The sequence below is a fragment of the Gymnoscopelus braueri genome (assembly GCF_963280865.1).
Source record: "Gymnoscopelus braueri genome assembly, chromosome: 22".
In the NCBI taxonomy this organism is placed as follows: Eukaryota; Metazoa; Chordata; class Actinopteri; order Myctophiformes; family Myctophidae; genus Gymnoscopelus; species Gymnoscopelus braueri.
In genome coordinates this window covers 16,310,632-16,382,720 of record NC_137624.1, presented here as the reverse complement: position 1 = coordinate 16,382,720, position 72,089 = coordinate 16,310,632, and the positions used below count along the sequence as shown (strand labels likewise).

The window sequence follows — 72,089 nt, the reverse complement described above, 5'->3', positions numbered from 1 at the left end:
GCAGATGAAAGAAACATTGCAAATACAAAGTTATTGTGTTTCTTTATGGAATTTGACACGCTGACGGCCCTCATGTTCACCAAAAATATATTTAGGCATTCTCTTGAGACAAAAGAAAATATCCCTATATTCACTAATAATGATAATAATAATAATAATAATAATAATAATAATAATAATAATAATAATAATAATAATAATACACTTTATTTGTATAGCACCTTTCATACAGGGTTGCAGTTCAAACTTAAGTGCTTCACAGACAGGACATAATTCAAATACTTCACAATTAAGAGAGATAAGTCAGATATAGAAATTAACATAGCAAACAGCAGGCAAAAACACAGAAAGAATATGCATAGAATCATGGGCATAAGAGGACGGGTATAGGATTAGAATAATCAACACACAATAGTAAAATAAATAAATAATAATAGTCAAATAAAGACAATCAGGCATAGGGTTAAAATAATAAGAAATCCTGCAGGGCCGGCGCGCCCATTAGGCAGAGTAGGCAGTTGCCTAGGGCGCCACAAAAAAAGGCTCTTGCAGGCTCTAGGTGGAGCTATGGCAGAAAACGGTGGCGCGGCGCTGTCAGGCATAGGATAGGCTCCTGTCCTCTGAATTACTTTCTGTTTAAAGGAGACTGAGGTGCTCTTATTTTAAAATGGGGGGGGGCAGGAAAAATATTGCCTAGGGCGCCAAATCCTAGAAATAACATTCAATAGAAGACATATTATTAATAAAGTGCTGAGGAACCATATAAGGCACTAAGAGAGGATTACCCTAAAAAGTGCTCTCCAACTTCCCCAGGAAGTGTATGTTCCACAGTTTTGGTGCATAGAAAGAAAAGGCTGCCTTTCCTATTTTCTTTTGTGGGTCTGAGCAATTTTGGTTACTTTATTGATGTGAGGTGTAAAATTGAGATCTGAGTCCAGTATGACTCAGAGGCTACATGTGGTCTAATATAACCACTAGGGCGGATTCACACTGGGTCCGATTGAATCAAACCGTTCCCGAGTACGCTTGGCTGGCCAGCATTCACACTGGCCAAGACTCGATTTCATTTAACAGTAATGGTAAATATGTGCCTCATGGGGGCGCTGTGGACTTTGGGGCTTTGGAATAGAGAATGTCATTCACAGAAGAAAAGTCACTCTAGAGTGAATAATAAAGTTTGACTGTGTTCCTGACGTTGTCTTGAGTTATAATAACAACAGATCAACAATACACAACCAAAGCAGTGTGTGCACTGGTCTTTGAAACCTCGAAATGTAACGTTGTCTGTTAATATGATATTGGCGACACGGACGCATCCTTGGTATGACGTCACGGACTAATCCTTGGTGTATTTATCCTTATAAATACGTTCGCCACACATGTGTTTTTTGTTTATTATTTTTCACGGCTCGCGCTACTCAAACACTAGCGGGATTATTATTTCTTGTCAACATTCAAGTAGAACTATGAGAAGGTATAACCCAGCTAAAATAATGCGTCATTATAAAAAATATATAAATGATATATGATTAGCAGTCCACTTCCTTCTCTTGGTACGGATGGATTCACACTGCCGCGTTCCGTTCCCGACTCCGCAGCAATCGGACCCGAGACTACCTTCCAAGGTGGTTTCGGGTACGGTACGGTGATGCGTTACGGGGAACGGTTCGCGACGTTCACACTACCACAACATCTGCCATGTGGTCCGGGGTGCGCACCCGGGACCATAGTGTGAAACCGCAAGTTAACCACATGAACCCTAACGTCCCTATTCTGTACAAGTCATAGTAGGCGACAATTTGGCAAAAATAGTCAAACCTTTTACCAACATTAGGCAAAAATATCAGATCTACAAGATCACAACTTGTCACGATGCAACGCATTGTGAGTTTGTGCATCTACTACTTTTGCTATTTGATGTACAATGAAGTATGCAGGGTTTAGGTGGCTAAGCCCTATAGAGCGTGCCAAAAATCCTGAAGGGGGCGTCAACAAGTGTCTTTTGGTAGCTGCGGACATCTTTGAGGGGTAAAAACCAGGTTGACTTAACATTGCCCAATGCCACGCCCAATGCCTCGCCGCCGCAAGCTGATTTGCCCCTTCTGCTGGTGACGACACGTTGGCACGCTTAATTCAAGGAAATTTCAAAAATAACCAATCTAATAAACTCACAACGCATCGAGCTTGTAGATTCCTGAAAAGGTTTGCCTGTAATGACATGGCCCAAAGTAGGGATGCCAGGTTTAGAATCCCTCCCCCCCCCCCCCCCCCCCCAGGAACTCTCCAGACAAGTGTTTATTTATCACTGAATGTTACATTTTATCACTGGATGTTGTTCCACATGCTATGCGCTGCTGCGCACCACCTGTCTTTGATCCTGTATGAACATGTGACAGACTGATGACTGCTCCTGGATGGCGTTATCGCTGCCCCCCTTTTCATGCTCTGCCTCACCAGTATTTATCTTTCTTTTTTGACATCTCAGATCTCCAACACGTCCTCTTGAAAGTGGTTCTGAGTGAGACTATCAGTGGGCCAACCTTCACCAACTGTAATATACTGTCCTCAGGCAGGTTCAATTCTTGGCCTGCCGTCTCGCTGTTGAATTACAGCCCCCGGCTGCAAAACACAAGACCTTCAAGGATAGGACCTGCAATAGGATTAGCCCCCCAGCTGTATTTATGTCCCAAGTGAAAATTAGCTCCTTTTTTATTTCTCTATTTATATTCTGTCAAGACTCTATGGTTTGTTGGTTTTCTCGTAAATTCCTGACAGCACTGATGACTCTCATATTCACATTCCCCAAAGGCTTTTTGTATATGGATGTTATGTGTTCTTGCCCTTGAATCTGTTGTCTCTTTGTTAGTTTAATTGTGTTAATGTATTTCATTTCTGTTTACGGCGTGGCTCAGGGTCTGCTGTGTGTGTGTGTGTGTGTGTGTGTGTGTGTGTGTGTGTGTGTGTGTGTGTGTGTGTGTGTGTGTGTGTGTGTGCGTGCGTGCGGATCTGGGTCTGTCTGTGTCTATCGGTTTAATATAATCTCGCAAACCCCTGGACCAATCAGCACCAGTGGCCACAGAAGTACCTCCACAACGTTTTCTTCACACGTTTTATACTTTTTGAAATATTAAATGTTTTATAATGGAAGTCAATGGGGCAGTGATCATGCTGAATCATGCTGAATCCTTGCCCAAATGTGGAGTCATACGTCAGATACATCATAGAATCTATGATCACAATTTAATCACAATTCATCGAGGTTGCTGCCTCTGTGCGTGCACAAAGAGGTAAAAAGTCGGAAAGGATGTTATGGTGTTTTGATGAAAAAGACGGGGAGTATCATTCAGTCCACTCAAGCAGAACCTCTGTTTTCCTCTACAGGTTTGCTGAAATGACAAATGAAGTGAGAAACACTTGAAGACACAGAGGCTGTCGGCTCCAAGAAGAAACTGTTAAACTGTGGACAATGTATTTTCCCTTTAATCACAATTCTGGTATGTTGCCTCATGCTTTTTTTTTGTAATCTCCGGCAGGCTGAAGGCAGGGCTGCTGCTTGGTTGTTTGTCTGTGTGTCCGTCTCCCGCTGCTAATCTTCTGGCTCCAACAATAATGTCATTGCACAGCGTATTACATAATTCACGACAGGTGATAATCCTTATGTCCCACTTGGGACTAAGCACCTCTGTGCCTCATTGCATTCATGCAATGTAATGTGACTCTCTGAATCTGCTTCAGGTGAATCTCAGCAGTCATCCTGCCCATCAATCTCATGATTTCACACAGGTAGCCCACACAACCTGTCTATTGAAATGCCTTTTAATAACCAACTGTAATACTCAGCTGTGACATGCAGTAGACCCTTAATATTGAAAAAGAGGAAAAGATCCTCGCATCTTTTCCTCTTTTTCAAGTTTTGGTTCCTGTTGATCCTAGAAGCACCAATCTATGTTTTTAACTAAACTTTTATCTCCATCGAGCACCTGGTTAACCTCTCTCTCCCCTAGGCCCTTAATATTGTTTAATATGTCGCAAGGACATAGCTTTGATTTCAAAGGTGGGGACGACAAGTTTTGTACCGGTTTTCTATGCACTGATGAATGAGCATGACAACGTTTTAGATACATATCCATACCTACAACAGATAATACTTCATTAATATTTAAACCGTACCTCATTTGAAGTGTGCGCTAGAAACACAAGCATTTTTGATGATCCTGATGAGCTTATAGCCTCCTCCAATGCAATATTATGTGTTTTGTTCGGCAATATTCCTGTGCGCTTTTTCAAAAAATATGTACATTTGAAAGTCAGAATCTTCAATAGATCACACAAACACACACACACACACACACACACACACACACACACACACACACACACACACACACACACACACACACACACGCACACACACACACAATCACACAATCACCCTCCCCTCTATGTCTCGCTCTGATCCTCCCTGCCCATCATTCTACATCTCTCACCTCCACTCCCCCTCTCTCCCCCTCTTCTATCTCCCTCCCTGCCTCTCCTTCTCCCGCGGTGCTGATTGGGCTCTGGCCTCCTTCAAGCTGTGATATCACTCACAACAGAAACCATTGCCTAACAATGCCAATTTGCACTGGCATGTCCATACTTTCAGTGGCTTCACAACACTGATTTAGGCTGATGCCAGGGATCTCAATATATGGGTGTGTGTCCATATTTGGGCATAGCTAATCTGGGCGCACAGACAAACAGACAAACGCACAGACAACTTGAACTTCATAGTATAGATGGCTGGGTTCCCAGTGTTGACTGGCATCGTGCAGGTGAAATAAGTACTATGATGTCAGTAAGTTTCACTGTACCTATTGAGTTGTGAGACAAAACAGCATATTTATGAATGGCATGTAGAACTTCAACTGAAGCAATACAATGACAACTTCTGTTATCTCCATATTTGGGCAGAGTTTCAGCCCAAGACCCAAGTCCCTTGACTTCCAGTGTAAAATTGAAGTTTAAAAAAATGTAACATGAAAGTATAAAACATTTTAAAAAGTTGCCCATCACAATGTGCAGTAATATGCTCAGAAATATAATTTTGAATGTCTCTTATCTGTCTCTTATTTTCACAGACTTCTTCCAAGTAAGAGCCTTTCCCGAAGCCTAACCATGACATCCAACTTCTGTGATTGTCAATTAAAAAGTTTGAAATTCACTTGCTAATGATCCCCAGGCTCCTCAGGCCAACTATTCTGGACTATGAATGGAAAATTATGGCAGTATTAGTCATGAATACTTCCCGTCATTGACATACTAATGTTACAGTATTACTGCCAACATGATGTGACCTGTGGAGCATTGACAATAACTGCTGGCAAGATTTTACTGGTATGACAACTCAAGCAAGAGGATATGCGTTAACCTTTTCAATTACCAGGAGAGGATAGAGGCAGATGGTTGACTGTGTATGGGAATTCAGGAACAGATGGGGCATATCATCAATTACTCCTAACGATATTTAGAAGGTGGGAAAAAAAGCAACTCTAAAGCATCAAAATGGTTCCATCTGGTGAGAATACGAGTGCTTCTGCTCTATCAGAGATCTGTCCCAACTGTAGCTCCTCCTACCCAGAGGTGGACGTAACCAAAGCAGTGACTTTAGGGCTGGTGCTGGGGATCTTTGTCATCTTTGGAGTTCTTGGCAACATCCTGGTCATCTTGTCCGTGGTGTGCCACCGCCACCTGCGCTCTGTGGCACATTACTTCATTGCCAACCTGGCCGCGGCAGACCTTCTCCTCAGCTCTGCTGTTTTGCCCTTCTCTGCCACATCGGAGGCCCTGGGCAGATGGGTGTTTGGCCGGACATTCTGCAATGCCTGGGCTGCTCTGGATGTGCTCTGCTGCACTGCCTCCATCCTTAGCCTTTGCGTCATCTCCATCGACCGCTACCTGGCTGTTAGCTACCCTCTGCGCTACCCGGCCTTGGCCACGGAGAAACGTGGTCTAGCTGCAGTGGTTGCTCTCTGGGGGCTTTCGGCGGCCATATCGGTAGGCCCTCTGTTTGGCTGGAAGGAGCCAGACCCGGAAGATGAGACTGTGTGCCGTATCACAGAGGAGCCAGGCTACGCCCTTTTCTCTGCGTTAGGGTCTTTCTATGTGCCTCTCGCCATCATCCTGGCCATGTACTGCCGCGTGTATGTTGTGGCAAGGAGGAGGACACGGGGCCTTAGGGAAGGCAGAAAGAAGGAAAGTGTGGAGACAGAAGGGGTGATACTGAGGATACACAGAGGAAATGCCCCAGTGACAGACATGCTGGAGGAGGAGGGCGGAGAGAGAGTCACAAAGCGGAGGAAGCGGAAGTGCACAACCTTTGGCCTGATGAGGCTGCTGAAGTTCTCCAGAGAGAAAAAAGCAGCCAAGACACTTGGCATTGTTGTCGGGTGCTTTGTTCTCTGTTGGCTTCCTTTCTTCCTGGTTCTACCCATTGGTACGTATCCTATCCTAGCCTACACTGTCCTTATGTTAGCGCATGCTCCAAACTATCGTGAAAAGAACATAGAGACCGTAACCATAATCTCAGTAAGCGTTGGTCTGACTGATCCTCATACCATTATCTCTGAGATCTATCCTCTGAAAAAGCAATTCAAAATTTGATGAAGAAAGAGAGAGTAGATTCCACTCTCATTGACAGCTAACCATGCATGGCTTTTTTTCCACACTGAAGGCATTTCTCTCAAAACCTGAGCCTTCAGCTCCTCTCAACTGTCAAATCTCCAGGAAAATAATGGATTAGTTTTGGTACAATATTTTGACGCATGTGTTGTAAGCTGCACTGGATAGGAATATTGGACATGTAAATGTTATTGTACAGATCTGTGGGTCTGTTTTCTGCATACAGTAGTGGTCTTATGTTTGGGCCACAAAGTGCAACGACATTTGAGGCAAAGAGGAAGGAAAATCTCGACTAAATATGTAATGACATTAAATGTGTTGTCTTCGGTAATAACACTACTTCAATAATGATAATTACATTGTATAGAGAAGGCTGTGTGAGGAAGGGCAGAAACAACCATCACAAAATCTGAACTCTTAATTGGTTCTGAAATATTAGGCATGCTGAGACTAACGGGAGGGATTGCAATTGGCGGCAATAATAACCTTGCTGTGATTCTATCAGTAGTTCCCTCCCAGGTCACAGATAATTAGATTAATGGTGAAAAGCCTAATGATTACACCGTGTAATATCCTTGATCAAGGAGAAGGGGGAAAATATCAATACAAGATGGGGGTCAAACTCATTCCATGGGGACTATCAGCTGATACACCCCAGCCATATGCATATATGCATCTCAGCATTGTCCTTTTTTTTTAGAGTTAGATTTGTTTATTGACAGAGTACATCCATCCATTTTGCATTTTATACAGCAAGACAAGAAAAAAGACAATAGAAAACAAAAAGACAGAAAACAACCCTCCCCCCCAAACCCACCCCCAACCCCGGCAGAATGGCACAATAAACATCATTGACTACAACAACCTTTGCAGTAATAGCAACTTACAACCTCAACCAAGAGGAGTTAATGAAGGCAAAATATCGAGAAAAGAGCCCCAAATTTTTATAGTTATAGGTCTCGGGTTTTCTCCTTACATTGAACAGGATCTTCTCAGGAGTACAATAAGAGGAAAGTTCATTCAACCAATGTTTTTGTGATGGAGAATTTTCAGATTTCCAATTGACAAGGATAATTTTTTTCCCAGCCGTGCTGGCAAGTGAAACAAAATACTTCTTGTGAAAGTTCACATGAATTAAACTGACATCACCCAATATCCAAATCCTGGGGTCAAACGGTATCTCAGATTCTATGACATCCGAAACAGTGGCTATAATGAACTTCCAAAAGTCAACCAAATATGGACAGTTCCAAAGCATATGAGTCAAATCACCCTCATTTATCTTGCACCTCTGACACATGGCAGAAATATTTCCATCAATTTTATGTAACCTTAGTGGAGTAAAATAAGTCCTGTGAAAAATATTGAATTGCATTTGTCTATGCTTTGTGGAGACCAGGACTGTCTGTGCTCTTTCTAAGACGTTTCGCCAATCAACATCATCATACGCTTCCCATTTGCGTTTAAGGGATAATTTATTTGTCCTAGCATTCTGGCAGCTTTGCACTGCAACATAATATTACAAAAGCCATCCTGCTATAATAAATAAATAATATACATACATAAATAATTGAATGTAAATAACATAATGTTGTGTACAGTAAATTACATTATGCTCTGTTCGTACATCATATTTACACAAGCTCATTTGAAACCTTTCTCCTGTCAGACCCTGCCCAAACATCCCATTTGTGTTTCTGACAGCTTTGCACTGCAACATAATATTACAATACAAAAGCCATCCGGCTATCGAAGTAATTTACATGATGTACTGTATATGACATTATGCTCTGTTCGTATTACCCAAGCTCATCTGAAACCTTTCTCCGGTCAGACCCTGCCCAAACATCCCATTTGTGTTTCTTATAGCAAACATCAAGAAATTAAATTACTAGAGCGAATAGAACAGAGCACTGGAACAGAATGGACTTCTTCTCTGAAATGGAATGAACCAAACTACCGCTCTTTATTATGGAGACCATTATAGATAACAAACAAGATTTCCTGATGGGCTGTAATACTGGGAGGCACTTTCAGTCACCCTTTAGCTCCCTAAGGCAGTCAACCATCAGACTAAAGTTATGTATTTGTATAGAGACAGACCTTCATGCCTCATGGCACAGCGCCCACTCAACCATTGCAGTGATGATAGTCTTGCATTCTTTTAGACTGGGGGTTTGAATGGCTACTGAAAAGTTCTATTGGATGGAGCAATTTTTGTTAGAGAAGTTGTGATGGATTGGCAGTTTTATATTAAAACACTTGCCTATAGCTTGATTTTCAATGCAGTTGGTAAAAAAAAGGAAGAAGGAAAAAAATAAACTAAACAAAAGGCAGTATGGTTTCTGTTGTCCAACACCACAAGTAGCTCTTCACACTAATCTGACCCTTTTCATTAACCACTTAAACCCTATATACTTTGTTGACCGGGGTCCTCCAGGGCTCTATCCTTGCCCCCTGTCATTTTTCCCTCTTCGACAAATCTCTTCACCGAAAATAGACGATCTACAAGCTCACAACGCGTTGCAACGCAATAGCTTACGTATATAGATCGGCTATTTTCATCAAATGTTTTGTTAAACAAAACATATTTTTTCTAATCATGACTAGAAAATCATTTATTTGACAACCTACACAATGGGGGGGAAACGTGCAGTGAGGGACTTAACTGACCTTGTTCAAAGATTTGTAGTTAATATGTGAATTGCCTCTGGGCTATATGTCCACATACTGACGTCTGATGGTGTTACTTTTTTCCACAAATAAGACAGTGGTCAATTATGAAGCCCACCCACAGGCTCTGAGACAATAATTTAACTGCATCTTTGCCCTATAGAGAGAGTGTGTGTGTGTGTGTGTGTGTGTGTGTGTGTGTGTGTGTGTGTGTGTGTGTGTGTGTGTGTGTGTGTGTGTGTGTGTGTGTGTGTGTGTGTGTGTGTGTGTGTGTGTGTGTGTGTGTGTGTGTGTGTGTGTGTGTGTGTGTGCGCGTGCGTGTGCGTGTGTGTGTGTGTTCATAATGTATTGATTTGTCCATGTGTCTGTCTGGTTGTCTGTTCCCCCTCAGGGTCCATCTTCCCATCCTATAGGCCCTCTGACACTATTTTCAAGATAACATTCTGGCTGGGCTACTTAAACAGCTGCATCAACCCCATCATCTACCCCTGCTTCAGCCAGGAATTCAAGAAGGCCTTCCTGAATGTTCTCCGTGGTCGCTGCTTGAGACGCAGCGGGCCACCTCAGAACCTACAGGCTACAGCTGTCTGTTCTTACTCATCAAGTGGAGGCTCCATGCCCATGCTGAGAGCCACGCCGCCACCACCCAATGGCCAGGAGGATCCTCCCTCGTGGAGCTGCTGCAGGGCCCTTTCCGTGTCCTCGGCCTCCGCGAGTGTCCCAGATCCCGGCCAAAGTGCCAGGGTCCAGAGTAAAAGCCTGCTGAAGGCGTGGTGCTTTGCGGGAAGGGAGGCTTCACCGCCGCAGGACCACGCCTCAAACGGATCGCGCAAGACCCTGCGTCTGTCTCTCGGAGCCCCAGGAGACGCTGTGTGACGATGGCCATGTTTTAGCAGGTCGAGGGAGTTTTCGAACATTGGCCATTTCATGCACGGGAATAAATGTGTTACTTTTCATATACTGTCGAGTAACAACATGTATGTACAGCTTTCATGTGCATATTCATTGGCCAAGGTGGGGTCAAAGTCCTCGGGAAGCCAGCTGCTGCATGACTTGAGTTCAGTTAAGGTTGTGTTGCTCAAAGCCTTTTCAGATGGTGGTAGTTGCGCCCAGTTTGGCCGATATACTGTATCAGTCATTATTTGACCTTTTTGAGGACATTGGTATCGGCAACCACGCAGCGGATGTGTCCCGATTTTTTGCCATTTTCATCCTGGTGTCCTTATTTTGGGCATTTCATTCCAAGTGAAATGTTTCAGCAGATCTACAAGCTCACTTTTAGTGCCATTACAAGCTCACTCTGAAGCTCACTCTGCTATTTTTTAGACATTTTGGAAAGGGTTTAAGTGGTTAAATAAAATGTTTAGTTTGTGTATTTTTTGTTTGTTTGTTTGCTTGTTCATTGACATTAACATTAAATGTTCTTTTTAATATACTTAATTAAAAAATGGTATCCTTCAAAAGTTATGTTTATTTTCTATATATTTGTTTACTTTTAAGATAAATGTTCTCAAATAGTTGTTCAAACAGATTTTTTTGACTGGCGTTTTTGGTATAAAATATCTGTCAAAACACTGGTCTAATCGGTGGTCTAGAACTCTCCGAAATCAGGATCACCATCAAGGCCCCAATATCTGGCATTGGTCAGTCGCTAGGTTTGGCCTTGTTACTTTCCTTAATTGTTACAGTACTTTCTCATTTGAATCCTTGGACTGTCTGTGAATATTTGGACAGAGAACGGAAATAACACTCTCGCCCAAACAGCCATTGTTGAGATACCCTTGAGAAGGGCGCTGATAACATATCTTGAGAGGACTTTGTGGCTGACGGAAGACAATGGTACGGTAGTACTGGGAAGTTTGCAGGTGTGTGAACATATGACTGTGAGAGTTTGAAGCAGGAGCCTGCTACAACCAGACCATTCTGTACATACGCAAGTAGATCCTCATGATGAATACTGGCTTAAAAACTAGCAGTTATACAGTACATTGGGGTCGCAAGGGGTTATTAAAAAGGTTTGCTAAGACAATGTGATAATTGCAGATTATATAAACACCTGTGTGCCAAACAAAACTAGCATTTGTTTTGACATTCTATCTACACATTTCTAGAAATGATTTTCAAAGGATAGATCTCAGAGACAAATTTGTGGAATAGCTTTGGGAGAAATGTATTCTGAAGTGTTGACAATATACAGTATTTACTGACATTTCTGAATATATTTTTTTGTAATAATTAGTGACTGTCTGGAGGTGTCTTATTGCAGATATTGCAGGAGTCACTAGTTATCTGAACCCAAACAGCATCCCTATTATGGGGCATTCACCAAAAACAGCCAATCTGTAAGTTCAACACACATTGCAATGTGACACATTGTGAACTTGATTTCATATAGAGGGACAAAGCAGCGGATCAAATATAGACCCCTGGGGGGACCCTGGTCAATTAAGTACATAGGGTTAATAGTTATTATACCCAGCAGTCAAAAGACATTTCACTGTATAACATGGGACAAAGATGTAAATAGCACATTTTACTTGAGAAATCACTGACTTTATTTCATTATAGGAGTACTAAAATTGTATTCAATGAATTTTCCATTGATCAATTAATTTATTATTTATTGATTGTTTCACCCCTACCAACAAGGAAATGGCTTTTTTTTCTGTGGAGGATGTGAATGTACTGTATGAACAGCATATGTATTTTGTTTTAATGTCTATAGAATTAGAGCAGAATAGGGATGCCTGTATCCTGCATGTAATATTCCTCCACAAAGCAGCTGGTTTAGTTGTCTATTTATTTGTGCTTTGTGGTGGAATCTTCTTTCATCATGGTAGCATTTGTCATACACCAGTGGCATCACAGCAATAGAAAACTTGGGAGAAATGTGTAAGGAAGGGGATTGCAGAAAATGTGTAAAGATTCACCAGGAGACACTGCACTGGTCAACCATAACATTTGTGAAAGGATGGCTGCCATCTGTAACCCCTAGGTGACAGGTTTCAAAGTGTGGGCCACAGCAACGGGGGAAGGTGGTGAGTGCAGGGAGAGAACAAAAGTCATTAAAATATTTAAGAATTTCAATTGAAATTCATTTCATAATATGGCAGTTTAATCTATTTCAATCTGGTGTCCCCATTTTGGGTACAGTATGTCATTGTCAAAAATGTTAAATCATTTTAAATCATTTCAATCTCACAAAACTTGTAGATAGGCTATTTTCACTGCTTTCCTTTTAGTTTTTTAAGCCATTTCACCTCAGCGGGGTTGCGGCCAGGGGTTATGGCTATTTGGGGGTCCTTGGTATGGAAAAGTTAGGGAACACTTGCCCTAGGTTACAACCAAAGGTTACATGAAAGGTGTCGTCACAAAGATGTACAAGTACGTAAAAAACTTTAAAAAGGCTGGGGTGCTCCATAATACACCAAAACAATGCATAAATAACAGTAAGAACAGCCCATTAATAGAAGCAATTAATAAAATAAGGTTTAAAAACTAATAAAAAATCCAGATCAACATACAAGGCCATAATACAACAGAAGTTTTTTTTTTTTGGACTGGAGCACCCAAATGTAGATTTTATTTTTAAAGGGAAATGTTCTTTATCCTAATATTTGCACATTACTGAGAAAAATGTCTGTAGGAAAAACTCTTGTAAACCTTTAGCTGTATAGTAGTCTATTGTAGCCATTACACTTTTGCATCAGGTACCCAATAAACATGCAGCTCTTGTGTTCAGTGGATATGTAGCAAGGTATTCAATGTTACACTGCATTAAGCAACAAGCAACAGGAAGATGTATCGTCTTTTCAGTCACAGGTGCCATCTTGAATCTTAAAATATGTGTACGTACAATTAATGAAATGCTTTACATTATGCAATCTGGGACACATTCGGTAAAAAAAAAAGGAAAAAAATATTTTCTCTCTTCCTTTGTTTTTGCCTCCTTTTTTGTGTAGAACAGGAACTTGGTTTGGCTCCTCCCCTTTCTTAGTCCACTTCCTCCCAGGTGCCTCTGTGTTTATTTCTACTAACAACAACTTTACATGTTTAAGGCAGTGGTGCTGACAGATTCTGCTGTTAGCAGAATATGTGACATAATGTTTCATACGTTATGTGATATAATGTTTCATATTTTTTTGCCCCGCTAACGGTGGGGCTCTAGGGATGGATGGCACGGTCGGTTGGACGATCCGTCACTTAAGTCTGTCCAAAACGTTGGTCCTAAATATATATATTTTTTAAACTGCTGGGAGCATTATCATGCTGCGCACCTTCATGCTTCACTGATGATAAACACTACTGATCTTGGTGACCCCATGGCCTTTCCTCTAACTCCACCCTTAGGCATAATGTACACTTGCATGTAAGATATCTCAAAATCTACAGTATTCTTCTTTGAATATATTCTTTGAATGCTTGCAGTCTTCTTAACACTATACTGTGGGTACATACCACTATTTAATTCCCTGACTGTTAATTGCTTGACTACTTAACTAACAGTATGGGGCTAGTTGTCACACTTTTTGCTTTCACTTCAATATCTGGGTCTCAGTAGGATACAAGCAAAGGTACAGTAGGGTTAGCTAATCAGAGTGAGTAATACACATTGGGCTATGATGTCAGCAGTCTCATGGACTATTTCTCATTCCTATCCCATCTCACCTCAACTCCCTCAATACCCATTTAATTCCCTTGCTTTATATAACTTAACCAAATAAGCTAGTAAAGCTTTGCCGAGCCCTGAGGCCCATAGGGCAGGAGCCTATCTCCTGTTTCCTTACCAGCTTGATGCATAAGTACACCCCCTGGACACGACGCTAGTATGTCGCAGGGACTTACCCCAATCCAACCCTTGATGCTGAATGCCAAGCAGGGAGGCATTGGGTCCCATTTTAAGTCTTTGGAACCCCAACCTCCTAGTCAAAGGCCACTGAACCAATTTAGTTCAACATATAGTATGTAATTCAACGAATAGCGAAAATATCTGATCTACAACCTCACAATGTGGTCCTGATGCAATGCGTTGTGAGCTTGTAGATCTACTATTTATTTTATTTTCCTTTTTTTTTTAATGTTTTAATTTTTTTCTGCCTTTAATGACACTCTCATAATAGTTCTGTCAGGTTGAAAGTTGCTAAATACATTACAAACCCATTACTACCACAGACAGCTTTTGCATTCGACCATAATGCAATTAATTATAATATAGTCATCACTCCTTTGGGGAATATTTGTCACAGTGCATTTGCACAGAAATGTGTCCTCTGCATTTAACCCATCCTAACTATTAGGAGCAGTGGGCAAGTGCCATTAATTCAGCGTCCGGGGAACAATTAGGAGTTAATGTTGTTCAAGGGCACTTTGACCCAGACAGGGCCGGGGAGTGAACGGCGGGACCTTCCGTTTCCCAGGCAGCCTCTCTACCCAGTCAGCTATGGCCACCTACTTATGTACACAGAAAAATTAGGCTTGGAACATCTGGGTATTGAAAAGAGGCAAGTGCCAAGCTCAAGAGGTACTTACACATCACTTAATTTGGGTGCTGTGTGCAGGTGTTGTCTAAATTTGTGTGGCTGTGTGCAAAGTGTGAACTGGCAATGTTATGCGAGTCCTTAGCAGATCCCAGGTATTATGTATGCAAAAACATGCAACAAAACCCTGTTAAACATGCAGCACACGTTTATTAATAGGCTCGCATGGTCTCAACAATGTCATTGAAGCCCTCATGTACAGACAGACACAGTAGACTCATTTGTGATGAATAAATCAACATGTTGGCATTGCCATTATGTAAATAAAAGATAAGCTGGAACCTTTTAACTCAGTCACGGGACTGTATCAGAGTGCGGTTTTATCTTTATAATGATGACAGCATTATCAAGGTAATAGCTGATACAGAAGAAGAAACGTGTAATTGTCTGACAAAGTCCTAAAATGTAAATTATGTTTGCCTTTGCTATTTCAGTTTGCAAAACTGGCTAGAACTTCTCCATGAAGTCTTTCCCCCTTTTTTTCTTTTTTTCTTTTTAAAGTGTATTAGGGTTGGAGAAACTGATTAGACAGACTTTAATTGTCAAAAGATTGTGATATAGTCTAACAAGGCAATTACAATTATCTCATTCTAGTGTTATGACCTGGCTCAAAGGACAGACAAACTGAAGGCCACACATGCACCATTGATGCTCACAGATGGCAAACTCGCACCGGAAGTTCAGTGAAATACATTGCAGTGAATGAGAGCCAGCTGGACCACCTTGTGAACAAACACTATTTCTGAAACGACTGCGCCCTTTGTTTTTTGATGTGCACACTGTATAATTTTATTGAGGCATTTAAACAGCGCCATGTATCGTTTCTGGCTCAGCAATATTTGGTTGTCAGGCTGACCTGACCAAACGTACACACCAAAATGTGCAAAAGTGCTTTCTTTCCTATAATTGAATTATGTCTTTGGTAGAACTTTAAACTTGGTGTTCCTCAACCCTCTACTTGAATCTACTTGCATCTTAGCCACAAGCATGAGAGACAAGGTCAACAGATCCTTCACTTTGTCAAAAGACTGTTGAAAAGCATACTTAAACTTGCTCTGAGTCAAGTCTTTTTTACATTTGAGTCCAGCGGGCCTAAGTAGTCTGTACTCTATGTTCTTCCCTCGACTCGCAAAATCAGTCGACACTGCTGGTGACGTGTATAGAGCACGTCTCTATGTTGTTTTGCCAGCGGGATAGAACTCTGGTTTTGGCGCTTCAAAGAGTTTGTCATTTGTTTCTTGTCCTTGGACAGCTACACTACTACTACAACAACGATTACTTTTCACAGTGTTAACTGCATAGGTTAATGAGGGAAGTTCGGCAGACAGTCGGGCCACCGTGACATCGTGCAAAGACACCTGACTTAATATTTTGAGGGCAAAAATAAGAATTAATTAATTTAAAATATATACACTATTAATTAATTAATTACTACATTATCAAAATGTTCTCCCAACTCTGGAGTGGGGGTCGCTGGCCATCAACTCACTCACTATAAACTATGTGTCATCCAAAAAGACTGCACAGCCCTCGAACCCCCACACAACTTTGCTCATCAATCTTTTAAATGTGGCTGCAGCATTGTAAGAATACAGACCTGTTGTTGTTGTTGTTGTTACAAAAGCACACATTTGTTCTCACCCTTTTCGGAAAGGGGAACTTGCCAGTAACCCTTAAGATCCAATTATCTGCCATTTTTGGCCGCCTCCACCTGATCGATACAATCCTCCATCCTCGAGATGGGGAAGGAGTCAGGTTTTGTTACACTATTAACTTTCCAAAAGCCAGTGCAAGGCCTATGTGTGGAATTAGGTTTAGTAAGAAACAGGGAGAAGCCCAGAGTAAGAGGGTACAGCAATACCATTTCCAACATATATGACACCTCAGACCTCTGGTATTTTCAGCTGGACCACCTTGTGAACAAACACTATTTCTGAAACGATTGCGCCTTTTGTTTTTCTGGGTTAACCCAATAAAAGCACTCAGTAATGAGTTTAGCATCCCCCGCATCTACATAATGTTCCATTAGGTCAGTACAAGTAGGAGGGTCTGAGAACAGACATGGATAATTAATTTTGCATAATGTGAAGGCGAAGAGGCAGATGGTGTTGAAACATCAGGAGACTGAGAGCAGGAGGAAACGCGATTAGGACTCGGAGACGCAACTGAAGAGGACTCAAAAGGGTGAGGAGGAGGAGGAGAAGCGTCAGCAGGCGTTGTTGGCCAAGAGGGCGGCCGAGGAGGAGGTGCAGAGAGCGTATACATCTGGCCGAGACCTGCAGAGCTCAGGAACTGAAGAAAGAACAGGAGAGGGAGAGACAGGCTGCAGCTCAACGGGAGCGAGCAGAGGTAGAACATGGGTGGATACTACTGAACAGTGGTGGAAAGTAACTAAGTACATTTACTTAAGTGCTGTACTTAAGTACAATTTTGAGGTATTTGTACTTTACGTGAATATTTCCAATTTCCAATACTTTTACTTCTACTCCACTACATCTCGGATCCAAATATTGTACTTTTACTTTTACTTTGGTTACTAGTTACTTTGTAGATTTTGATTATTATTACAAAACATACATTAACCACTTCAGCCCTATACATTACAGCCATTTGAAAATAGCCGATCTACAAGCTCACAGTGCGTTGCGATGCGACGCATTGTGAGCTAGTAGATCTGCCATTTTCAAATGATTTTTATACATTTGAAAACTTGAAATGGGACATTCTGCATAATGAGTACTTTTACTTTTGGTACTTTAAGTACATTTTGATGCCAATACTTTTGTACTTTCACTACTTTCAAGTACATTTTGAGTATTTCTATATTGCAGTATTGATACTTTTACTTAAGTAAAAATTTGGAGTACTTTTCCCACCACTGCTACTGAACACTGAACAGCCTCATCACATGCACGTACTGTAACATGACATTATTTACTTGACTTTCTCTATTAAGCATTCCGATCAGGCCAAATAACTTGGCTTGAAAATGTGAATCAGCAAGCAGCAGCAGAACCAAAATCTGGTCACCAGCACTAAATTCATGTCGCTTTGCACTCCTACACTGTAGTGTAAACAATATTTTTTTTTAAATCTGGGAGGCTTGTAAGTTTTATTTTGCCATTTCCCCAGAGTTTGTGCCTGAGGAGGGTCATTTGACATCCACAGATTCTACACCACAGACAATGGACTGTGTGCAAAAACAAGCTCATTGGGACTAAATCCCATACTTTCTTGGACAACGTCTGCAGCTGCCAACAAGAGCCGCTGTGATATGGTAGTATGGGGGTATTGGGGGGCTTTCAAGAAGGATGGGGCCAAATGCATCACGTTTTAAACGTGGCCAGCAAAAGTGCTGGAGCTTCTTTCTTTTTTTTACCCAATATGTTTGGCCACATTATCGTGAGCTGAATCTGAATTACTGTTGTGCTACATTTTTAAGGCAATACAATTTGCACAATAGAATCATCACTGAATGTCTCACCCTGAGGAGCCCACATGCTAAGCAAGAGGTCATCCTGGAGGAAACACCCCTGCCAAATTTTCCTTACCTAAGACTCAGACAAAACCAGGTCATACAACAAGTCTTTCAGAGACTGGCCTTCTTGTTCCCCTTCACCAGCTATGAATGAGAAACAGAAATTTTCACACAAGTGTTTTGCCTCACCAGATTTTTCTGACAACCTATCACAGCCAGAGCAGCAGACATTGTCCCCTTACTGTTCTGTAGAATCCACCTGCTCTGGTTCAGCGAGTTCAAGGAGTTTACATAGACACATCAGGTAGTAAATTGTCCAATCTTACATCATCCGCCCACACAGGGTACCTGCCAAGTCATTTCCCAAAATGATGTCAACTCCTTTGACTGACAGTTCTGGATGAACAGCGACCTCCACATCTCCCTGTACAAGATCACAGGACAGAAACATTTTATGTACAGGCACAGCATCTAGAGGCCCATCCCTGGAACACAGGCCACAGGACAGAAACATTTTATGTAGGCGCAGAGTATACAGGCCCATCCCTGGAACACAGTATCTGAAACTGAAGAAAATGGCAGGACTGCCTCTCTCACAAATGGTACAGTATGCAAAGCTCCTGAATCCTGTAAAAGTTTGACTGGAACTTTCTTTTCACTCCCAATTAGCTTGACAAAACCGTCAGACATGAGCATAACCTAAGTCAATCTCCGAAATGTCTATCGGCTTAACGTGCATTTGAAAACGAGCCACTAGTTCTCCTGCATCACCAACCAATGGGATTATGAATAGGTGCAACTAGTCAACTTTACTAGTAGATTTTACTTTTATATTTTAGCAAAGGACGAGTATAAATACAACTAGACGCGTCGCAATTCTGGGAAATTGCAAAGTGTGGTTGCGCCGACGCGAGTCGCGGGTCGCTGCCGCCGGGACTCGAGGAATACGCTGGGAGGAATACCGTCGTAGGCTGCGCCAATTACATTGTCACGTAACTCCTGAGATCACTTGCGTTTCATTTTGAGAGGATCGATCCCCCCAACATATGGTTTTTGCATCAAACGGTTACATTTTGAGCATTTGTGGCGCCTCCTATGGATCAAAGTGGAAATGCTTTTGGGGATTTGTTGAGTAAACCACCCTTGACATGTGATTCAAATTTGGGATTGACTGGACGTTTCGTTCGTGATTTGTGGCCTTTTTTGTAAAACGGGCTCCTCCCACTAACTTTGGAAGCCAATTACGGACGAACGGTAAGGACTATCAAAATGCCGTTTGGATATGTTTATCGCATGGGTCTAGAGATTGTGTGTACCGATTTTTGTGAAATTTGGACAAAATATGTGGGAGGAGGAGCTAAAAGTGTGTTTTGAAGAAAATTCAAAATGGCGGAAAATCTATCCTGACACAAATGCGTCATGACCCAAGGAATCTAGGGAAAAAAATATTTTTATTTTACGACCTCCGGTTCAAGAGTTATAGGCCAAAACGTAAAGTGGGCTGTTATAGCGCCACCATGAGGCCGACTGGTGTAATTCTTTTTTTAATAATTTCGGACTAAATCATGAACCACCCCTCCAAATCTTGAAACTCTAGCCCTTACGGTTTCTGAGAAATAAATACTTGAATGGGAGTTTTTTCATTTTCCCATTAAAGTGGATGGGGAAATTTAATGCACTAATAAATCAATATCAATTAAACTATGTAACCAATCTCTTAGCAAAATGATAGCACACGATTCCCGGTGAGACCGGTCACTTTCACATATGGCACTAAATTGGGAAAAATAAACTGTGGGAGGAGTAGCGTGCCAAAGTATTGCGTGCTTCAGTTTACCAAGAACAATAGTCTGGTTGCCCTGTTAGGGCAACCACACTAATAAAACCCATAGTTGTTTGAAGAAACCAGATCTGTATTTAAAAAATTGCATTTTATGAAATGATGTACTATTTGCGCGGCGATGGCAGATTGGTTAAGATGCGTATCACATAGCAAAGGCTCTAATGCCTGACAGCAAAGTCCCAAGTTCAATTCCTGGTCATGGCACGCCTATGCTGAATGTCACTTCCCAACTCTCTTTCCCTGTTTCCTGTCTCTCTATACTGTAGCTGTCAATGAATCTCTATACCGTAACTGTCAATGAAGACAGAAAAGTGCCCCAATAATCTTAAAAGAAAGAATGTATGTACTACAGTGAGAAGAGGAAGCTGTTTCAGGTCACCAAAGATCACAGGGGGGTGTGAGGCCTTGTCTGTTTGGAGGTGGCCCAAAATGGTAAAAAAAAAGTGCCCTTTTTAGTCTATATTGTTCCGTTTCTGTTTATTAGCATATTGTTTTAAATACATATTGAATAAATATTGATCCTTTATATTCATCATTATTATTATTGTGGGCTCACTGAGGCGAGAAGAAATCCTCACCATTTATTCTTGACTTATTCCGCCACCGTGATTTTGGCCCCTACAGTGTAACTCATTCCCTGCCCAGTCAAGTGTGGAGAATGTTCACAGCCATGTTGAATGACAGGGAGGGAGAGAAAGACAGCACCTCACCGTATGGGGGAGGCAGCAGAAAGAGCCTCTTGGTGGTTATGAAGCAGGAAGGAGAGGGGAGTTGACGGGCAATGACTTGGCAACCACTGCTGACTCACCACCGTCCGGGAGGATGTCACGGTTCAGGGTCGAAACACCTTATGAGCGATGGACACGCCGTCTAACAACATCAACTCCTCCTGGCCAAGGCTACGTTCACCAAAGGTGAATGAAGGGGTAGCATTTCTATAGATGTAATTAAATTCACACAAAACCGTGACCAAAAATATAGTCTTCTCAAGTTTAAGTTGTCTTTGGGTTTTATCTGTCTGTGTGCCTGCATTATGCTTCAATACGAAGACATCATATCAAATTGTGTGTGTGTGTGTGTGTGTGTGTGACGTCAGAACAATGGTTAATGTTGTGTGGAAGGGAGGGGAGGGATGGAGAGGGAGAGAGGGATACAGGGATGGAGGGATCGAGGGAGGGAGGATCGGAGAAAGTGAGGGAGGTTGTGTGTGATGTCAGACACAGACCTGAGCTTGATCAGCAAGAGAGAGAAAAAGAGAGAGAGAGAAAGGGATAGTGAGGGAGAGAGGGAGAGGGGGAGGAAAAGCCTATTCCACGCACATAATAACCCGGCTAATGCTGGGTACCGAAACCTTAACATACTGATCGATGTGTCGCAAAGCCATGTGTTGTCAGCCCAATAACCCTGTCAATGTCAGGCAAGCTGATGACGTGGCACTGACTCCGCGAACCGCTTCTAATAAATATGTACACCCAAACCTGTAAGCTGATTGTATGACGTTCTGTATAGTAGTGTGTATATCTGTCTGTCACTTATATGTCATCATGATTTGTGTGCATGGGGATCTCATCTTAAACAAGCTCAGTGCTTAATGAGTCTTCCAGTTTAGTAGACCTTGTATTGTGAATTTGTACTTCCATGTACTGTTGTTCTCATGTCTTACTAAAGTACATCAATCAATCAATCAATGAAATCTAATAAATACCAATAACTATCTTAAATAAATAAATATATTTGAACAGTACAACCTACCCACTTTCCACTTGTTTTTACCTTGCTGAAACTAATAATAGGTGTGCAAGACCCCGGGGAATTATTTCGCAAACACCCTGAGAGAAGGAGAAAGGGCAGCGATACGTTTTTGCATGACAGAGACAGATTTCAATTTAACACAATCAGCTCAGCATGAGTCGTACACTCATCATTTAGGAAATATTCTTTGCTCATTCACAGGTAAATGACAGAGTAGAACCCCAGCATCTCCACTGTGCAACACCCGACTCAAGTGACCGAAAAAGCCTGTGGGTTAGGTCCGGGTTGGAGCTGACAGTTTATGCTTATTGGTCAGGTTGGATAGGGCTCAGGCTCAGCGAAATAAATCAATCAATATAATGCTAGTACAAGTGCAAGCACGGACCGTTAGGGATAGAGGTAATGGCAAGGTTTATGAACTACTTACTGTAGCAAGACCGTAGGGAAGTGGGCAATGTTTGGTGTGTTTGCGCGCTTCCTGCAGTCAGTGATGGATCCACTCCGTCACAAATAAACTCACTTGCTAGAAGAACCGTTTTTTGGTATGAGAAGTTGATTAAAAGGTATTATGTGAAAATCAGAATGATCAATCTCAAAACTGCCTTAAAACAGTATCGCCAACTATTTTCTCGAAAATAGTACCATCTACCCAGCTAAGCTAACATAATGTCCTGTACATTGGAGTGGAGTAGCTGTAGTATACAACCCTCGTAGACGTATTTATGATTCTCATAAATACGTCTACAAGGGTTGTATACTACAGATAGGAGTGGAGCTAAAGTCTTCCATATTACACACCAAGCACTCAGAGCCCATGGCTGTGATTATGGTGGCACTGTGGAATAGGTGCAAAATATGCCTCCTGGGGCACATGGCAGCAACTCAACCTTGGGCCCTTCTACAAATGCTGTATAATAATATGAAGAACCTACAGCGATAGCTCACCAGGCTTTGGCTGCACCTGATATATGTCACAAGCATTGTCTGGTAATCATTTTTCCAAAAGCCAGGAGACGCTAGTATGTTGCAGGGACTTACCCCCAATCCAACCCTTGATGCTGAGTGCCAAGCTGGGAGGCATTAGGTCCCATTTTTATAGTCTTTGATATGACTCAAAGGGGGATCGATCCCCAACCTCCCAATCTCAGGGCAGACACTCTAAACACAAGGCCACTGAGCTGGTAAATGTATTGAATAGAGAGGCTTACATCAACAAACAGGGAGGCATACAGTATCTGCAAGGTTGTTGAATTGTTCCCTCAGAGTGTAGCCTACAAACAAAAATATTGCAATTTCTACAGAAGAGCAAAATAAATATTTTGCGTTGCTGTCGGGCAGAAACCAGCGAACTCAATTTTTCCGCTTTTGCATTTGTTTCCATAAATCAGAGCTATTGAACAACCTTTACGCCTGTGTGTTGATTAAAAACATATTGAACCAATGAAAAGTATTAAAAAGCGCTTCTGACAAAACCAGCTATAACTCTATAGGGCATAGCAGTGGCGGCCATTTTCTGGTTCCACTTCATCCAGGGTCCTGGTCCTGAAAACGGCAAAGGGTAAAGCTCTATAATGTTTGTTCAGAAACAGGGGTCTCTCTAACTCTTTAGTGAACAGAAAATAAAAACATAAGTCTGGATGTAGAACCCCACAAAGATCACTCCAGTTCCTCCTCATATTGCTTTTTGGGTATTTCATCACTTCCAATTTTACTAGTTTATCCCGTATCTTGATAATAATTTGTATCCCTCGATTTTGTAACCCTTTTTTCACCCGGTGCCAATTTTCTAAGTGATCCTGGGCACTACACTCCCCCCACCAGCCTAGGGAGGCCAGGGCTCTCATGCCTCCTTCAATGCATGAGAGCCAACTGACCTTCTTGTCACCTGACAGGGGGGAGTTTCCCTGGTTGGACGTAGCGCGTGGAAGGAACACGTTATTCCAACCAGTTCCCTTCCCCTCCATCAGGCGCCCCGGCTGACCAGGGGGAGGCCGTATAGTGACCAGGATTACTACATGTTTTTGTGAGGGTATTAACAACCCTAGGAGACACGGGGAGAACATGCAAACTCCACACAGAGTAGGCCCTTTCGCCAACCCCACCTAGGGTATGGGCGCTGATGAACCCAGGACCTTCTAGCTGTGAGGCGACAGCGCTACCGACTGCGCCACCGTGCCCCTTATCCCGTATCTTGTATGAGTTCTGTCTCCTGATTTGACCAAATTGGTATCCTGAAAATGTAGCCTATTTTCTGTTTACTAAAGAGCTGGAGAGACGGGTCACGGGGAGCGTAAGTGACCCAGATATAGAGCTAGTATCTCCTTACCCCTGTCTATCTGTCCTGTGTTTTCATACTGTGGTGCTGCTATGACAACTGACTTTTTCCCTCCCGGGATCAATAAAGGTCTATCTAAATAATAGAACTCCACTGTCCCAAAAACAAAACACCCCCAAAAAAGAAGAAGAAAAGACAGTGACATAGCACTACTGTTGCTTTGGTCAGTATATTTCATCATTGCAAAAACGTGTATCGTAATTTGATCTGGAACAATTTTATGAAATAACAGTGATTGCTTTTTCATGGAGACCTCAGTGAAAAGGATAGGCAATGTGCATGCTTGGGGACAGAGATCGAAAAAGCAATCAGTGTTACTTCACAAAGTTGTTCCAGGGAAGTGCATGCTCAACCCGACAATGAATTGTGCTGACTAAAGCAACTGTATGGCTCAGCTCTGTGATTTATTTTGAAAGGCTTTTAGACAACAATGGATTTGACTGCTGGGTATATGAGCTACAGCACAGCACTGGTTCTCAATGTAGGGTCCAGGGACCCTCAGGGGTCCTTGAGGGGGCTCCAGGGGGTCCTGCAGCTAAATGATTGAGTAGCCCTAACAGTTTAACATAGTGTTCCAGCCAAGATTTGAGATGCGACACTCAGAAATACTAGTCTGGTATTATGTGTCGCTCAACTGCAGGGATAAACATGTAGGGGAATGGGGGATCCCAGAAGATGCAGAGGTTAGAGCATTTGTACATGGGATATGAGAATGAGCACTGAGAATGTCAACACTGGATTTAAAAAGCCATTAGATGATGATGCACAGGACACAAACTTAAATAGACTTGGAAAATATACACCTGGCCAACTCATCAATTTTTTATATTATATATTATTTATCACATCCATTTGCATTGGCAGGGGAGCTGGTGGGACTTTGTTTTTGGCCTTGTTTTTAAACGTCAGCACTTTGATTGAACTTCTTCAGTTGGATTTTAAAAGGATTTGCATGGTTAATGCATCCCCAGGGGCCGTTTTTGCTGTAGACAAGGTTCGGCGACCGCCTGGGGACTCAACAGTCATTCCATTTGAGGCCCCTCAAAATTCTCTCTCTCTCTCTGAGAGAGAGACAGAGACAGAGAGAGAGAGAGAGAGAGAGAGAGAGAGAGAGAGAGAGAGAGAGAGAGAGAGGCGCACCTAAGCAGTTTGGCTGTAATCTCTCAAGAACAGATTCTGCTCTGCGTTTGAATCTGTCGGGGGGGTTCGTCATATCGTGTACGCACTGGCCTACAAGTGGGCGTGCCTTAAGATCAGGAAGCAGGCCGCGCTTTACCCAATCAAATGTAGTGGGCGGGATTCACGTGTCCGTCGATCCTTCCCCACTCGAAACCAACCGAAACTAATTTAACAATAGCGTCCACGGAGCAGACAAAACCACGGAAAGATATTCACATTTTAACTTACTCTTTCATCATAGAAACAAGTGGGCTTATAACCAAAACGATCCATGTTCTCTGGGAGAAGTGGTGTTAGTGTTCCGTGTAGAAATGTTGTTAGTGGGAATGAAAACATAGTCGCACCACCGGAAGTGATGCGCTGAAGGCAGACCAAAACCCCGGTTTCCTTGCGCACGGGTGCTACGTCAACTTCCTCCCAGAGCCAACTGAGATAGTCAAAAACAGCAGAGGGCGCTGTTTTTCCTTTTCATTTGGCAATGGGTTCCCAGATTGGTTTGGCTGTAACAAGTGGGATTGTACTCGGCCCATCAATAAAATAATGCTGAAAATTAACAAGCTTTATGCGCTGTTGGTAACTGTGACTGCACAATACCCTTGTTTTAATTTTTAAACTCTATGACTTCCTTTTTCTATATCAATGTAGGCTATAATATGAAGATAGACAGTGGTGTTGTAGCCTACTGTGGATGTTTTAACTATTAGCCGATTTATTATCCCACAATCAAATGTTATTCTATTTAATTTACTTGCATAATGGGGACACTTTAGTGTTTTCATAAACATTTACCTTGCAGGCTCACCTCTGTAATTTAATTCATGAATCCTTATCCATTATCCAAATGTTGTATTTGGACTGCTTCATGACATCTGACAGTAGGCTATGCCACCTACAGTATTAGCAGGTCACACAATGGACCATTGATATGAATCCACACTTCTCATTCTCCACTGCTGTTCTATAATGTTATGTCCCTTCAATTTGCTGTCTGTCTGTCTGTCACTGTGCATCCTGCATGGTTTCAGCATTAAGGATAATTTAATAATAGAACCGTGACCTTCATTTGCCCTTATTTCCTGAACTGTTCCAGACATCTTACAATTTAGGCATTTAGCAGACATCTTACTTAACCAGAGCGGCATGCAAGGTAAACACATACTGTACATCACATGCAGAGAGATGGTAGGTAAACCAAGAACCAAGCATCAATATTTAAATACAAACTGAACATTGAACAACAGGATACCAAGTAAACAATGAACCAAGCATCTGTCTAAATATCATGCTATCTTTATATTTTACGTTGTGGTCAAGAAAAAGTCTGCATGGTTGTCATAGGTCAGGTGCTACAGGCTAAGGTAGAGTCTGAGGAGGTGAGTCTTCAGATTACGGCGGAAAATTGGGAGTGTCTGCAGTTCTGACTGCAATAGTTTGTTCCACAGTTTGGGAACCAGGAGGGAAAAGAGTCTGGGACGTGTGGAGCGTTGTCCTGGTGGATGTTTTAGGGAAGGTTCAGACAGATTCCCTGCGTTAGCTTATCTGAGAGAGCGGGAGGGGTTGTAGGGTTGGATCAGGCTTTGAAGGTAAGGGGGTGCCATGCTCTTGGTTGCTTTGTAGGCAGGCCAGCATCAGGGTTTTGTACTCGTAGCGCGGGGAGCAACTGGGAGGGAGCGGAGAAGGGGGGAGACGTGAACATTGCCGGGAGGCCAGTAAGGAGGGAGTTACAGTAGTCAAGTTTTGATATGAGGCCTGGATAAGGAGCTGGGCAGACTCCTGGGTGAGGAAGGGTCTAATCCTTCGAATGTTATAAAGTGTAAACCTACAGGATCGAGTGCCTGCTGCAATTTGTGCCTTGAATGAGAGCTGACTGTCCAGGACAACACCAAGGCTCTTGGCCATTGGAACCGAAGCCACCAGGGAAGTTGTCTATGGAAATAGTGAGATCCTGCATGGGGCCGGACTTAGCTGGGAAGAAGAGAAGCACTGTCTTGTCTGGGTTCAGCTCGAGGTGGTGAGAAGACATCCACTGTGAGATGTCACCCAGACATTAGCGATGTGCTCTTCCACCTGAGTGGCAGAGGGGGGTAAGGAGAGAAACTGTCTTCTACCCAAAGATAATGTCTGCATACATCCAAACTCAAAGCCCAACAGAGGGAGGGAACGGACATGAGCCCAAGACATTTAGGTCAGTGGTTCTCAAACATTTTAATTGCAAAGACCCCCAGCTTGATACAATGTTTACCTATGGGATCCCAATCTACATTGTAAAATCCTCAGTGTTAATTTAATTCGGAGAGTTTACAAATGGAACCAAACAGACAGTTACAGACCCGTAACTCTTCAACAACCCCTGGGGTCACTGAACCCTACATTGAGAGCCACTGATTTAGGTCAAAAACTAAATCAGTGCCCCCCCCCCTTCCAAATGACCCCGCTTTTCTTGTCCATTGAGCATTCTGGCTACAGCATTTAAAAGCATGCATCACCCTTTCAAAGTTACTAAAAGACGAGAAGGATTTAACCTTAAATAAAAGCTGAAATTGTAAAAAGGCGAATTTTATAACAGCATTTATTTGCTCGTCACATTTAAAAATCACTGTTCAATATGACACCAAGGTTTGTCGGGCTGGGCTTCACATAGCGAGTCAGGGGGCCTGAGTCAAGGTGAGGCGAATTGCCAGCAGTACCCAGTGCAAAGATCATGACCTTGGTTTTCTTTTCAATAAAATGTAAAAAAAATCACACCCAGTGTGAAGTGGGCGGTGTGGTCATCACAGTGGTCATCACAGTGATGGAAGCTCACTTTAAAAAAGAAGTGTTTTTTTTAAGTGCATAGTCCTATTTATAGGTTATTAATGTCATCGTGTGTCTCGCTAGCCAATCACAGTGCTGAATAGAGTCAGCCAATAGAGTCAGCCAATCACAGTACAGCTAGGGGTGTACTACTGTAGAGGGCTGTACTATTATGGGCCAATCACAGTGCAGGAAAGGGTGTACTAATGAGGTGTCCAACCCCACTTATAGGGGCGGCTACACCGCCCAAAAATGTGGGGCGCCGATGGTCTAGTGGTTAAGGCACATACCACATATAGGCTCTAATGCAGCCTGTCAGTGATTCGCAGGTTTGATTCCCGAGCCTGACAACCTTTGCTTTATGTCATTCACCACTCACCATCTCCCTGTCCCGGTTTCCTGTCACTTAAAAAAAAAATAAAAAAAAAAAATAAGGCCATCCAAGCTTTGATGTCCACAAGACATTCTTGCAGTAGCATCATCTCTTTTCAGAGGTATATACAGTTGGGAGTCATCTGCATGATGGAGCCTAAGGGGAGGAGGTAGAGAGAGAAGAGAATAGGACCCAAAATGTATCCCTGGGGGACCCCAAATGGCAGGGACGCAGAGGCCGATGTAGAGACACAGAGAAGCTTCTCTCAGACACATACGACCTAAACCACTCTAAGGCAATACCCTCTATGCCAGTAAAGTGCTCGAGGCGTGAGATAATGATGCTATGTGTCAAAGACTGCTGTGAGATCTAAAAGCTTAAATAGCTGACTCCCCAGAGTCAGTTGTTACTAAAAGATCATTAGAAACTCTTAAAAGTGCTGATTCGGTGCTGTGAAATGTTTTAAAACCGGACTGAAAAATGTCAAGAAGGCCATTTACATCAAAAAAAAAGAAAAGAAAACTGAAATTGTGCAAGTACAGCTTTTTCTAAAATCTTTGAAATAAATGGGAGTTTAGAAATGGGTCTAAATTTGAAAGGACTGTGGTGTCCAGTTTGGGTTTTTTAATTAGCGTACCACTGCTTTTTTTTAAATGGACTGGTACAACGCCAGAAGCAAGACTATCATTAATGATTAGATGAATTGTGGGGCCGATTATGTCCCAAACCTCCTTAAAGAGACAGGGTGGAATAATGTCACGGGGACGGGGTGGAATAATAAAGTCAGGGGTCAATAAGCTCCTGCACATCTTTTGTTGTCCTATAGCGATTTGAAAATATCTGCATCTGTAATAATACCCAGGGTTACATTCTGACTTGCTCACTGTATTTCAGAGAGTGAAACATGGCAAGGGCCTACCTCTGACCCTTAGCACAAACACACACAAAAGTTTATGATATTATGACAATGAACAAAAAATGGCAGACTTTCAGTAGTTTTGGCATGCATGTACAGATGCTTCCACTGAATATTCACATATTTTAAAATTCTAAATTCATACAGAAATATTATTTCTACTTTGTAGCACCACCATGCCATATCATGAGGTCAAAACACATTTATGGGTGAGCAAAGTTTCAATGATATTAAGTGCTACAGCAGTTATAACCGAAATTATTTTTGTATGGCTCTGTTTTCACATTGACTGCAATCTACATGATCTGATATTTAAATTCTAAACATTAGGAGCAATCTTGCACAAACTGAGTGAAAATGACTTTGCCAAAAGCACATACCTAATTTACAATGATTGCAGGGGTGAGAGCAACACAGAATAGCAAACAATGTTTTTAAGGGCAGTTTTGAGGAAACTCAGAGACACAGGTAAAAGGCAAACACCTTAACATGCATAGTCACAGTTGCAAACTGGCAGGGGAACACTGGAAACAGAGGGTATACACACATAAGGTGAACATAGCCTACTTGTAATTCAGTTATTCTCAAACTTTTCAAGGACCCCCCGTTTGATGGCCACAGAGCCCCTTTTGATACTTTTCTTTCTTTCTTTCTTTTTTTTATCCCTGTGACCCCAGTAAAATCCTCAGTGTTTATTTAACTCTGAGATTGTACAAATGTGTACACTCTCAGAGTTACAGATCTATTTGAACTCCTGGTGGTCCCTAGCTCTGGTCCATCGCGTCAGAAGGAGTTCTCCTCTCCTTCTTCTAACAATACGGACCAGAGCTACTGTAGGTGGTCCCCAGACCAGATGTTGAGAAACAGTGACGTAATCAACAGGTGAAGAGCAGAGACAAAACAAGTAACAGCTACTAGGAAAACAGGAAACACTAATCATAGACTACAAAATAATAGAACAACTTTAAAAGGAAAAACCACAACAAAGACACCAGAAAACACAATAAAATATGCCAATTCTAAATAAAATAACAACAGAGACAGATCATGACAGTCAAGGTAGACAGACAGGCAAGTGGGCAGACATTACTGACAGACAGGCTGACAGATTGATAGACAAGCAGACAGACACAAAGTGAGACAAATCAAGAGAAAAGCAAAATAATAAGTTCTTTATCTTGTCTGGAAGAAAAATGTATCTACATCTGTTACAAGCAGCAAACAAGAATGACCAAATGACAAAAACACTGCTGCCATCTAGTGTAAGAAAAGGTAACTCAAGAGAACTAAGTCATACCCATGGACCTGAAGTCTAAACAAATTCAACAAAAGTCCTTTAAAGGATTGATTACTCAAATAAATAAAATGAACAAATGGCACTTGGTTACAATTAAGTAGTGCCGGAAAATGTGTCTGTGTTTCGAAACAAATCACCCTGGTTAGTATTACCATGCCCACAAATCACAAATATGCCAAAGCAGACATTTGCCTCCTTTAAACCAGATTCCATGGTCCCTGACCATGCATTCATTAAAATTCAGAAACTTTAGAGCCCATATTTGAGGATCAGCTCATTAAGATCCACATATTCTGTGAAGAGGCACATATGAAAGTGAAACACATACCCTTGTGAAGATCTGCATGGAAGAGTTGTCTGGCAGAATTCTTTATTCAATTTAATCAATAAAAATGTGTTTGTTTTACCCAGAACTGCATGTACTGTATCCCCATTTACCTATTCATGAAAAGTTGATGTTCTTGTTGTAAATTATGCAGCTGCCAGCTAGATACACTTTTTTGGAAGAAATGGTACATTTCGATTGCAGGTGTGTGTGCAGTAGCTACCATGTGGCAGAGGAGCATGACCGTCCAGTGAGTTTTCAGGCTGGGATTTGATGATTCTACACTACAGTTTCTCTGACATGACCAGGCACCTTATTTTTAACTCTATGCCAGGCACTCCAACAAACAGGAAGGCCAACAAGGGATTGTATGGAATGGTTTGCTGCACTAGTGACACCTACAGGTTGGTTGGGGTGCCTGTTCAGCAGGGAGCAGAACTGGGAAACATTTTCAATTCATTTAGCCAATTCCCCTTGAGCCTTGAACTGCATGGTCCCTGTTCTGCCAGTGCCAACCCATTACCATACTGTTGGTCTGTGGAGGGTATATGGACAACCACACACAGATGTTCTGAACAGTTTACATCTGGCTACCATCACAGTGTTGAATAAGTGCTGTCGCCAGGCTGTCCCGATGACACAGGCCGCCACCACACAGGATAAATATTCTGTGTATATACAGTATGACTATGTGACTGTTTAGTTGTTGTTTTTTTGCCTCATTTTATTAGTATTTTCCTTAAACCATGTACCTTATCTGTTATTACAGTTGCTGCTATTTGAACTCCCTCATCCCACAGCAATTCTTAACCACACACCTTATGTACAGTATAAATTACACTGCCCATATTGATCTGTAATGTTTTTCTGTTTTGGGTACTTGGGTATGGGTACTCTGTATTCTGACAAAGGGTACAGCTAGTAAATAGGTGGGGTGTGCATTCCCAAATTACAATGTTCCCGAGTAGGCCGGAATGGGCACCAGTCTAGTCAGTCATATAAGTGCTTAAATTACAAAGAGAAGTCATTGTGTTTATACTGTAGGATGACCACAATGTGAGATTCTCAGCCTGTTAAAGTTCTGCAGGATTTCAAGGTGGAGATTGCATAAACTAGTCAGTCAATATGGAAACGTAATTTTTTAAATGCTTGAAAGAAACATAACCACTCAAGCCCTTTACTTACTTTGAAGCAAGTATAGGGCTTGAGTGGTTATTGGGGATCCCCATCGTACAACAAATAGTGAAAAGAGACGATCTACTAGATTTCTGCTATAAAAAAATAAACTGAAAACAAAGTTGCCATTTTTTTTAAGCAGTATTACTTTTTTGCCCAATTTATTTTTCAGTCCTTTGGTCCATAGAGGTAACTTGTTGCTTAAATAGAGAAAAATAGTTGCCATTATTCCCATTTCTAAAATATAAATGATCCAAAGCAGCAGCCATGGTGATTATCTTCATGTTCCAAGCAATACATTTAACACTCAGGAAAATCACAGAAACGTGTTTCTTTTTTTATTCTTTGAAACGCTTTATTACATCACCGTCCATGGGATTTGACACTTTCCAATAGAGAGCAAGCGTCCTTAAAAACCCGCACGGCCACCAAGACAAATACCATGGCACAGTTTCACTTTCACTATGGGAAGGGTTTTACAGAGGGGACAATGGATATAGCAAGGTGTTCCACAGCATTAAGGGTGATTTATACTTAGTTGCACGGTGGTGCCAAGCACCAAAATTCACAGATCTACAAGCGAGCTTGCAGATCGGCTATTTTCCGAGCGCGACAGTCCTATGACGAAGTATAAATCTGGCTTTAGCATCCTCACAACCAAGGCTTCTGTCACTCAGCCAGCAGCACTTTGCATACAGTACACATACTAGCATGGCGTAGAAAATGCATCCAAGCTGACAAGAGCACAAAGGAATGTCTCTGTGTGTGTGTGTGTGTGTGTGTGTGTGTGTGTGTGTGTGTGTGTGTGTGTGTGTGTGTGTGTGTGTGTGCGTGTGTGCGTGTATGTAGGCCTACTTTTTATGCTTTGTATGTATGTACTTTGTATGTTTACATTCCTATGCAAATGTTTGTGTGTGTGTGGGTGTGTAAATGAGAGAGACATGGGACATGACCATGATGCCAGCATTGACAACTGGTTTATAATATGCGAGTCCAAGCTTCAGGCATGTTTGCTTCACCACAGGAACAGCTGCATTATGTGTGTGCGCGTGTCTGCATGTGCCCGTGTGTGCCCGTGTGTGTGTGTGTGTGTGTGTGTGTCCATGCACATTTCCATGAGTGAGTGCATGTGTGTATGTGAAATTACAATCCTGTGAAGCTTGTGGCTTCACTCTTAACTCCACCTGAATGATCCAACACAGCTAATACAAAGTTTATATAAAATGCAACAAAGTAACGGATAATTGTAAACGTTTGTGTGTGTGTCTTTGTGCGTACATGTGTGTGCATACGCGTGTGTGTGTGTGTGTGTGTGTGTGTGTGTGTGTGTGTGTGTGTGTGTGCGTGCGTGCGTGCGTGCGTGCGTGCGTGCGTGCGTGGGTGCGTGCGTGTGTGTACTGTATGTGCGTGCGTGCGTGCGTGCGTGCGTGCGTGTGTGTGAGCAAGCGCGCAAAGTTGTTCTAATAGCCCCGGGTCAGGAAGCGTTGCTAACGGCAACTTCCAATCTGACAAGCATTGCCATGACAAACCAAAAGGCAAAACCCAGGGTGAGTGGAGGGACGTGTAGTCATGGCAACACCGGGCAACAATGGAGGAGCCAGGGACAGAAAAGGGGAAGGAGAAAGAGGGATAGAGGGGAATTGAAAGGAAGAACTGACGTGGAAAACACAAGACACATACTTTGGGTCTCGGGAGAGCTCTACTTGCTGCCAAATCGTATTTGTGCTCGAGGAGCCTCAACACAACCCCCCCCCCTGACAACCTTTCCTGCCTAAAGCAAGCACAGCGTCACTGTTGGGTGGAAGCCTTGTATGTCCAAAACCTTTACTTATCAGGAAATTGAAAAAATAACCTGTGTTCCAATGGATCCAAATGCAGTTATTTAGTTATTTAGCCTGTATCCATTCCTGTCTATGCATGGGAACAGAGTGATGAATTTATTCCCTCCGTTAGAGAGATAATGCATTCCAACACAGAGCAAGCAAATGGGAGACTCATGCTGAATAGATGCCAACACACAGGCTAGGGGGTTCCCTTCATAAAACACACTTTTGGTTAATATATACTTCATCATATGACTGTGTCATGTGCTGAAAATAGCTGATCTACTGTACTGTGCTTGTGAGCTTGTAGATCGTCTATTTAAGTATAAATCAGGCCTTACAAAGAGCCTACTATCATTTGGTGGGCTGATAAATCTATTGATCATCTATCTCAATGGGAAATTAGCGAAAACAGGATGAGCCAAAGTTATATCAAGAGTTGGAAACATTTATTTGAACCCCACTGAGTGATGTACAATACACCCTCCTGTGGAGGTTTTCAGTACTCAATCCTCCTGATATCATCTCTGAATGCTGAAGTGACGCACCATTCTTCAATTCCCCGGCTTTGGATTCCTTAAATACATATACCATCAACTAGGACTGACAGACTTTTCCTTCTATAGGCTTCCAGTGAGACCAGAATGAAGCCTGGAAAACTGGGGAAGCAAACCACAAGCACTAAGGTGGTGAGACACTCACTACTTCTTCCATCTGTGTGTGTGTGTGTGTGTGTGTGTGTGTGTGTGTGTGTGTGTGTGTGTGTGTGTGTGTGTGTGTGTGTGTGTGTGTGTGTGTGTGTGTGTGTGTGTGTGTTTATAGTCAAAGTGCGTGTGTTGCTCCATGTTGAGTCATGGAGTGGAAGAGGCAGAGGCTGCAGAAGAACAGTGACCCGCGGCCAAGATCTCACCATCATGAGAGCCGAAGAAAGAAAAACAGTTGAAGGACTGCTTGGCTTTTAATGAAAACCAGACCATGCAAAAAAGGGAGCAGGAGCACATGAGGCCCGTCGGCATGGCCAGAGGCCGTGTCTGAGACGACCACAGCTCTGTACGAGAACCTGCGGTATATGTCCCATCCCTCACACATCAACACTGCACACTAAACGGGAGTACAATTAGCTCATGTCTACTTTTCAAGCATAAAATCAAAGTGCTCAGCCTGTAGGCACCTATTTACAGAATGACACTTAAAAGCAGTTGTGACAACAGGTTAAAACTCCAAAACAATAGAATATTTCAAGATAGTGAGCATTTCTCATCTTTACAGGAGCACTACCAGTAGAATAGGCCCTATGAAAGCTCAAAATCTGGCACCTTTGTATCGGTTAAACCCAACTATTTTACAACTTTTTTCCTTTTCTTTTTTAAATCTTACATCATTATCTTACCTCAATAATAATAATAAAACAAAATGAAACTATCAGTACAACTTCTGTGGGTTCAGGCACATAAAGATTCAAAAGGAAAGTGTTGGATTTGATGAGTATAAAAAGAGTCAGTTTACAGAGGATAAACATTCACTATATTTGTAAATGCACTGGTCGGTGATGGATGGTGGGTCATACATAGAAGGGCAATAGAAACCGGTGCTGTAACAGCTGGCAAAATGGAGTATGGATCTTTGGGATCCGTAGGAAGGCAAACAAAGTTGAGAAGAGCTACTTAGTGAATGGGTTAATTGAGGAACAGGGTGGCACCAACCCAAACACTACAGGTGACTTGACAATTCTCTATGAGGAAGGTTTTAAGGCATATTCAGGCAAGGAGAGATTGTCAAGAGGATCTAACATGACAGTAAGTAAGTAACCTTTCTTCTCTCCTCCCCAAATCTTTTCTTTCAGCCACCCCCACTTTATGAGGGCTTAACCCCAGGAGATGTGTCACAAGCACCAGCAAACTCTACAAAAGCAGCGTACAAATATTCATGCAGTCATGAGTGGAGAGACTGACGTGATTTATACTTCATCAAACAACGGTATCGTGGGGGGAAAATAGACAATCTACAAGTTGTGAGCTTGTAGATCGGCAGTTTTTGCTGCATGACACCGTGACACAATGAAGTATTAAAATGGAGCACGTTTTTTTCACTCATGTATCTCAGGAAAGCCAGTGACAGGAAAGTCCAGTTACTAGACTTACATTTAAAGTCATACTGTGTAACATTTATTTGAATAATTTATTTTTGGTGACGCCTCTGTCAACGTCCTGGTAATTACAGCGTTTGTCGATACAGAACTAGACGCTCAAAAAGGAATGTTGCCGGGTCGAAGCACCCGACCAAAAACAGCATTTATTAACTGTAAAATACATTAATAACATTTCCAGTGCCTAGGTCATTTTGTGTTAGGGCAGACACTCGCGAATAAGGTCTTTAATAAGGTTTAGATAAGTTGCTAAAAAAGTTACACAGTATGACTTTAACTTGCCATATGCGGTTGCCGCAGCCCTTTTCATGACAATTCAAATATTTCAGTCTTAAAGATGGAGATGCACTGGAGAACGGAGTCACTAAAATTGAACAGAACACAATTTACAAGTGAAAAGCTTAAGGGGAAACCTCCTATACTCCCCTACTGAACCTTAAGAGGCCACTGTTACATGTATTTAACAAATGACAGATTATTATATTTATTTATGCCTCACTCAATTTAGATCCAAAACACAAAAGAATGGATGAAAATAAGAACAGACTTCCTGTATGACAGTTACACACTGTTGGTAACTTACCCCTTTGTTACAACATAAACATAAAACAAAAAACAAAATGATACATGGCAGGTAAAAATTACAGTATAAAATACTAAATAATACAGTCAAAAGTGCTCAAATAAGGAGTGTTGCCATTTTTTTCTTTTTCCTTTTTTCTTTCTTCATATGAGGCAGAACTTTTTTCGTTTTCTAGGTGTCTTCTCTAGAAGAGAATAGTGGCCCTACCACCTGGTGGTGCCACTATGCGCTGGGTGTTCCGGCGAGGAATGTTGTCATCCATCTGAGCACCTGAGGGGGGTGAAAATAAAGTTAATTGCTATGTAATGTTCATCTGTAATCAAAATATTGCTAATAGTAATATTGACATTGGACTCATGTCTCCACTGACCAGATAGGCTAAAACCAGACTGATGCAGGTTTCTGGGGGGCTGGGCCGACGCCGGCTGCTTGGAAGGCGAGGACTTAGCAGATGAGGCAGGAGTCATGGTTTTAGGAGTGAGCGACACCTCACAGACCGGCCCATCATACAGCCCCCTGGGGACACCCCTCAACTCAGCCAGCTACAGCACAGGAAACATGCGTAACAGAGTCATAACAGACCGTTCATAATGCATTAATGACTAGAAACTGTCATAAATAAATAATTTAAGGAAATTATGTTTATTATTTACAAATTATTATATGAAATAGATGTACTGTAACTGCCCCTTAATTAAGAGTACTAAGTTTACTCAGATGATTTTCAGGCCATTGTCTTTTAACAAATAGCTGCATCGCGAGGTGTTGTGAGCAATTCTTGGCATGCGACACATGCGAATTCTTTCCCCCGACACGGTCGAGGCAGAAGGCCGCCACCCTAGAGCCTAGGGTCTGCCTGACGTTTCTTCCAGTTAAGAGGGAGTTTTTCGTTGCCACTGTCGCAAAATTGCTTGCTCAGGGTGGGATGTCGGGTCTCTTCTCTACATGTAAAGTGTCTTGAGACAACTTGTTGTGATTTGACACTTTAATAAATTTGAATTGAATTGAATTGAATGCGACACCATCGTATGACGAAACATAAATCAGGTTTACCCTGCTGCGGGCCTTTATCCTCTTGTAAACATAGTCAGGGAAGGGTTTGCGGGCCACAAAGCGTCCTGATCCCTCAATAGTGTGGAGGTTCCCCTCCTCCAGTACAATCTTTCCCTGGCTGATCACCACCAGGGGACCGCCACGGACTTCAGTGCCTTCAAAGATGTTGTATTCCACAGTCTGTGGTAAAAAAAAGACAATTAGGTAAACAGGTGGTCATGTGGGTGGTTGATGGATGTTCCTAATACTGCAGAGTGTATGAAAAGGCAAATGCATACTTCTAAGCACGGCCGCATCACTTGACAAAAATGATGTATTTTCAGCTGGAAAAAGTGTTGCTGTGTGAAGCACTCAACAAAAGTATGAAGCAGCTGTGAAGACTTGTACTTGCACTGCCGGTACGTGCCAACAGTGCCTAAAAATATACTGTCTACAGTTCATATTTGTTCTTATATTTACATAAAACTATAAAACTATGTGAATGACTGACATGTGAAGGATGCAGTATAAATAAAGTGTATTGTTATTATAGATTTACATCTACATCAACTTTGAAAACGGTGCATAATCTAATGTCATGATGAAAAGGTATGGAATCTGTGTGTGTGTGTGTGTGTGTGTGTGTGTGTGTGTGTGTGTGTGTGTGTGTGTGTGTGTGTGTGTGTGTGTGTGTGTGTGTGAGAGATGTTGTGTGGCCACCTCCTAAAAGCTACTGTGGCTGAGGTCATAGCAATCTGGTGGGCTCTAAGTTTGAAAAACAGCATTATGTCACTGGCAGGCTGGCCATCATAACACACACACACACACACACACACACGCCAAATGAACAATTTTCTCCATGAACATTAGTTCATCATTTCCTGACCAAGCAAAATGAGGGAAACCATAGAAGATGCCAGCTGTTAGCAATTAGTTACTAATGACATGCAAACTAATAGTCTCTCTCTCTCTGTCTGCCTCTCTGTTACACACACATACGTGTGCTCTCTCTCTCTCTCTCTCTCTCTCTCTCTCTCTCTCTCTCTCTCTCTCTCTCTCTCTCTCTCTCTCTCTCTCTCTCTCTCTCTCTCTCTCTCTCTCTCTCTCTCTCTCTCTCTCTCTCTCTGAATGATTTGCCTGTTAACAATCACAAACTATGTGTTCCAGTTCGTTGGCAGATTTTATGGATGACATCACTCCTCCGAGTCACCGCAATGTCCACACCTCACTGGTGTAGTTTTAAACCTATTAGGCATGCTCAGCAGTCAAATGGCCATAAAGACAAGGTCATCTGGCTTATAGACAACAAACAGTAGTCTATAACCCAATTGCACTGATTTCAGACATGTAGCTGATTGAATCATTTGTCATTAAAGCTGTAACATGGCAAGACATTTGTGACATGGTCTGACTCGTCTCTTGAGACAGACTGTTGCAGGGTCCAACGTTAAGGTTTTTTCTTTCTTGCCCTGCAAGGCAAGTATTTCTCCAATCTACTTTCCCCTGCAAAGATTTTACTAGCATACATTTTAAAGATATTCTTTAAAATGTCATTAAAATGTCATTTACTTTTGTAAACGTAAATGACAAGCTTCCTGTGCGGGACTTTTAGGAGGGGGAAGTACAGACTCTCTGTAGCATTCAGAGACTGTGGAAGAGCTGTGAGACTAGGTTCTGAATCTGATAGAATAAACTGCAAGTAGGCAAACATGAAATTGCGCAAAGCAAGGAAAGAAGTTTTCCTTTCCCTGAGTTTTTCATTTCTTTTGTCATATTACACAAGCACCGTGTTTTCTGCTTATCCGGCGTTGCCGTGGCTATTAGGCTGACAACAGTAGGCCTACCCAGTATTGGCCAGGGTATTGCATGGGGGAAACAGGCTCTCTTTCCCGCCATGTTATCAGCCTACCTGTCGTTGCCAGGTCAGGCAATGCGTCGCTTCGCGAATGCCCGTCACAACTTTAACTTTCTATAGTAGATAAGAGTATATATTTCACTGCAGGAATAGATAATGACCAATAAGCATACCGAGTTGTGGGTCTTAGCAGAGATGATCTTAGTGATGTCTGGATCCCATATCACAAGGTCAGCATCAGACCCCACAGCAATGCGACCTTTACGGGGATACAGGTTGAATATCTTGGCTGCGTTGGTGCTGGTCACTGCCACAAACTGGTTCTCATCCATTTTACCTGTCACCTGCAATGTGCCAAAGGTGAAAAAGTGTATGAGATAAATGTTGGGTGATGTATTGAGTTAGTATTACTCTGCATAATCGCATCGCACCAATTAGTTCATGCTCACTTCGAGAGGAACTTATAATCTAGCTAGCGGTGGTTCAGAGTCAGCACTTTGACATGGCACCTGGCTTTTGATAGACCCACACAGGATGCTGTTGGGATCAAAGCTGTGACTTTCATACTACAATGTCACATTATGCCCTCAGTTTGTGCCGTGCTGAGTCAAATTAACCACTTAGAATTTCAATTACAACTCAAAATTATTTCGAAAATAGACAATCTACCAAGTAAGCTTGTAGAACGGCTATCATCACATTTTCTTTCTTTTTTTGCCTATAATGAAATCATCAGGACATCAGAGTTAAAGTGGTTAATCAAGCTACAGATGCACGTACCACACATTTGTCCCAGATGAGGGACATTCTCTCCTCTGTGCCATTGACACCTTCAGGGATCAGACTGAAGTCATCCTTGCCCACAGCACGCTGGGCAGTGTTGAAGGTGCAATGAGCGCTGCCAGTCACCTGAAGGTCACCACTACGGAGAAGTGAACGAAAAGGTAAAGATGATCAATTCATTAGGTTTTAATTGCAATGGATTATGTTGGCTTTTAGAGTTGACATTGTATCCGAAACTTAAGTGTCCTTTTCAGACTACACTTAGGCCTGGGTGAACATACACATCATAGATAGATAGATAGAATACTTTATTGGCAGTTTAAAAATCAGAACAATGTCATTATTTAGGAAATCGCCAACGTGGATTATACACAAAAAAAGCCGAAGCTTGTTTTCATTGTGGTCCACCTTGAGACATAGAACAACACGCAACAAACTGTACAAACAACCATGAAACAAAGAAAAACTAGAAAATGTGCTCCTCGGAGCACAAGTCTCCGCCAGCAGACTATAGCAATTATATTATCATAGCAATAACTAATGACTGCGAGAGCAGCTTCATTAACTTCTAATTCTTGTGATCTGTACCGTTTCTTCTTACTCGTGTTATGTGCTTGTTGATGTTGTCTTTCATTATTTGAATACTTTGACCAGTTCCTTTTTTTCCTTTCGATGTTCTCTTCAGACTCTTCTACTTTTTCTTCCAGAGATTGTAGCAATCTTTGCTGTGTCATATTGTCAGCATTCATGGCTAGTCTTCGTCTTTTGTCATTTAGCGATTCTTTGTCTCTGATTAATTTCATTCTTTCTTTCTGATTCTTAGCTCTGTTTAATTGAAGCAATGCTCTGTTTACATTGAAGCAATCTATCATATGGGAGTCGTCGTAATTGACTGGTTTGTTCAAATACTTGTCTGTCTTCTTCATCTTCATTGTCTTGAACAGTTTCAGCAGTTGATTGGTGTGTTTGATCTATGTCAGTTTTCTCTAGTGCTACATAATGTATTTGATCAAGGTGGCCAATTGTTATAGTATTAAGACTTCGGCCTTGTTGTGGGATCAATTCAACTCTAGTCCTCTTCTGTGTTACTGTTGTAGATGAGTATGCTTTCTTAGCTTTGGCCTTCTGCGCCTTTGTTTGACCAATGTTACACACATACGCACGAGGGACACACACACGCACGGGCGGGTGATTTGGACTAGAAGATACTGTTCCAATCAAGACTGATTGATCCTGTCTTACCTCGCTTCAAAAACGTAAACGGATTTTTGAAGTGACACACCTATTTATAGAATTGTATTTCGTCATGCATCCCTCTAGCCAATCAAAGGCATTGGTGTCAACATATTAACACGTATTAAGACTTCGGCCTTGTTGTGGGATCAATTCAACTCTAGTCCTCTTCTGTGTTACTGTTGTAGATGAGTATGCTTTCTTAGCTTTGGCCTTCTGCACCTTTGCTTGACCAATGTTAGGTGTTCTCAGAGGGACACACACACGCACGGACGGGTGATTTGGACTAGAAGATACTGTTCCAATCAAGACTGATTGATCCTGTCTTACCTCGCTTCAAAAACGTAAACGGCTTTTTGAAGTGACACACCTATTTATAGGATTGTATTTTGTCATGCGTCCCTCTAGCCAATCAGAGACATTGATGTCAACATATTGACACGTATTAAGACTTCGGCTTTGTTGTGGGATCATTTCAACTCTAGTCCTCTTCTGTGTTACAATTGTAGATGAGTATGCTTTCTTAGCTTTGGCCTTCTGCGCCTTTGCTTGACCAATGTTAGGTGTTCTCAGAGGGAAACACACACGCACAGACGGGTGATTTGGACTTACTGAAGGTACTGTTCCAATCAAGTCTGATTGATCCTGTTTTACCTCACTTCAAAAAGTAAGGGCTTTTTGAAGTGACACACCTATTTATAGAATTTTATTTCGTCACACGTCCCTCTAGCCAATCAGAGGCATTGGTGTCAACAAATTGACACGTGTCACGTGGAGCTTGCCCAATGTTAGCTTGGCTAACAATGTTTGCTCACACACGGCGGGACGAAGCGAAAACATATTCTCCACCTTCGGCGGAGACAATAAATCCTTATATATAAAGTTGGGAGCAATATAGTATATAGGACAAGAGGTACCCTAAGAGAAGAATCCAATGCAGAGTGGGCTATCTGGGGTAGGGATTAACTATGAGCAGTTAGTTAAGATGGAGCCATGATTTGAGGTAATTCTTAAATCTTGCAAGATTATTTAGGGGTTTCAGGGCCGAAGGGAGGGCATTCCACAGAGTAGTGGCTGCTACGTGATAAAACACATTTTTCCCCCTTAGCGCCCCGAAACTGGGGGGAACGAGATCATAAACTTCCCCTGGTTGGGTACCTGTGAGCATCCCTCACTCTGGGCAGGTAATTAAGCAAGTATTTGGGAACAGAAGCATCTAGACCAGACACAGTGAGAGATCAGATACTCTCTCCTCCACTCTTAGCCATCCCAGGCTACTGAAGTGGGCGAAGGTAAGATGAGACCTGGGGTTCAATTTTAGAAGTAACCTCACAAGCTTATTTTGGGAGGTCTGCAGCTTTGTCTTCAGTGAATTGGAGATAACCTTGTACCATGAGGCACATGCATAGTCAATTGACACTGAAAGAGAGCACCGGCCAACTTGGCCACGGTTCTCATTGCAGTGATTGCACTGCTGTTGACATGTAGAGATATACTGCCTAAGAATCTTTTTCTTTGGTTGACCTCCGAGATCACCTTCAACGTAATTTTTTCACCCGCGAGTTTCTTATCTAATATACAACCTAAGTAAGTGACCTCTTCCTTATTTATGATTACATTGTCACTGACTCTAACCGTGAAACCCGGGGACTTGCTGAGGTTGATACTTCACCCAAACAGAATTAATTCAGTTTTTCCGAGGTGCAATGACAATTTGTTATCTGAGAGCCAAAGACAAATGCAGCAGAGCTCTGTGCTATGTACTCTTTCAACCTGGGACTTGTCCTTGTCCGAGACCAGGAGAGCTAGGTTTACAGCTCTGTTATTAGCCCTGGGCATCAAACATATTTTGATGATGAGTTTGATGTACAAATATATGTTTATGGTATTAGATGTATGCATTTTGTCAATATAGATGTCAATCAATCAATCAAAATCTTTCACACTTATAATATAGTGTAGGATACCACCCTTAGCCCAGGGCTTCCTGAATCACCTTCCACAGCAGGGTTATTCCTGTCTTTTCGGGGCTAACCCCAAAACACAAGGGTTAGGATCACTAGTGCGAAACAAGGTTAGAAAACAAGCAATCAAAGATGTCCGTATGCTCGAGTTTTATGTAAATTAGTCACGTGTTGTGAGCGTTCTGAAGGTTAACCCTCTGCTCTGATTCTCAAATGCGAATCCTTAACACAGGGCTTACTCTATGCCGTGGGTTTATACATTTGAGCGTCAAACGAGGTTAAGCTAGCCCTGGGCTTTCTGTAGACTGGGGTTGAGCTTAGCCCACAGTTTAAACATGCAAATGTGAAAATCTCTCACATAACTGTGACCATTGGAACACCAATGGCAGTTTTTTTCTTTTCCTTCTGTAGATTTCCACATCTGCCTTGAAACTCACAAACTCACTCTGAAAGAAGTGTATTATTTGTCGTCATCATCATCATCGTCATCATCATCATCATCATATGTATCATCAACATGTTCCCAGTATGGGTGTTTAGGAATATATATATATACCTTTACCAGGGTGCATTTGGGTGGTGCAGGGGTAAAGTTCCTGCCCCACTACTGCATAGACTGGGGGTTTGAGACCTCTGCTGTACATACCATACAGCTTGGCCGGCGTCCAAGCGAACACAAGTGGCTGTGTTGGCTGGACAGAAGCCAGGTGGGGAGGTTGATGTCTGTTGTTGCACTAGTGAGTCCTACAGGTTGTCAGGTGAAAAGACCCACTGTCAGGTGAAAAGAAGCGGCTTTGACGTCACAGGTATTGGAGGAGACAACAAGGAGTGTGGTTGTCTGTGCTCTCCCTAAGACTAACTGTATGAGTTGGCAGTGACAAGAGACAATCTCTCTACAATACACAGGGAGTAGGGAATTGGCATAACAACTAAATAAATAATTTAAACGTATATCCTTTTACCAGGAGAGGAGAGAGTTGAGATAGTCGGGCGTGGTTGGATCAGGGCTCAGAGGAGGGCTTGTAACAAAGGCAGCAGCTTTAGCCCAGTTCTTACTCCAATAGTGAGAGCCGTCCGTTCCCAGGCTAGCAGTGATTGGCTCCCCATAGACCACAGTGCCTGAAAGTCCAACACCATTTAGAATTAAAACCACTTTAATCTCTAAGTTCTGAGCATGTGTGTCATAATGAATGGGAGATTTATTTTTTATACACATGGGGGTTTGGAACAACAACAAGGGAGATTTTATTACAGAAATGAGCTTTTCTGCAACAAATCTGTTAGCACTGCTGGGGTGTGGAGGGAAGATTATCTCACTCTAAAACCAGCAAAAACGCATCCTCACAACCATTGTCAATCAATTGTCAATTGTCAATCTCCTAATAGAAAATCTTAAAGGGGCACTTCACAGATTTTGCACCCAGATCCAGTTTTAATGAAGTTGAGGACATAGTAAACATGATGTTGGAGGGTGTTTTATTGTGTTTTCTTCTGTGTTTTTTATCATTTATTTTGAACACGATTTCTCCCCCTGTGACATTACCGAGGGGAATGTCAGTTCTTCCTGGACTACAATGAACTACAGCCCATGTTTCCTGTAGTTCCAGTCAGATCGGCCCCTCCAGCTGAGTCAATTACGTTGTCAGACTGTACCAAGTGGGCAGGAAAGAGAGAGGGGTGTGGTTAACGGAATTTGGGTGCAAAATCGGTGAAGTTCCCCTTTAATGTCTTGATTTTTATGGTTCGAAATGCCTCTCACCCTTCTTCCTGGCCTGAGCAATGACATCGGCAGCAGTCTTGCTCATCACCTTGGTAATGTAGAGAGGACAGTTGGTCTGATTGGCCACAGTCACAGACCGGTTGACAGCCTCTGCCTCCACCTGGAGAATGGAGAAGATTCAATGGACGACCACGTTGGCACATTTGAAAATCACATTCCGCAATCATTGAGGTTAGTCCTCCAGTCCTCTTCCCACTGTTTTAACATCGATGGCCATAGGCCAAGCAGTCTATAACGGGGTTTGTCTCTATGTCCCCAAAACGGTAGACCAATCACAGCTCATAGTGCTACATGAATGGAACAAAAACACAACAGTGCTGGTGTAACTCAGTGTAGCAGAGAATGGAGACGCCACAAAACAGCCCCAATTCATTGTGCTCAGCTAACATGCAATCGATAACTAAACATAAGTATTTGACAAATACAAATACGAGACAGACAGTAGTAATGCTCAGAAGGAGAAAGTATTTGTATTGGGAGGCACAGGAGGACGGAGTCTCTTCAGTCTTATGTGGGCGGGGGGTAGGCCTATACAGTACATGTGGTTCCTAAAGTTAGTGAGGTACTGTAACACCTACACCATCAACAGATGCCACTTTGCTGGGTCGCCCCGGTGGCTGACTGACTTTTAATCTGGTCACTACCCTGACTGTGCTGTCTCGTTTTGCAGTCGTATTAAAGATTAAAGAATAACATTTAATATGGACCATGCTCCACCAATGTGCTCTCTACCACTCTTCTGACCACTGATAAGCACCTCATCTTTGCGCCATAAAAAACATCAAAACCTAAAGCTCGCTCATTCCAGTTCAGCAGCAGCAGCTCCTCCAATGTTCATGTCATCAACAATGTTTAAGGATTAAAGATCAAACCATATTTTCTGCATGATCCTAATTATGAATATATCAAATCTAAGGGTATTTTAATGCGTGTACAAAGTGCAAACGAGGGCTCACACGTTATTTGAAGATAAAATAAGAGGAGCAGCTAAATATATTATGCACGCTAATGGGTTCAAAGGCTGAGAAACAAACTTGTGACTTCTGCAATGTTTTTTTTTCTCAAGAATTATGTTCAACCCAGGACAGCAGAGTGCTTGTTGAGCGGCAGATGACATGCAATGCAGGTCTTGAACTGGTGTTGATCCAAAATGATCAACATTATGCGTGACACCAGCACGTAACTAGTGTAGCCAACAGGGTGGGCTGGCCTATTTAACCACTTAATCACTTATCCGCAAAATAATTCTAAACACCAGGGTTAAAGTGGATAATATTGACAGGCACAGTTAAAGGAGAATACCGGACAAATTAAGTGTTGTCTTTGATGTCTCGTTACTCACCTATTGACGTGAAAAGTGGCGTTCTTTTTTTCCATCGATTCCCCTGTCGTCATTTTTTAAACCCCCTCCGTTGTCATAATGGGAGCGCGTGGGTTAGGGAGATTCGTCTATTATAACCGATGCAAAGTTGTTTTTTTCTCTACTGCTAGTCATTGTGGAGTCTCATGATAGTCAAACATGAGAGTAGCTAGCCTGAGAGGCTAGCGCTACTGCCGAACGATTTAACACTGGATGCTTGTTTCAAGAACCTGGCAACACGAGTTGCCAGGTTCTGGAAAGAAACAAGCATCCAGTGTTAAATCGTTCGGCAGTAATCGAGAAAAAAACAACTTTGCATCGGTTATAATAGACGAATCTCCCTAACCCACGCGCTCCGATTATGACAACGGAGGGGGTTTAAAAAATGACGACAGGGGAATCGATGGAAAAAAAGAACGCCACTTTTCACGTCAATAGGTGAGTAACGAGACATCAAAGACAACACTTAATTTGTCCGGTATTCTCCTTTAAGCTGAAAAGTACTCTAAAGCAAGAATCTCCATTACTTTGCATCCATGTCTGGATGTTGTTCTTCATAACGCCAACACTAATTTACACAGATGACATCAATGTTATTTGTGGCTTGCCACAAGGATGGTGAATGATGCTGTACTGAATAGCAAGCCAAAGATCCAGAGCTTTTACTTAAAACTGCCCAAAAATATTCACATTTTGAAAAGTAATGGAAATCACCATCATCTTCTCCACTTCAACCAGAGAAACTCGAAAGTCAGTACAATCCTCTCCAAGATAAATAAAATGACTGAATTCCCCCAACTTTCTATATTGTGCTACTTGTGTTTGTAGAAATAATACTTTATTGCTATGATAGTGAATTATTATTATCATATGGGAGTAAAAGTCAGACATTACAAACAGGACGATCATTGAAGGTAAACGACTGTGACTGCAGAAACAATATCCTACCTCTTCAGGACGGCTCAGCACGTGTCCCTCAGGACCAGTGATTCCCTGATCCAGGATCCTACGTTGCTCCTGCACACACACACACACACACACACACACACACACACACACACACACACACACACACACACACACACACACACACACACACACACACACACACACACACACACACACACACACACACACAGTGACATAGATGGAAGATGTTGAGTCATGTGCAGGTGCTGCTAATGCGACCAATCTTGGCACTGGCAGAAAATACTAGCCAAGGCCGTGGCCTTCATGAATATTCATTTGCATCTGTTGGCCATTAAGAAGCCAGTATTGAACTTCTCATTGTGATTGTGGTTAAAATGACCTAAGTCATAGTAATAATTTCATCTGTCATTATCTGTCAGTCTGTGTTTTGTAAAACCCAACACAGTCTGATTAATGTAGCACTGTGTAGTTATGTTGTTTGGTGTCTTGTAATCCCGTAGGGGACTGGTCTTGAGACAAGACAGGAGAGTAAAATTTCATTCATACAGGGGCTTCTTATGTTTGGCACGTTATCAAAAAACGGAGCCAACTGAATCTGCCCAGCTCTGTTTTACGTTTGATGCCAACATTATGTTTCCAAGCAACATTCATCTCTAACCAGTTCAATATACAGCCTCCCTCCACACACAGCTAAAATATTGTGAGTTAATTTAACTCTTAATTGTGTTATATAAGTTATAATATGCCTAATATCCCATGTAGTGATACATGTGATACTGTACTAGAGTGAGTGTTGTGAGTGTACTGTACCTCAGCTACAATGTCTCCATTCTCAGCGTGAACTTGAGCGATGGCTCCAAGATCACGGATCACACTGAACACCTCATACACCTGTACCAAAAGTAGGACATCAGTGTCATTACCGTCTCAGACTGGAACACATCTCCACTTTCATATCTAGCAATACGCCAATTCCATCTATTTTATTTTTTCATGGACCATGCAAATCTTTGAATATATATATATACATTTTTAACTCAAATATTTGCTTCTGGGGGGGTCCCTGGAACAAAATATTTTGAGATGGGGGGGTCGGCAGACAAAAACATATCATTTTGGGGGTCCTTGACAACCACTGATATTATAGCAACATTTTTTTCCATTTTTTTTCAAAAAGACTGTTAGCATTTAGAAGAATCCCCATTAGCAAAGATTTGAGTTAAAAGATGTTCTCTTTAAAAAACATATAGGCCTATATTAAAAGATTTGCACAAATCTTCACGATTTTTCAAAAAGAAATAGCAGATCTACAAGCTTGTAGCGCGGCACTCGGTGCTGCACTATGAGCTGTATATCTGCTATTTTTGAATAGCCCAAAGTATAAAATAATGGTTATAGCTAAAGAAATCTAAAATGATAATGACAGTATGCGTTCCCAGATTGAATGGGTTAAACAACTTTGTTGAATACTCGATTCTGAGTGGTCAATCGCGTCATTCCGCGGTCTGATATTGTGAACGGCAGAATGTTGTTCTCAACAACAGCCTCTGTTTATGTTGCTATGGAAGCAGAAGCTTGTAAGTGGAAACTCGTAAGCTAATTAAATCTGGTGGTTAAGGAGAGCGTCATCTGGGAACTGGAGGTTCCAGGTTCGATCCCCGGCTACTCCTAGCTTCGTGTCAAAGTGTTCTTGAGCAAAACACGGAACCACTGCTCCCAAGGAGCAGGTTGGAAATACATACAGTACCAATTACCATTTAATACATCAATATCTTGTGTCAAATTATTGCTTTTGTTCATAAGTCGCCATGTACAGTAATAAGCAGGAACATATACAGTATGGTGATATTATTGGAAAATAAACTCCTTCAGTGTTTATTTTTGTGGACTTTATTTTTGCGGCGTTTATTTTCCAATCTGTTCATTATCCCTCACTTAAACGGGTATCAAGGTTCTGGGTTCGATTCCAGGCAGTGACAACTCAGTGTATGAGTAGCTAAGACATAAATACTTGGAGTTGACGGTAGGTGTGGCGCTCCACCTCAGCAATCCATCTCTAAGGGGTCTAGTACATTGTAACGCGGATAGGGGATAGATGCCCTCGTTGCTCAGCGACAATAATACATTAGGATCTAACTTACTTACTGATCATCACTATTCTTTATACCAAGGCCTGTATCTTATCATCCCCGTTTACTGGACCAGAGTTACTCACTTCATCCCAGGGCTGGGGAATGTATTTTTATATTTATCGTGATATGAGACTACTGTAGACATTGTCTGGGATTTTGGATAGTATAATATTGTGATATGACAAGTGTTGTCTTTTCCTGGTTTTATTCACTGATATCTACATAAGGCCCAGTATTGAAAACAAAAGGGACCAGGCAATAATCACAATAGTGCATTGCCAAAGACTCTACCAAACTGTGATGTTTGGCCTTACACTTGTGATGGAAGGATTATGCACCCTCAATGTCCTGCAATATGATTGTCACAGTAACACCAATGATTTCATGGACACAGACAGAAACTGACGTCTTGAATGACTCATCATCTCCCGGCTGCCAAATGCACAATAATAAAGAGCCCGTCAAACTTCGGCATGGGAGAGCGAAAGATAAACTTTGGCTGCACTGTCCTCAATGCATTCCTCTCACAGGTGCAAAGACCGGCACAGTCCTGTTTCAAAAGAGCTTTCAAGTGGGATTAATTGACTTTTACAGTGAGTCAGAAACAGACATATGGGTTTCATCTAGAGCCCAGCTGATGCCAAAATGCTTGGGTCCGATGGAGAGTCCTAGACTACCGATTACCAATGTTTTGACTGATATATAAATCTATAATCAATTTTATATATGCTAATTTATGTGCGACACTGACGTGCAAATAAGTATGAATCATTCTCTCACACACACACACACACACACACTCACTCACTCACACACTCACACACGCACACGCACACGCACACGCACACGCACACGCACACACACGCACACGCACACGCACACACACACACACACACACACACACACACACACACAGTATTACAAGGCCATCATAGGCAATGTCTTACCTGAGAGTCAGTAAGCTGGAAAACATCCTTATAAGCCAAATAAACAAGGAAGGAGTTGACACCTGAAGAACAGAGGATCATTGTCAAATAATAAGAAAGGAAGTGAAGACAAATACAGTATATATAATAAAGAGAGAGAGATAGAGAAAGAGAGAGAGAGAGAGAAAGATCGGAAATGACTGCTCATTAAGTCCTAATAATCTAAATGATTCCCATTTTCCTCAATTGAAAACAATTTAACAGCAGGAAATAGGATTAGTTTGGAGAAAAATAAAGAATAAATAAAGTAACTGTGTCACTGGTGTGAGTGGGGTGTGGTCATACAGTTTTGCAGTCTGATGAGAAACTCACTCATAATAATGATTTATAATGAAATTCATATTTATTATGCATGCACTTGGTTTTTGTCTTTGTTAAGAACTTTGTATTGCGTTTCATGCATGAGATATGGTATACACATCAAATCTGATTGAATGATTAAATGATAGATAAATCGACCGGTCACTCCATCAATCAGATTGTATCTACATTCGGTCGGCGGGGCGGTCTATCGCTTGCATGTATGAATGTATTTCTGCGGCCATACCGTGGTCTTTGACCAGAGTTTCCATGTCCTCCTGGATGCCTCTATGCCACTCCGTGATGTCCACATGCAGAGAGTAGTCACAGCATGACTTGCTGTCAGCCCACTCACGCCACTGGTCAAAGGCAGTCAGCAGGCTCACACCAAGCTCAGGCACCACATGGTCAACTGGACAGGGAAAAGAAACAGATAATGACACAAATGCACATGTACACACACACACATATACTGTACGCTCACGTGTGCACATGTCTAAGCAAAAAAACAACATTCCCACCAATGTTCAGAAACTAGGGTCCAGGTACAATTAATTTGTCTCTGTATCTGTCTGTCTATTCATTCATCCATCTGCCTGTCTGTCCGTCCGTCCGTCCACCCACCCATATCTCCATCCATCCATCCACAGAAATCATGGTGTTTTCATTGTAAGGCTTTGTTCAGACTGCAGGCACATCTTATTATCTCCGCCGGGCCAGACGGCTGAAGGCCGGAGATTATGTTTTTAGTCTGTCAGTCCGTCCGTCCGTCCGTCCGTCCGTCCGTCCGTCCGTCCGTCCGTCCGTCTGTGAACAGATAATCTGCTGGATCGGCGTAAAACTTTGCATGCATACTTCCAGTAGGTCAAGTACTGTCAAACAATACCGATCATGATACCTTGGATCATGACACCTTGGATCATGATAGAACTCCCCAGTCCCCATGTAGGCCCTGCCCATTCATTTTCCACCAATTTAAAAAACAATCAGATTCCAAAGATCGGATTAGGACTTCCAGTCTGAAGAACATGCCTAAATAGCTGACTCACTGATCATGGTGGTCCCCCCTGCCAACGCAGCACGGGTGCCCTGGTAGAAGTCATCAGCCGAGATCATGCCTCGGTCAGGCATCTGGAAACGTGTGTGCACATCGATGCCTCCTGGCATCACCATGCGACCGTGGGCATCAATGGTTTTGACCCCACCGGGAACAATGAGGCTTTCCCCAATTTGTCTGACAGAGAGATAGAGAGAGAGAGAAAGAGAGAGAGAGAGACATATATTCAAAGACAGATACAGGGATCATATTATAACCTTCTATAGAAACAGTCTGCACTTACACTGTGAATTTCTTTAAATTTGATTATTTACCGCAGCAGCAGTCTCTGACAAACCGACGTGTTTCGGCTACTCAGGCCTTCATCAGCGTTTTTCTGATGAAGGCCTGAGTAGCCGGAACGTGTCCGTTTGTCAGAGACTGCTGCTGCGGTAAATAATAAAATTAAAAGAAATGTCACCTTGTGAGTGCGGACTGTTTCTATAGACTGTTCACTGAGAGTCTGCACCCTATCCTTCTCTGAAACTATTGACAGTTAGAGCACACTCAGCTCGGGACTTCTGTCCCCTAGTATTTGGGTATCACATTATAACCTGCATTATGAGCTTTAGATTGGCTATTTGAAGAAGAATATAAATGGCATGCCAAAAACAGCGACGGCAGGTTGAAAGAAGTTAAGTGTTAAGTTAAGTGATCATTTTCAGATGACAGCACAACCAAAGTTCCGGCTCTTTAAAGATTCAATAAAGGGCTCACTTGATGACTCCATCCTCCATATAGATGTCAGCACAGAAGGACTGGTCATCGTTCACAATCTTCGCTCCTTTGATCAGAAGACGGTCACTCTGGAGAGAGAGGCACAATAAAGAGGATCAGTTGGTATGAACAGAATTCTACTACATTCCAACCACATTCCAGACATCCACTGAGAGGGAAAGCGGGCTAAACAACGATGTATGGGAACCAGACACCACACAGACAAGTCTGTGGTTCTTGTTAATCTTTTTTATTGGACACCATAAAAAAAATAAGATTATGGGGGTGAGCAGCATTCTGACCTATGTAGAACTACTGGATGTGGGATTAATACTTGTGGGATAAAGAAGGAGAGGAGAGAGATCTTTATTAATTTACCAATGGAAACTCTGATTTGATTTCAGTAACAGGTAGGTAGTAGGTACAGCAACAAGAAAAGAGGTGGCAGTGTACTGTAGTAGCACAGGACACAAGAATGTGCTAGACTCAAAACAACAACCCATCCCTCCTTCTAGAGATGCGTCCAAGCTTCCAACCCCCAGAAAAGCCTAGATGACTTGAAGGCTGCCACTGAATGCGACTGGACAATTGGACAATGTCACAACTCCATCTGATGTTCTACTGCAGTGCTATGTTAAACCCTGCTGGCTTTCATCCCGATAGAGAACAGCATGTCCTCTACCTATGGTTTATGGTTGCAGCATTTTGAGCCACTGCATGGCTGCACTCTCTCCATTCTTCCATTCCTGGGTCTTTCAACTGCACCACTTTTTGTCAGCACACAAGCACACACACATAAACACAAATGTCTGTCTGTCTGTCTGTCTGTCTGTCTGTCTGTCTGCCTGCCTGCCTGTAAATATATACATGATGGATACATGCAGCATGCACACATACTGTATATTCAAAGATAATATGCGTACACACGCGCACACACAGGGATGAGAGTTAGAGATAATGAGTCGGAGGACACTGCTGTTTGGTTTGGCACCATGATTCTGCGGTAGTTGTTTTAACAATGACAGTGTGTGTGCACACGCACACATGCGTGGAAGGAAGGAAGGAAGGAAGGAAGGAAGGAAGGAAGGAAGGAGGGAGAAAGACAGAACAAGTGGAACTGGAACAAAGAAAGGAGATAGAGGCAGCATGGTTGGATGTATGAGTTCAGTAGTCTGGAATGAAAACATGATCACAGAAATAACTACAATAGTGTGATCACTCAGATTTCTGAGCGTGCACGTGTAAGAGACGGGTTAGCATTGGGGTCACACACACACACCAGTGCGGGACCAGCAAGCACAAGTATGATGGGTCAAGGGTTAGGGGTCAAATAGTGAGGGGTCAAATAGGGATTTTTAAGGAGGGGGAGCATGCACAGGCAAATGTACACACCACTGGCACCCACTGCTGTGTCTTTAAAAGTATCGTGCTCTTTGTTATTTTTGTACATCCTCTGTTCCCCTGTTATGGACTGGGGACTGGGGAGTATAACCTGTTTTGCAAAAAGCACTAGATACATGAATTGGATTTCAACAAACTTTTCATTTATATCGCTTGCTCAGACAGGAAGGGGAGCCCATTTCAGACTGGTGCGCAGGCTCAGCCCATCCAGACGCAAGACTAAAAGAAAATGCTAATCACTAATTCTCTTGCTGGGGTTGATGCCAGCTCTGCTTGAACACAATTAGGGAAAGAATGCTCTGGCGAAACAATGAAGAGTAGAGCCTGCCTTTGAACACACCCATTAGTCCTCTGCATGACGACTGGCTGACAAAATAATACAACTTTTCGAAGGACCAATCAGACTGCAGACCCAATTACCATGTAATTGATCATCCATGCCTGCTATGCCACTTGCCTCTCTGTAGGAGGGCGAGTCCCCAGCCCAGACCCTACAACCAGCCCACTTCACGCCTCACCCAAAATCCCAGGGGCCCCCTCATACTCCCCGCTCTCCCCACCTCCTCCCCTGTTGAGTCACCCCAGTGGCTCTGGCCCGTCCTCCCAAATGGGAGTGGCACGATTCTGGTCACGAGGACCTAAGCATCCTCCACTAACAAAGGCTTCTCTGTCTGAGGTTCTGACTCCAGTGTGTTTCCCAGCCCTGGCCCTGAGCACAACTGCTGCTTTCCAAAGGCCCTACATGCCCCGCCCTGCATGCATCCCAGCTTACAAACAGAAAACTCATACTGTATGTGATTCATGTCATCGATTAGTAAAGAAAAAAGGGGGGGGGGAGAAAGATTTACATGTGTATGTATGTATATATGTATATATGTATATATATATGTATATATGTATATATGTATATATGTATATATGTATATATATATATATATATATATATATATATATATATATATATATATATATATATATATATATATATATATATATAATGTGTATGTATGTATGTATAAATCCCTTCCCTTACATTATTTAAGGGACACTACCACAATCTCAAAATATTTGTTATAGGGCTATTGCTCCAGTAGCAGAAAAACACTGCCAAAGTTGTATTGAAAAAAATACTCCAGTGATGTCGTTGGGGTAAAATACTGTAATCGTGACATTCACTGTGTTTACGGCAAAGTAGCAATCTTGACTTCAGAAACCATTAATCTGGTTGATGATGTAATGGCGGTCATAGATCATAATGGGTGTGCCAGTCCGATGCACGCCTGCCAGTCTGAAAAAGGGCTAAACAGACAGACAGGAACTTTCCGTCAATATTTATCATAAATGTGTCATAAATAATGCAAAAACACAGACAAAGGTACATACAGTAGAGAGCCGAAATGACATGTGCACACATGCACGCACGCATATGCGTGCACACTCACACAAATATAATCCTGTCTCACTGATGACAATCACAGAAACTCTGGAATATGCATAGCAGCTGTGCACTGAAAGGTGTGGCAATGCAATGACAGTGGTGACGGAACCCGTACAGACTGAGCACACACATGCAAACACGCACACATGCATTGTGCGTGCACACTCACACAAATTAACCCATGAAGACCTGGAACGCATCTGTGTCATTTTTTTATTTGAGCTAAAAGGCATTATTTTACACTTTGGCTATTCAAAAATAGCAGATCTACAAGCTCATAGTGCGGCACCGAGTGCCGCGATATGAGCATTTTTGCAAATCTTTGAATATATTATTTTAAAACGAAACATTTTCACTGAAATCTTTGCTTCTGGGGGTCCCTGGAACAAAATATTTTGAGATGGGGGTCGGCGGCCAAAAGCATATCATTTTGGGGGTCCTTGGCATGAAAAAGTTTGAGCACCACTGATATAGAAACACACGTTTTTCAGAATACTGTTGGGATTTAGAAGACATTTGTAGAATCGGCTTCAGGTCTTAATGGGTTAAATCCTGTCTCACTGTTGACAATTACAGAAACTCTGGAATATGCATAGCAGCTGTGCACTGAAAGGTGTGGCAATGCAATGACAGTGGTGACGGAACCCGTACAGACTGAGCATGTGGTAAATTCCCAGATATGTAGAGCAGACGGCCTTTGGTGGAAGGGATTGCCTCACTCCGTCCACCCTTGGCATCTATTCATCCAACAACTGCTTTGAAATACGCCGTTACATCATGTGGCCGCTCGTCATGACTATCATTATCATATTACTTGGCATGCAAGCAGACAAGGGGTTTTCAAGTTCTCAGCCGCTCATATTTTCAATTTCACACAAAGCTCAAGCCACTCCAGCCAATGCAGGGCTGCAGGCCAACTAAATTATGCTTTCAGAAACAGTTACACATGGTTGTACAATAAACAGAGTTAAGTTTTCTGGGTTACACACTGGATATGTTCTTTGGTCACATAAGGAGCCTATGTTTAGGGGTGACAGTTAATCGAACAAATCGATGTAATCGATTACCATATAAAAATAGATATCACTTTTAATAAAATAATTTTGGTGGGAAGTTTTGAAATTTCTTTTTTTTCTTCCAACAATTCTTTGATGCATACTTCTTTTGAAGTATACTTTTTTAGAAAACGCACTTGTCGATTATATTTGATGAATCCGAAAAGTACTCGCAGCCCTACCTATGTTACCAATCTAGAATGAGTGTTTATATCTAAAATAGTACTTTTTTTATGCTTCCCTGCTGAAAACAAATTAATTGGATTAAGGAAACATTTGTATGTCACGAGTCCCCCATTTGTGTAATCGTAGACAGAGCTAATGGGGAGAAGAGAGAGGGTGCATCAGGCCTTTTTGATTGTACTGGATCTGTGCCAAACATGACAGTGACCTTTCCTACATGGGAACCATTTACAGCCCTGTCACAAACAGGATGTAGACCACAGCTTTATGGTTTCACTGCTGCTCAACGCTTTACTCTGGTTTAAAAATAAAAAATAAATGCAATTACAATTATTTTTACTTGTATGAAGCGCTGACATTAATATAGTGTGAGTATATATGCATAATGTATTATGCATTTTATTTGATTCATGTCAAGTAAGCATTTAAGAATGACTATTCAGACCATAGGTATCACTAACAACAAAAAAATCTCTTATGGGGGTCCCTGGCACTAAATATTTTCAAATGGGTTTCCGTAGCCTACTTGGGGGTCCTTGACATAAAATATTTGAGAACCACTGATCTCCGAAGGCTTATATCCAGTATCCATCACTATACCTATTTATTCCATTGTGGGTAAAATACTTCTGAAAGCCTGGAGGAAGGCTGGCAGAATATGAGAAAGTGACAGACAGAGACAGATACATAATTAAGTGAGAAAGCACTGGTCACCCCGCTATTTAAATAGTCTGTCAGATCAATCCACCACATCACGTGACACCTGTAGCCTGTAATTAAGCCCAAGCCTCGTCTAACGTGAAACCATGGCAGCACAGGTGAAAGCTGAAACCATCTGCAAATGGAAAAAGCACAGATCTTTGATGACACAGCAATATTCTGTTAAGAAGTCACAGATTCCGGACCAAATCGGCCCGGATGCCATGAAAAAGGCTGCCAATGTTAGGCGTAACCAGGCGACGCCATGTGTTGTCTACCAAATGGAGCATAAACTGGGAACATTGTGAACTCAGGTTGAGCATACTGCCAGGCCAGACACTAATATTATACAAGTGTCTTGAATCATAGTCTGCAGTATTACTCACCAATATCCCTTTAATACCAATATGATATCCCATAAACTCCTTAAATATTATAGCTGTCATTTTTAAAGGAAGCATTCATTTGAAGTAAAGACACCCATCCCTCTGAAAGGATTCATTAAATAATATAATGTACGGGTACGTGACCGGTACAAGTTAAATTATCACTAGGGTTTTACTGTGTCCTCACAATAGGATGTGGTACCACTTCTATCTACTTAATCTGTGTCTCAGCGGCACACGCTGTGGACAGCTCAAAAATGTCTAATTGTCTTAAAATGTTCTAAAACTATCTAAATTGCTACAGGCACAGAAGAGGACAGTTTGCCGATTGTGTGTTTACTAGTCATGTGGAGTATAACCACATGAAACCTAACGTCCCTATTCTGGGGGCAGATCTACAAGCTCACAATGTGTTATGAGCTTGTATAGATCTGCTATTTTCGGCAAAGACATTCGGTGTAGATGGAAAAAAGGAGGAGATTAAGTATAGTCCTCTAGGGGACCCTGGTCAACTACGTATATACTGTAGTGTTAAGTGGTTCAAACTAACAGCAGTTTTGAGTGAGAGAGTCAGATTATCTGATTGACGTCATCCAAGGTCAATTTCACAGACGTTCCACCGTTCGTTCACTCTAGTCAGAACAGAAACAAGCCAGGGTCTAATAATGGGATTAATGGCATGGCTTCCCTGTGCAGTCAGTACATGGACTGGAGGCCAGTCTGGACTCTGGAGCCTTGTGGAATTCCGCATTTGGGCTGACATCATATTGATGACATCAGTCCATATTTAGGCAAAAACTTGGGCAATTTGGACAAAATTTGGCAGCATACATATGGGGGACACACTGTTACAGAGGGCTGACCCCTTCGATGCCAGGCCTTGAAAAGAACACGACAGGGTCTAACGGCACAGATCTCAGACTTCATGTGGCCAAAAATGTAAGTAGAAAATATAAAACATATGTGGAAAAAAGTGTGTGCTCCCTGCTTGCCCAGTCTTCATGTGTCAAAGAGTCCCTGAGCGAGAAACTTAACCCCAACTGCTCCCCGGGTGCTGTATTAATGGCAGCCACTGCAATAGTTAGGATGGGTTAAATGCAGAGGAGAAATTCTACAATGTGCAAATGTACTGTAGAAAATACCCAAATATATCAGCATGCACAATAAAAGACACAGACACACACAGAGAAACTCACAGACTCTTCTTCCTCCTACAGAACCACACCATAAAAATGACATGGTGATGATGTTTATGCTCAGCAAAGTTGCCCTTTTAAGACCGAAGTTGGTGAAAGTCTGACCCTTTCCTCTAAGATCCCAATGGGAACACTACACAGTAAAATCCTCAGTGTTCATTAATTATCCATTTGTAACTAGCTGGGGACCCCCTGGAACCCCCTCAAGGACCCCTGGGGGTCCCTGGACCCCATGTTGAGAACCTGTTCAAAGGAGATAGCTTGTTGTACTACTTCCTCCAGTGTATTGTCTTTTGTTCAGACTGAATTGTGCATAAGCGCACACAACACATACAGGCTATGAGTATAATACACACAACTCTTTCATACACAAAACAGATCACAAAAACCCAAACCCGTCCACACAGGCACACATGCACATGCAACACATGCGAACTGAAGCCTGTCTCACTTCTGCAAAAACGAAAACACGCTTTCTCTCACAGCTGAGTTTATGAATGAGAAAATGCAGGTTTACAGTGGGGGAAACAAAAAAAAAGCCACTCTTTGCCAGTGTGTGATTCTGAGAACAGAGAGCGTGCTTTGTGTGATGTGTGAACAGACAGAGCCAAGGCTACAGCGTCGTGGAACAGCAGTGAGCAGGAGTCAAGTGGAGCCCTCACCACCACATGAACCCGAGCGCCCCTATTCTGGGGACAAACACTCTGGGGAAAATAGCAGATCTACAAGGTCACAACGCATCACGTGGCGACGTATTTTGAGCTTGTAGATCAGCTATTTTTCGGTAAAGAGATTTGGTGTAGACGGGAAAATGGAGGTAACCTGAGGAACCCCAGTCAACAAAGTATAGGGTTTAAGTGTTTCTTTTCATCTAACAAACACCAATCTGGGAACCCAAAGCCAAATGAGAATGAAAAACAGCGCCCTCTGCTGTTTGTACTATCTCATGTTGGCTCTGGGACAATGACGACGCAGCACACGTGCGCAAAGGAAACCGGGGTTTTAGTCTGCCTTCACGCTCCACTTCCGGGTGGTGCGACTATGTTTTCATTCCCACTAACAATATTTCTACACGGAACACTAACACCACTTCTCCCAGAGAACATGGATCGTTTTGGTTATAAGCCCACTTGTTTCTATGATGAAAGAGCAAGTTAAAATGTGAATATCTTTCCGTGGTTTTGTCTGCTCCGCGGACGCCATTGTTAAATTAGTTTCGGCTTGTTTCGAGTATGGAAGGATCAGCGGACACGTAAATCCCGCCCACTACATTTGATTGGGTAAAGCGCGGCCTGCTTCCTGATCTGAAGGCACGCCCACGCCCACACAGTGCGTACACGTTATGACAAACCTTCACGACAGATTCCAACGCAGAGCAGAATCTGTTCTTGAGAGATTAAACAAACACTAACCCAGTCCTTTGGGTACCAGATCTGCCACCTCAGCCAGCTGTACTGTAATAATGTTTACAGGTAAGGTGACAGACTGACTAATAATCTCTCACACCCTTGAGGATTGGAGTCACTGTGGATCATCACGGAACTGGGTGTGAGCATTACAAAGCCGTGCTACTAATCAGTGATATTGATTTCATACAACAATTCAACAACAAACTATTTACAGCATCTAGCAGAATGATGGGAGGTATGATGTTGTCGATGGTGTTGCTCTGCACTCTCTTCTGCGCATTTTACAGTTGGGTGAACTTTGGGTGACTGTCTGGCCAACTATTTAAACTGAAGGCTGGAGAATCTGGATGAGTCACGGAGCAAGTCCAAGCCCAGGTGGTGAACTTGAGGATGACATTCATATTTGATGAGAGCTCCCTGCAGGAGCCTGCTGCTGTCTGTGCCACTGACCCTGACCCCCCTCCTACTGGCCACAACAGCCCACCCTGCTGCCAACTGTGTTGATGTTACATGGACAATAAACACCCTTACTCCACTGCCCCAATAAGCTCTCTCTCTCTCTCTCTGTGTGTGTGTGTGTGTGTGTGTGTGTGTGTGTGTGTGTGTGTGTGTGTGTGTGTGTGTGTGTGTGTGTGTGTGTGTGTGTGTGTGTGTGTGTGTGTGTGTGTGTGTGTGTGTGTGTGTGTGTGTGTGTGTGTGTGTGTGTGTGTGTGTGTGTGTGTGTGTGCGCGTGTGTGTGTGTGTGTGTGTGTGTGTGTGTGTGGACATAGAGCACACAGACAAAGACTCTGGTGTCTCTGTCAGAAACTGTGGTTGGATTATTAAACATAATCCGTTAAATGTACTGAACCTCATTCTGCAGCATATACTGCATGTCATTTATAGCATGCCTAATTGCCTAACCAGATAATACAGTGAAGCATATTATTCACAGCTATTTTCCTACCATCTCATCTATCTATGTATGGGCAGAAGCAGACTAGACATTAGAAAAGTTGGCTTGTGATTAAATATTCGGTGGTATGAATCCCAGGACCAACAGGGAAGATCAGGCCTCTGAAAGTAAATAATTTAACTCTCCTCTCAATCCATCCTGCAACTGTCAAGGTGCCTTTTGATTTAAGTTGTATTAATAGCACCCAGCAGGTCTATTGGAGCTTCCCCACGGCAAAGGCGCAGATAGAAACAGATTGTATTGGACAGACTCCTGGTATAAATTAACAACATAAACAGTATTTCTGTCTTCAATCCTATTTTCTGTCCTATGCAGTTTCAAGATTAGACGCTAGACAGTCTAGCCACTTATAGTCTAGATAACCACAATCTCCGAATGCTATAGAGTCTGGAACTATACCTCCTGAAATCCGAGATAGGAAGCTGTCATCTGTTTGTCATTTCCGTTCACGAAAATATATCTTAAAATATTGTTACATTAAATGTTTTGATTTCCATTTCTGCTAAGCAGCAAGTTGTATATGCTTAGATGATTTGGATTTATATTTGGGTAAATTTGCGCGACTGTAAAGACAAAACGGAAGTGGGAAGGAGGCGTCACATCCGCTTTATCGCTTGCTCATTTTCAGAGCTTCCATGCTCCAGACTGTATGACGGAAGCGTTTGAAAATTGTGGGAGGCAACAGTCTGGCTCGCGAGACTAAGCCACTTAGGATTGGCTTAATTGCTATTTGGAAAGTGACAGCTACTAATCCTCTGATCTCTCAACTGCTCTCTGGCACTAGTAGAGCCCAGTCAAAAATGGCCCTACAGTACACGGGTAGATGTAGTGAATCAAACTAATCAATTTAAAACTGCACTATGTAACTTTCCTGTTCTACCCTGGAGTCTCCTGCGCAAGTGCTGACATTTTTCTCACTGAGCAAATAGAGCCTGCCTGCTTGCTCTGGGGAGAAATTGAATTTTGACACTTCAGGTCAAAATCTGTGTCAATGAAAAAGAATAAAGTCTGGACACTGGTAGTTGCAAAAAGCTCCAGAAGCTTCTGGAGCTTTTTGCAACTACCAGTGTGCAGACTTTATTCTTTTTCATTATACTTTGTTTGTCTAAGCACCTGGACCAACGGATGTGCGTGCACTACCTTTTTCAAAATCTGCGTCAAACCATAAACAGGATTGTGTCAAAGGTTGTGTCCAACCTAGACACAGGATCTAAATGTCTTAATAGAAGTGCAGGGAGACCAAATACAACCACCCCAATTGTATAAGTTATATTGTATTAACATACTCTACCATACAGACACAAAATAACATTTTATTCACTAAAACAAATACAATACACTCAGCACTCAGCTGGGTACATAATAGAACTTTAATCTAATATTGTATATATAGAAGTGGTAATCAGATTAATCAATTTAGCCAATTATTTTAAAAAGATCAATTACAATGTTTTTGTGTTGATTCACTGATATATACAACATAAACAATATTTAAAAAATGTGCTTCTTGATGATTCGATTAATCTAAAATGTAACCGATAACATAATCACATAATCGATAGTTGCAACCCTACGCACAAGGTCTTTGACTGACACCCTGGAGTTAAGTAATGGTGTCAGAGAAGCTTCTAATGGAGCCAATACTGTCAAGCTGAACTAAGGCCACGAGAAGAGCACACCATGATCACTGCTACAGGGGTGTGGCAGCACTGTCTGCTACTGCCACTCTACAAACTCTCTCTCTCTCTCTGTATGTATGTATGTATGTAGCATCATAAGGGGTGAAAATATAATTTGAGTGTGAATAATACTGTATGTCTCAAATTAAATTATTTCTTGGGTCCAAAATGTTGATATATTTATTTGCAAATTTGATTGTATCTATAAAATCTTATTAGTAATAACATGTTTACGCTCTTAAAAAATGCATTTTGTTACAAAATACTATATAGTATACATATCACATTCAAATCATGCTTTTAATTTCTCTCTCACTCGCACACCATCTTATATGAACTAACTCTCATCAGCAGCAGCAACAGCAGAGGGTGAAGATGCGATGAGCATGCTCAGTGGGAGTGCCTGCGAGGACTGCATCTGCGTGTGTGTGTGCATGCCTGTGTGTGTTAGTGTGTCCGTGTGTGCGTGAGTGTAAACATAAAGATTAGCTATAGGTTGGTCCTTAGTGCTTTGCGTTGGGTGCCTGCATGGGTGTGTTGTTAATGGCAGAAGTCAAGTGCAGCCCAATACAGCCTGGAGTTGCCCATTGTAGTTCAACCTTCTCTCTAACTGCATCTTTTTAACCTTTCAAAGCCTGCATGCACACCATGGAGAGGGGTGTCTCTGCTGTAAATGATAAGTCACCATCAATAAAGCTTTTTGATCTGATGTGATGCACGGTCATTGCAATGTCTGCAGGCACCTGGCATGATGCTCCATGCCTACAGCAGCCATCGAGTGATGAACCACTCAACTCATTTTCCTCACTCCCAACAACGCTGGGGAAATAGTGACCTTGTTACTGTTCAGTCGCTGCACATACAATATGCCTTTGATTAAACAGTAGCGACACATGGAAGGAAACACTAGGTCCTGCCACCCGCACCCACCCGCACCCTCTCCGTTCACCCCTCTCTTCATTGAGCTGCTGCTAGCAACTCGCCATTATTTCAGCCGGCTCTGGGCAATCCTCCAGGAAGGGCTGCTGCTTGCCACTGCCCATAGTGACACATTTAACGTGCCTTTTGAATGCCTGCTTCTGCATCACACACACACACACACACACACACACACACACACACACACACACACACACACACACACACACACACACACACACACACACACACACACACACACACACACACACACACACACACACACAAAACAAAAATCCAGAGGACACAGCACAGGCCATATGGAGGGGGGCAGAAAAAGAATCCACCCCAGGATGGGCGGATGCGAGGAAGCATGTGTAACAAAGAGCATAATGGTGAAAACTCAAGCAAAATCCACGGGTCTTCTTCACCTTTGTGCATAAGAAGAGAACACACAGAACACTCTGATACACAGTTTAAATCTATCTACCCCCAGGCCAGGAGTCGGTGGGCCTGGCCCTGGGGCACTTGACGCCAAAGATGCTCTAGAAAGCAGGCGTGGAGATTTCTCTGCATGCAGCCACAGCCTGCAGAGCTGTCATCTAAATCACTGGTTCACAAACGTTTTTAGCTCGAGACCCAAAAGAGAAATGTGATGTCTTCCTGGGACTGGGACCCAAACTAGTGAAAATAGCAGATCTACAAGCTCACAAAGCGTCTGTGAGCTTGTAGATCTGCTATCGTCACTACTTCTTGAACATTTCTTTTCTAATTTATGGAATGTATTTGATGGGGGGAAAACATTTTGAAAATGTTTTGAAATAATAATTTAAAACAAAATGTAGGAAACAAAAAAATATCTGTGATATACATTTATGACCCATAAAAATGTGTCCGCGACCCACAGATGGGTCCCAACCCGCTGTTTGGGAAACAGTGATCTAAATAGGCCAGATCATGATGCCCTTTCCCACTTTTAACAGGAATAGTATAGGCTACATCTTCTGTAGTTAGCAGGTTCCAGATGTGCTGCACAACCTCTGTAAGCAGGTCCTTCACCTCTGAGCAGCACCATCCATGCTGTCTTATTGTGGCATCATTCACAGCCCTTTACTGCGGCGATCCTTTAAACAAAACGTGCTTTTTAATGTGATTTCCTTTCAGTAAGCCCACAACTACTATTACTACTCTATTACTGCAAAGGAATAACATCGCAACTCACTGTAATGCGGGGAATGTTCTTCTTGCCCTGATAGCCAGACATCTTCACTGTTCTTCTGCCTTCTTCCTGCGCCGTAGGACCGCTATCAATTCAATGGGATGGTCGGACTATTGCGGTTTTCTTTGCAGGTTTTAAGTGGAATAAAGTGTCAAAATATCAAGAGTCAGATTCCGATGTGCGATCCTTTTGGGGGGTCGATGGGAGGCCACAATTTGTGAAGAATCGGGTCAAACTCTCTCTTTCTCAACTACAAATCACGTCCTGCTGTTACAGCCTCCCGTTCTCTGCCTGATGCACCAAACCAGACCAGACGGACTCAGACAGGAGGGGAGGGAGGGGAGTCTGTGGTTGCCCATAGCCCGGAGGAACGCTCTGGCTGTGATTGGCTGGCTGGTTGTCAGGGCAACAGGTGACGCGTCGGTTTTGCTCCATTAGTGCAAGTGGTTCTCAAACCTTTTGGACCCCCCAAATTGACACCCCAAATTGACACTTATTAGCCCGCGGACCCCCATTTATAAAATATATGCCAGGGACCCCCATAAGAGAAGATGTGTACGCCTCTAGCAGTGATTATCAACCCTTTTAATTCAAGGACCCCCAGTTTGACATGCATTAGGTTACGGACCCCCATTTAATGGCATTTCTCACTCTGGGACCCCAATTTATATTGTAAAATCAATGTTATCAATGTTATGTTAAAATCAATTTTACTCTGAGAGTGTACAAATGGAAATAAGGCTATATAATTATAGTATGATAGTAGCCCACACATGCTAGAAATGTGATCATAATAGGACATTATCAATATAATATACTAGAAGGCAAAATGTGTCAAATCTGAAAGTACCTAATGGGCTAAAGGGTCTACTCTACTTGGTTTAGCTTTACTACGAATTATAATCAGAGGTGTATTTAGACAGGATAGGTATTTCTCTGTGATATCTTTAAAGGTAGGGTAAGTGATATTTGTTGATAAATTAAGTGTTAAATAGCTCTATATTCTAATCATTGCTATAATGTGTTTGTTCAGAAACACGTCTCCCTGTCTCTAAAAAATAAAATAAAAATCAGGCCAGGATACCAATTTTATCCAATCAGAAGAGAGAACTCACACAGGATAAACTGATAAACAAGTGAAATTGGAAGTTATGACATAAAGAAATGGCTGAAATTTGGCCACCCACCTGAAAATATATGTTCTGTTTATTAAAGAGCGGGAGATATGGGGAGACTTCTGTTATTGAACAAACACTCTATAGGTATGATTACTAACAGCTTTAACCTTTGATCAAAAACTATCCAAAAACTATAACTTGCCTATACCTTTAACCCCAGCAACAGAAAACATAAAAGACACTAGTATTGAGCCCTGAGGGGGTCTGGTTTAAATATATAGGTTTAAGTGGTTAAGTCTGTGGTGAGTGAGTGACTCAATCGTTAAGTCCAATATAACTATAGTTAATTTAGCTTATCTCTAAGTTTACACATACAGAGAGCCAGACAACCAATCACAGGAACTACTGGCCATCCTTGCGGGCTATGGGATCTAGCCTCTTCAGTCAGAGGGCCGTTCTCTATGAATCAAAAGGCGCATGCGCAAGACCCCGCCCTGCTTCATTAAGTCAAGAAGTATTAAGAACTGCTACTCTCCTTGTGTGTGTGTGTGTGTGTGTGTGTGTGTGTGTGTGTGTGTGTGTGTGTGTGTGTGCGTGCGTGCGTGCGTGCGTGCGTGCGTGCGTGCGTGCGTGCGTGCGTGCGTGCGTGCGTGTGCGTGCGTGTGTGTGTGTGTGTGTGTGTGTGTGTGTGATGATTCAGAAAGCTCATATGTAAAATGTATATGTCTGCAAATAGATTTTGTCAAGATAAAAGTTAAGTTGCCTTTTTAGGTAGAATTTCCTTTAATTAATATTGTGTTGTGTTATTTTAAACTTTTAAAGAATCAAGTTCCGTTTTGAGTAGGATATAGGAAAAGAATACACAACACCAGCAACTAGCCTGTTCCAGCATGACATTAACATGAGTATCTAAAATCCTCATCCTCAGTGTTAATATCAGTGAGTTAATTTGCACCTGCAATATGGAACAAATGGCCTTCAGACCCTTTGTGGGTTTTCCTGCAAGTCATGCAAGTCACTGCAGGCATCGATCTTATTGATCACTTACACACCCTATAGCCTCAGAGCAGAGGTTATGCACCTTATATCCATGTGGTCCAATGCAGCACTCATGAAACATGCGTGCGTGTGTGTTTGTGACAGTCACCCACACACACACACACACACACACACACACACACACACACACACACACACACACACACACATATACACGCGCATGCGTGTGCGCGCGCGCGCGCGTGTGTGCGTGTGTGTGTGTGTGTGTGTGTGTGTGTGTGTGTGTGTGTGTGTGTGTGTGTGTGTGTGTGTGTGTGTGTGTGTGTGTGTCAATCGGTATCTATATTTTGATTCAGACCATTTTTGACTTGGCTATATCAGCTATACTTAAACCCCTATAGCGTCCCTCTTTTGGGCATGCCATTGGGGGAAAATCAACATTTGTTGTCAGTAGTAGGCTACAAAATGACAGAAGCCACTCCCTCTGTGCAGCCGGTAATGGCATATTACATCACAGTGTTTGCTGGGAAGCAAAAGGTGCTGTCCAGTTTACAGTGTCACCTATATGTAATGTATAACAACTTAAATCAGCCCTCTGAATAAGATGTGATAATAATGTTTAAATGGTAGGCCTACAAAACAAAGACATCTAGTCAAAACTAAACTTTATGCATATTATATAGCCTATCCAGCCAGATTGTTTTGTTTTCAGATACATATATATAGGCTACAGATTGCTCCTCGAAATATTGATTGATTGATTGAATACTTTATTAACAGTTTGTGCAAAAAAAGCACAGAAAGTACAGTTCAATACAAAAAGATGCTAAAGGAATAAAACCCATAAGAAAGCACTATTCATGGCTTGTTTCCATTGGCTGTGTATTCAATTCATCGAAAAAGAAGAAAGAAAGAAAAATGACAGAGGACGACCAAAGCAGATCAATTTACCCTATCATCCAGATTTTGCAGTGCTTCCTTTCCTTTGCTCTCCCTGATCTGGACCTTCTTCGGCTGGGAGAAGATGTCCATCTGTCTGTCAATGACTCGTCCGTCAGTCTTCGATCCCTTGCCCGCCGGGAGTGAATCAAAGTCCAGGGTTTTGCTGTCCGTGGTGGACCCCTCCACCGGGCAGAACATGCCACAGAATTTCTGCCGTGCCCTGGGGCTGTCGGAGCCCATGTTCTTGAAGAAATCTGGCACTTCCCCGGTGGCCGACATGCTTACAGGTTGTCAGGGTGGTGATGATGCGAGGTTGTGGTTTACGGGGCTGATGATTCTGATACGATCCGTGCAGAGCTTCGACAGACAGCCACCGCCTTGCCGGTTACGAGCGCAGGTGGTCGCACTATGAATACACAGCAATCTGTGTGGCTGATGCTGCATGGAGATGCTGTTATCCTGCTGAAGGGGCTAAAGCAGCATTGAGCCATATAGGCTACGATATCTGACAGGGGGGTAAAAAATCACGTCATAACCTCATTTGTAACACAGCAATTGTTTGTAGTAGCACAAAACTGCTTACTCATGAGTCCCATTGTAGCCCAGGCACAGCCTTGTGTAGACCTGAAACATGACTGTCATATCATCATGACAGTCATGAATGAACTTCAACCTGGTGTTTGCTTTTTCTCCATTTTAGCCCGTACATCTACATAAAGGTTCAGATTTCAAATATAAAGTGCTCACCACATGGCCACTGATGTTACAATTCTACTCGGGCCCACATAAGTACCCGTATCTTCCGTATTGTGCAATAAAAAGCATTTTAATCCGATTGGTGGCCATTTTATCAGGGTTTTTTGTTGCCATAATGCGTTCAACTACGTGACCATATCGGTTGGGAGGTGTATTGCATTCTGATACATTATAACTCTGAGAAAATGGCCACAGATCGGATTAAAACGCTTTTTGTTGAACAAAACGGAAAATATGGGTGCTTATGCGGGCCCGAGTAGAATTGTAACATCCGTAGCCATAGGGTAAGCACTTTATATTTGAAATTTGAACGTTTATGTATATGTACGGACTGTAAATGGAGAAAGTGTAGACACCAGGTTGAAGATCATCCATGACGGTCGTGACCATCATGTGATCCATGTCAACCTGCAGGGATAAAAGCCTCCCGATCCAATCTTTCTATCAGAACCTAAGAGGAATAACGCGACCATATAGGAAGAATGATATTGCCTGAACAGGGATTACCTGGCTGTACCCTATGTAAACCCTTGGAATGACTGGTGCCAGGAGCGCATCAGAGCCAACAGTCCGGAAATGATGCGTCCTCTTTTGTCCCAAAGTAAAGCGTTGTTCTTGTCCTCATAGCTCTAAGAGCGACTGTATATGTCTAGTGAGTGACCCACTGAAGTGACAATCAACATTTGCTGTTAAACGCAATAAGAATGCGTGTCAATAAACTAGGCTGCATCAGTTTAATGCAGTGCTGACAAAGTCAGGCTTGGGGTATAGTAAAGCTACAGTACCATGGAGGTTGGGGTTTCTTGGAGTGTGTAAGGCTACTGTACATTGGACAGTTCAGTACTGAACTGAGACACGTGTCTCTCTCCGGCTCGATAAAAGGGCGCTGTCCTTTCAGCACCACCCATAGGAGACTGACTGACAAACCAAGCGTCTCTGTGGCTGTGGGTGCTACACCCTCACAGTGTCCATCTCGAACTTGATATTGCTGGGTCGGGAACAACGCTCCAACCATGTAAGCTGTGCAACTCCGCACGGACTGGCGGCCTATATAGGCGCCCCCACCCAGTGGTGAAAAAAGTACTCACATTTTTAACTTAAGTAAAAGTATCAATACTGCAATGTAGAAATACTCTGTTGCAAGTAAAAGTCCGGAATTCCAAATTTACTAGAGTAAAAGTACAAAAGTATTGGTATCAAAATGTACTTAAAGTAGGCTATCATATCACAAGCTATCATATCATTAGCTACTAATTATGCAGAATGTCACATTTCAAATGTAAAAAAAAAAAAAAAAAAAAAGTTTGAAAATAGCAGATCTACAAGCTCACAATTAATGCCTTGCATCGTGATGCATTGGGGCTATTTTCAATTAGGCCGAAATGTTGGCTGAAGTGGTCAATGTATGTTTTGTAAATAAAAATCTACAAAGTATCTAGTGAATAAAGTTTTCAAGTAATTGTAGTGGAGTAAAAGCACAACATTTGCCTCTGTGATGTAATGTAGAAGCAAAAGTACTGCAAATTTCAAATACTCCAGCAAAGTAATAAATACCTCACAATTGTACTTAAGTACAGTAGTTGAGTAAATGTACTTTAGTAGTAGGCCTAGTTACTTTACACCACTGCCCCAACCTCTGATCAAAGTTAGGCAGCGTCACCTATGTAGGTTAGGCTACCGCTACCAGATGAGTGGTCACTGGTCAGGGAATGATGACTCAGCACTTGTTACAGTAGTAGTAGGCAGTGGTTCTCAAACTTTTCAGGATGTGACCCCCCAAGATAATCATATCTGAACTGGGGACCCCACACCCTGACAAGCACTTGGAATGTAGGAGTTGAGGCATTACATTTAGTTTGACCGGTTCCACAGATAGATATTGTGACAAAAGCAGATCTAGAGGCGTTGTGAGCCTGTAGATCTGCTATTTTCAAAATGTTTGCCTCTGATATTATTTGACAATTTGGCCAATGTTTGACTAGCATTTTGTTGTCAATGTCAAGGTAATAACAGTTCAAAATGCATCAATGAATTCAAAATGTTATATTAAGAAGGATATTAACAGAATATCAGCAATTCTCACAAACCCACAAGAGTTATTATCCTACAAAGCAATTCTATTTTACATCTTCATTTAGTAGGCTACTTTTGGAAAATACAAATAATATAAATCAATATTTGTTTCCAAAACCAATGTGGAAAAATGGATAATGACTCTAAAATTGTGCTCTGAGTAAAAATCGGATGTGCATCTGACACAACTCTGGCATGACCCTGAAGTGGATAAAGGTTGACAGAAGTAGCCTATTCCATAAGCTATGACTATTGGCTGTTTATGTTTTCTTTAAGGTGCTGTTTTAAATGCAAATAAACAGACAGTTGTGTAGAGTGTGTGCACATTTGGGTTGGCTGTGGGTTTTGGGTTGGGGGGAGGTGCTGAGGCACTGAGGCAGTCTCAATCCCAGGGGCCCATAGACTCTAGATCTGGCCCTGGGGAGAGGGGAGGTGCCGGTTCGAGAAAAGCTTGACAAAACCTTTAAGCCCAAAAGTTCATTTGTACCTCCAATGTTCAATGCAGACCAGGCAGGATGTGTTGTGTTTTATTTGTTCTCATCGTCTGAGTCGTATATATCGGTCATTCCAACCTGTCTCCACAGGAAAGACAAGCTTTAAGAGACC

General features: G+C 42.3%; 2 protein-coding genes across 3 annotated transcripts; one reads left to right on the top strand and one right to left on the bottom strand.

Annotated features, from left to right (window-relative positions):
• Positions 1-5,544: 5,544 nt before the first annotated feature.
• Positions 5,545-10,209, top strand: adra1ab (adrenoceptor alpha 1Ab; the record flags this gene model as incomplete). Its single annotated transcript, XM_080420214.1, has 2 exons — positions 5,545-6,475; positions 9,725-10,209. The coding sequence occupies 2 exons, from the start codon at positions 5,545-5,547 to the stop codon at positions 10,207-10,209; spliced, it is 1,416 nt and encodes a 471-aa protein (XP_080276340.1).
• Positions 10,210-34,513: 24,304 nt separating this feature from the next.
• Positions 34,514-68,790, bottom strand: dpysl2b (dihydropyrimidinase like 2b). Of its 2 annotated transcripts, none has more exons than XM_080419884.1 (14): positions 68,664-68,790; positions 53,058-53,146; positions 52,294-52,478; positions 51,492-51,656; positions 50,906-50,967; positions 48,637-48,717; positions 47,845-47,913; positions 45,516-45,636; positions 44,719-44,875; positions 40,557-40,698; positions 39,950-40,120; positions 37,943-38,122; positions 37,260-37,431; positions 34,514-37,159 (listed from the first exon to the last, which is right to left on the bottom strand). In XM_080419884.1, exons 1-14 carry the CDS (start codon positions 68,742-68,744, stop codon positions 37,074-37,076), a joined length of 1,761 nt encoding a protein of 586 aa, XP_080276010.1. In that variant the 5' UTR covers positions 68,745-68,790; the 3' UTR covers positions 34,514-37,073. The 2 variants fall into 2 exon arrangements, with proteins under 2 accessions (XP_080276010.1, XP_080276011.1); XM_080419885.1 differs by lacking the exon at positions 68,664-68,790 and adding an exon at positions 65,599-65,876.
• Positions 68,791-72,089: the final 3,299 nt, after the last annotated feature.

Coding starts and splice junctions, on each gene's coding strand:
- dpysl2b (XM_080419884.1), bottom strand. CDS start 68,744: ATGGACATCTTCTCCCAGCCGAAGAAGGTCCAGATCAGGGAGAGCAAA. Junction 50,968..51,491: donor AACTCTGGTCAAAGACCACG/GTATGGCCGCAG, acceptor TCTGTTCTTCAG/GTGTCAACTCCTTCCTTGTT. Junction 45,637..47,844: donor TGCTGAGCCGTCCTGAAGAG/GTAGGATATTGT, acceptor TCCATTCTCCAG/GTGGAGGCAGAGGCTGTCAA.